A 72,089-nucleotide genomic window follows, 5' to 3' on the forward strand; every position below is an offset into this window, starting at 1 on the left:
CTCCTCCAGCAGATTGGATCAGACTGTCCTGGGGATTTCTTCAGGTGAAGAGAGACACTTCTTTCAAACGTATGCCCCTTTTCTGGGCTCACTCATGTCCAATGACTGTGCACAAGGGCAGAGAGCCCCTGGCTTCTCAACTGAATTAAGAATAGATCTGTGGAATCATCCCACCTCAGAATTCCTATAAGAGCAACCAAGTCTTTTGAAGGGAATGCATGACTTGACTCCTCCCTCTGCCCCATCCTACTCTCTTCTTTTCCCTTCAGAAAGTGTTGATTCTAGAACTCCTTAATAAACCTTTCTTCAGGAAATACCACCTACAGAATATTTCTAATAGAGAACTCTATACACGGAGATTTACAAAGATACAAGCAAGCTTGCATTTTATTTTATTATTATTTTTTTAATCTTAGGAGTTGAATGTTAAGGAAGGAGAAAAAAGGGGGGGAAAAGGAGAAGAAAAAGAAATTAAAATGCCAGGGGTGCCTGGGTGGCTCAGTGGGTTAAGCTTCAGCCTTCGGCTCAGGTCATGATCTCAGGGTCTTGTGATGGAGCCCCACATAGGACTCTCTGCTCAGCAGGGATCCTGCTTCCCCCTCTCTTTCTGCCTGCTGCTCTGCCTACTTGTGATCTCTCTTTCTGTCAAATAAATAAATAAAATATTAAAAAAGAAAGAAAGAAAGAAATGGAAACCCCAGGGGTGCCTGGGTGGCTCAGTCATTAAGCATCTGTCTTCGGCTTGGGTCATGATCCCAGAGTCCTGGGATTGAGTCCCATGTTAAGCTCCCTGCTCAGTGGGGGGGGCTGCTTCTCCCACTCCTAGTCCCCCTGCTTCTGTTCCCTCTCTCTTTCTGTCAAATAAATAAATAAAATCTTAAAAAAAAAAAAAAAGAAAAGAAATTGAAACCCCAGGACCTTGCACTGCTTTGCTTTTGATTTGAGTTTATTCTACCTATCCAGTGAGTAAACCAAAGCCAATTAATTAATCTTAAGATCATTCTTTGATGCATAAAATCCCTGAACCCAAGCTGATACAGGTAAGAAATTTTTGTGTCAAGAAACTTTCATATACCATGGCATACAGGACTTTCAAAGAATAATATCACCCCAAAAAAGCACAAAATTGAAAATTCAGTGTTACATGTAGAAATAAAGAAAACAAAAATGTTGAATTTCAGCTGACTCATATTCCCAGAAAAGAGCAGTTGTCAAGGAATACTTGCACTATTTGTATTCTAAGAAATGAGTAACAACAAAGGACTTACCCTGCTCTTACATATTCAGAGATAAGACCATCTCTGTTCTTCCTCCTGACTCCAGAAAGGGCTCTCTTTCTTTGAGAAGTTTCTTATTCATGAATATTCTCTCTATTGTAACAGTCTGAATAAAAAGATATCCTTAATTGTCTGTTGCAGTTTGTCTTGGTTTGTTGCTAGGATTCTGGGAGGCCTGGCACTTGGCTGGGTAGCCCTACTCAGTCAAGGTAATAAGGCATCTTGGAGTTTCTTTGCTTTGTTCCTGACTGGTGGTCTGGGACTCAACTGTGAGCCCAGCTTTTCGCATCCTGTTTTCCTGACTTTTTTTCATCTGCTTCATGACAAGGAATGGATTTTGATTCCTTCTGATTACTTGATTTCTGGCACCAGCATCTTTTGGCTTCTTTATCTGATCATTTGGCAATATTTGCAAATAGACTGACAGTTTATAAAGGTGTTCTATCTGCTGGCAGAAAGAGAATCTGGTTCGTTAGTCTTTTCTGTTTGTTTCTGTTTGTTTATTTTGAGTTCAAATAAATTAAGAATTTTATGCCCACCAGGAAATGTATCTGGATGAATAAGTTTGTGTTTGTGGATTTATACTTGCATAAATTTATACTATATTTGTGGATTTATACTGACCCGTGGCTAAGTTTTAGAATTGAAGTCATGGACTTCATCTTTGTACCTCTCTGTATTTATAAGTCTATAACTCAGAAAGGCCTTTACCTCTCATTATATTCATGTATGGTATATATATATGTGTATATATATATATGCACCTCTAAAAGTATTTGCCAAATCAATTATATAATCTTTTAAAGGAATTATGTTCTAATTAATATAGAAATAAATAATTATTAATGTTAATTCAATATTCCTAAATTTTCCAGAAAATAAGGATATTTTTCCAGTACTAAATAAGGAAAAATTTCCAGTATTCTCAATGTGAGAAATAAATATTGTTCATATAACTCAGAAGTTTTAAGAATTCAAGTTTACAGAAAAGTATAAAGTCCTCATGAAAGAAATTGAGGAAGACACAAAGAAATGGAAAAATATTCCATGCTCCTGGATTGGAAGAACAAATATTGTGAAAATGTCTATGCTACCTAAAGCAATCTACACATTTAATGCAATCGCTATCAAAATCCCATCCATTTTTTTTTCAAAGAAATGGAACAAATAATCCTAAAATTTATATGAAACCAGAAAAGACCTTGAATAGCCAAAGGAATATTGAAAAAGAAAGCCAAAGTTGGTGTCATCACAATTCCGGACTTTAAGCTCTATTACAAAGCTGTCATCATCAAGATTGTATGGTACTGGCACAAAAACAGACACATAGATCAAGGGAACAGAATAGAGAGCCCAGAAATAGACCCTCAACTCTATGGTCAACTAATCTTCGACAAAGCAGGAAAGAATGTCCAATGGAAAAAAGACAGCCTCTTCAACAAATGGTGTTTGGAAAATTGGACAGCCACATGTAGAAGAATGAAACTGGACCATTTCCTTACACCACACATGAAAAATGACTAGAAATGGATGAAGCACCTCAATGTGAGAAAGGAATCCATCAAAATCCTTGAGGAGAACACAGGCAGCAACCTCTTCGACCTCAGCCACAGCAACTTCTTCTTGGGAACATCGCCAAAGGCAAGGGAAACAAGGGCAAAAATGAACTATTGGGACTTCATCAAGATTAAAAGCTTTTGCACAGCAAAGGAAACAGTTAACAAAACCAAAAGACAACTGACAGAATGGGAGAAGATATTTGCAAACGACATATCAGATAAAGGGCTAGTATCCAAAATCTATAAAGAGCTTAGCAAACTCAATACCCAAAGAACAAAAATCCAATCAAGAAATGGGCAGAGGACATGAACAGACATTTCTGCAAAGAAGACATCCAGATGGCCAACAGACACATGAAAAAGTGCTCCACATCACTCAGCATCAGGGAAATACAAATCAAAACCACAATGAGATACCACCTCACACCAGTCAGATTGGCTAAAATTAACAAGTCAGGAAATGACAGATGCTGGCAAGGATGTGGAGAAAGGGGAACCCTCCTACACTGTTGGTGGGAATGCAAGCTGGTGCAACCACTCTGGAAAACAGCATGGAGGTTCCTCAAAAAGTTGAAAATAGAGCCAGAGCAATTGCACTAATTAAGTGTGCATTACACTTAATTAGTTAAGTGTGATTACAAGATTACTAATAGTTTAGGGTATTTACCCCAAAATACAAATGTAGGGACCCGAAGGGGCACATGCACCCGAATGTTTAGAGCAGCAATGTCCATGATAGCCAAACTATGGAAAGAACCTAGATGTTCATCAACAGATGAATGGATAAAGATTAAGTGATATATATATACACAATGGAATACTATGCAGCCATCAAAAGAAATGAAATCTTGCCATTTGCGATGGCATGGATGGAACTAGAGGATATTATGCTTAGCAAAATAAGTCAATCAGAGAAAGACAACTATCATATGATCTCCCTGATATGATGAAGTGGAGATGCAACGTAGGGGGTCTTGGGGGTAGGAAGGGAGGGAGGGAGACAAACCATAAGAGACTCTTAATGTCACAAAACAAACTGAGGGTTGCTGGGGGTACGGGGGTAGGGAGAGGGTGGTGGGATTAAGGACATTGGGGAGGACATGTGTTATGGTGAGTTCTGTGAAGTGTGTAAACCTGGTGATTCACAGACCTGTACCCCTGGGGCTAATAAAACATTATATGTTTATAAAAAAATTAAAAAAAATTAAAATAAAAATAATTCAAGTTTTTATAATTTAGGTGAATCTTTGGCAAATGAGACTAATTTAATATAAACATAATAACAACAGCTGTATCTTCTCTGACTTGTCAGGGTTAAGTGTGATTATAAGATTTATTTTCTACTTTGGTTTATCATTTCTAAACTTATATAGGTTTACTGACTGAGTAAGCTAGCATTAATTTTATTAAATGTTTAAGATTTTTAAAAATGTAAATTTTTGAATCCAAATAGAATCAGTATTCTGATACGGTTTATTTCAATAACAGTTGTGTTTTGAAATACATCAGCTTGAAGACAATTTTGAAAATGTTTAGGTAACTAAAAAACTTGAACTGATACTAAATGGAGTTAGTATCAATATTTAAATCAATATTCAGTTTATACCTATAAGATAAAATACTGAAACATTTATTGCTAATTATAATTTTAAGTTTATATATTTTTGCTTCATTTATATTTGTGAAGAGTGGCTATATATGTTTAGATCTCATAATGCATGTGATTATTTTGTCACTCCGATAATTTGTACTGTGAGGGATGTATATAGACATAGAAAGTTATATGGTTTGTGAAAAGACAATTTTATTTATTATGGTAAAAGGTGGCCATTGTCTGATGGGTTTATTTATAAGACTTTCAAGAAAAGCATTAATATCAAATATTATACTAATGCAAAACTAGAATCTGATTTTCTATCTGTTAAAATAAATACATAATTTTGGACTATTGATCTGCCCTTAAAGAAGCTATTAAAGATATATTTTTGCTTATGTCATCTGCCTAGATTACAGAGATTCTTTGTCCTACTAAAAAAACTCCTATGCTTTATATTTATTTTATTATATCCTTGATTATTTAAATAAACAGAAATTCCTCACTTAGGAAAGACTGTGGTTCTTTAAAAATCACATTACTTTAAAAAATATTTTATTGTCACTTGGTTAAACTGGCAATGAAGTATTACTGCATAGCAACCCATGATCCTATATTAGTGAAATGTTCAAATCTCCCAACAACTTTTGATATTTTGCCTTCCCCAAATAAAATCCTATAGGATATCTTTTGCATTTAAAACTGTCCTTTAGGGGGTGCCTGGGTGGCTCAGTGGGTTAGGGCCTCTGCCTTTGGCTCAGGTCATGATCTCGGGGTCCTGGGATTGAGCCCCGCATCGGGCTTTCTGCTCAGTGGGGAGCCTGCTTCCTCCTCTCTTTCTCTGCCTGCCTCTCTGCCTACTTGTGATCTCTGTCAAATAAATAAATAAATAAATAAATAAATCTTTGAAAAAACAAAACAAACAAAAAAAACCTGTCTTTTAGATATCCCAGAACATTCCTGGAAAATCATAAAAATTTGCTTTTTCAGCTTCTAAAAAGAGAGACGCTAGAAATAATTAGACTTTTTTGGTATGTTAATATTGATGAACTGTATTGGAGGAGTTATCAAATCGAAAGACATGTTTAGCCTTCCCTAGGTTAAATTTGTATGGGTGAAATGATATTCATATAAATAGCTCGTAAGTTTTATATTGTATAGGAAGTTCTCTAGGATTTTTCAGTGCCCTCACTAGGCCTGATATGTTTCTATTTATCAGTAGTGGTACTGTTTTGCCTGATATTAGACAAAAACAGGATAAGTTATCAGTCATAATTCCATTAATTTTTAAAACATTGTTAGTCACATCTTCATTTCCTTAATGTGAATCAAGCATTTTGTTGTCATTCATTTGCAATTGAGGATTCATATCAGCTACATATTTTTATTTTATTATCATACATATGTTTAGGACCTACTCCAGACCTTTACTTGATATTCTTGGTATATTTTAGGTATATTCTTACATCTGCATGATATATACATGGCATATTATGTCTTAAGATTATTTTATGTTGTATTTAAGTGTTATTTTCTTTGTAAAAATTATTTATCCTTCTTTATAAATTCAGATGGAATATCCACTCTTTTAGGAAAATAGTTTTAATCATTATACTTATAAATATTTTATCTATTTGGGGGATTATTGATTTTACTTTCTTACTTTGCATGCCACAGAAACAACAGATTTCCTTATCAGTTATATTATTCTTGTAATGAGCTGTGTTAAAAAAATAGCTATAGTGAGAATTATAAGACAGATTTGGTAATAGTTAAATATTTACCCCAATGCAACAGAATGATAAACTAATGAAACACTTAGGGAATAGTGAAGCCTACACCATCAGTCCTCCATTACATCTCTGTCACAAACACTATTCAGTTATCTGGATGATTATTTTTTAAATTTTTTTATTATTTTTATTATTTTTTAAAGATTTTATTTATTTATTTGACAGAGATCATAAGTAGGCAGAGAGGAAGGCAGAGAGAGAGGGAGGGAAGCACGCTCCCTGCTGAGCAGAGAGCCCGATGTAGGGCTCCATCCCAGGACCCTGGGATCATGACCTGAGCTGAAGGCAGAGGCTTTAACCCACTGAGCTACCCAGGCGCCCCTGATTTTTTTTTTTTTTAAATTGCAATTTCCTGTTGCTCTTTGCCCGAGGGCATTCTTGGCTTCTACAGTGTACCTAGACCACACATAGAAAATGCTGCAAATGTCAAGGAACTAATGTCCTTGTGAGTAGCTTCAATATATATTATAAGTGACTTGGCAGATAAATGCCCCATTTTAAAAAAAAAGATTTTATTTATTTATTTGACAGAGAGACAGTGAGAAGGGGAACACAATGGGGGAGTGAAAGAGGGAGAAGCAGGCTTCCCACTGATCAGGGAGCCCCATGTGGGCTGGATCTCAGGACCCTGGGATCATGACCTGAGCCAAAGGCAGATGCTTAACCCCTGAGCCACCCAGGGGCCCCTAAATGCCCCATATTTTGAGTCAGGTTCAACAATGCCTCCTTTGTGGTCCTCAGCAGTATTGAGTTCTTGTTTACAGTGGTAATCTGGTTATGATTTCACCTAGTATTGGCTTCCTTCCTATAATAGTCATTGATGGCTACCATAACAAAGTACCATGGACTAGGTGAAATAAACAATGGAAATTTATTTTTTCACAGTTTTGGAAGCTAGAAGTCCAAGATCAAGGTGTTGGTAGCGTTGGTTTCTTGTTAAGGCCTTTCTCCTTGACTTGTAGGTAGCCATCTTCTTCCATTGTTTTTGCATGGTCTTCCCTCTATGTGTCTGTTATGTGTTAAATTGTGTCCCCCAAAATTCATTTGTTGAAGCTCTATCCCCCAGTACCCCAGAATGACTGCATTTTGGAGGTTGGGCCTTTAAAAAGATGACTTAGTTAAAATGTGATCATTAGAGTGGATCCTAATCTAACTTGACTGGTGTCTTTATAAAAGAGGAAATTATGGGGCACCTGGGTGGCTCAGTTGTTTAAGCATCTGACTCTTGATTTCAGCTCAGGTCTTGGTCTCAGGGTCAAGAGATTGAGCCAATGTCAGGCTCTGCGCTGAGTGAGGAGTCTGCTTCTCTTTTCCCTCTCCTTCTCCCTCTGCCCCTCCTCCTAGCTCACCCATGAGCTCTCTCTCAATCAATCAATCAACAAATAAATGAAATTTAGAGACAAGACACCAGGTATCCATGCATTCAGACTTAAGACTTAAGGACACAGTGAGGAGGCAATCTGCAAGCATGGAAGAGAGCTTGCTGGATACACAAAAGCTGCCAACACATGGTCTTGAACTTCTCATCTCCAAACTTGTGAGAAAATAGATTTTTGTTGTTTAAAACTACCCAGTCTATGGCCCTAGTAGTAGTAGTTGTAGTAGTAGTAATATTCATAATACAGTGTCACTATTCTAATTTCCTCTTCTTATAAGAATATCAGTCCCATATTACATTAGGGTGCATCCATCTTATTTTAGCTTAATTACCTGAAGGCTGTAACTCTAGATACAGTCACATTCTGAGGTAGTGCAGTTAGGACTTCAACATATAATTTTTTAAATTTTTTTGATGGTGAGGAAACACAACTCAGTCCATAATTCTTCCCTTTGAAATCCCATGCCCTCCTCGCTCTTATTCATGTTTCCCAGGGATCATTTTCTAATAAACCAGTTGTAATTTATTTACACTTTGTCTCTAACTCTACCTTTGAGGAGTCTCAAATTAAGTAGTTAGAAGATCTGAAGAAGAAAAGGACGAAATTGAACGCATGTTGTAAAACACTCATAGAAGAAGGGGATAAAGAGAATGAAGGATAGGTGTTTGAAATTATAGGAGTTTACAACTTTTAAAAATTAAAGAACAGTATGGATTTTCAGATTAAATATTATGGTGAGTGCTGAGAAGGATAAATAAAAATAATTCTTATTTAAATACATTTTATTAGGGCAGACTAAATTGCTCTATAAACAAATCCTAATATATAATGGCTCACACTTGCTGAAGCTTATTTCTCCTCACAAAACCATCCAGAACAGGTGCTCAGGTTTATGAGTGGCTCTCTGCTATGTGGCAATCTATAGATTTTAATCCTGCCATTTTGTAGTTTGTGTACCTTTGCACAGACTTATTGCCATCCATAGCTAGGCAATGGAATGAGGAAGTTCTTGAAGACATACCTATTTTCTCCTCCTCCTTCTCCTCTTCTTCTGATCGCACACACAGTCTAGTTAACATCTGTCCCTATACATAGTTACAACTTTTTTTTCTCGTGTTAAAGACTTTTTAGATCTACTATCTTAGCAACTTTCAAATATGCAATACAGTATCATTAACTATAGTCACCATGCTGTACATTACCATACCTACTTTCTTAAAAACTATTCTGTTGTAGAGAAATTTGTCTCTTGGCCATACTTAACTGCAAGGAAAGCTGGGAAATATGAACTCTCCATATATGGTATTATTATTTCTATAAAAGCAGTAAATAATAGATTTGGGTGGATACCAAGGTTTTTTGTTTTTTGTTTCCCATCCTATGCACCATAGCAGCATAAAATTGCAATGTAAAAATTACAAAGGCAAAATCCAAAACAAAACAAGGAAAAAAACAAAAAAGCAATCCTGAAAATTTATCGTGTATCAGAGACAGATTATTTACAAAGATTATCCTAATCTTATCACCTACAAAATTAGGTGATAAGATCATTTAAAATTGTGAGTGATCCTCTCACTTCTGAGTTCTACTAAATAATCACACTCAAAATTGAGGATGAACTAAAGCAGTTATACTAATGAAGACATTATTGTATCAAATATATATTATTGGGTACCAACCCCCCATAGTAATAATGACAAATTTGAGAGCAATTAAGCAAGTTGTATCTAAAATAGTTGAAAATCAGGAACCTGTGTGGCTCAGTTTGTTATGCATACAACTCTTGGTTTTTAGCTCTGGTCATGATCTCAGGGTCACGAGAATGAACCCCGAGTTGGGCTATGCCCTCAGCATGGAGTCACCTTGAGATTATCTCCCTCTCCTCCTGCCCCTCCCCTGGCTCACAGTCTCTTTCTCAAGTAAAATAAATAAATAAATAAATAAAAATTTTAAAAATAAATAAAATAAAGTAGTTTAAAATAGATTATATTTCTATCATTCTATTATAATATTATTCTATTATTCTGTTCTATATTCTTAATATAGAATATATTAAGAATTTACTTCCTGCTCTATTGATGGATATATGTTGTTTTACATGAAACTGTCTGGACTTTATCAAATAGTTTTCTTTATCTCCTGAAGCCATCTTATAGTCATTTGCCTTAAAACTTTTCAATGTTTTGAATTATATCAATATATTTTCTCATGTTAAATCATTTTCCATTCAATTTCTCTGATATTATTTAAATATATAACAAACCTAAAAATCCAAAATAGAGAGTACACCTCCTTTTTTGATATATGTGAATGTATTTACAAATAATTCCTGTTCCTTCTTGTATCACAAGGAAAACCATAAGATATTAAAAATGAAAAGAATGAAAATAGAATTCAGAAAAAATAGTAATTAATTTTAATGCCTTTCCGCCAAAACTGTATAAAATTTCAATTAAACCCTCTGGAGGGTTACCTGGGTAGCTTAGTCAGTTAAACATCTGGCTCAGGTCATGATATCAGGGTCCTGAGATAAAGCCCTATAGCAGGCTCCACGCTCAGCCGGGAGCCTGCTTCTCCGTTCCTCTGCTGCTCCCCCTGCTTGTGTGCTCTCTCTCTCTCTTTCTCTCTCTCTCTCAATTAAATAAAATCTTAAAAAAAAGCAAAAACCAAAAACCTATGGAGAAAAAAGAAAAATTAAAACACAATGTCAGAATTTCTAGAGAATAATGACAATAAAATAGTCATATTAAAATCCTTGGGATATTGCTTAAGTAATGCTTAGCAGAAAATTCCTAACATTAAATATCTGTATGAATGAGTAAAAAATAAATTAACTATACAACTTAAAAATCCATAAAAGAACAAAATAGCAAACAGAAAGGAAGCAGAATAGTGAGTGCTATGAAGTGGGTACACCTGGTGATTCACAGACCTGTACCCCTGGGGCTAATAATACATTATATGTTAATAAAAAAAATAAAAATAAAATAAAAAATAGAAAGGAAGCAGAAGAAATATATTAATAAAAACAAAAGCAGACATTGTAACTAGAAAAATACAGAGCTTAAATTTAATAATTTCATAAAAACATGACATTTAAAAATAAGCCAAATACAAAATTCAGTTTAAATAATGACAAAATAAGAGAATATACAAATTAAACAGAGAAATTTTGAATAAGCTATAAAAAGGGATCTCTTTGTAAAAAATTATCACATTCTTTTGTACAATTCTACTTATACATTTGAAAATCTTCATGAAATTGATCTCATTTTAGGAAAACATAATTGTCAAAAACTAACCCTAGTGGAGATAATCTAAACTGACAAATAACCAGAAAAAAAAAAAAAAATGAGGAACTATGCTATTAAAGGCATCTCTCACAAACAAATTCCATAAACAGTTTTACAGGGAAATGCTATCAATTCTATAAATATTAGATAATCCAGAGAGGAGAAAAAGAATAAAAACTTCCAAATCCTTATATAAAGTAATTATACCTTGAATACAAAAATATGATTGGGAATGAACACAAAATAAAACTAATGACAAATCTCAAATATTAATATTGTTGCATAAATATTTTAAAATTTCTGCTGTAGCTACTCAACTCTGACCTTGTAGCAGAAAAGTAGCCATAGATACAGGAATGAATGGATACAGCTATTGGAAACACAATTTTATTTACAAAAATAGCAATAGGATTGGCCTGAGGGCTGCAGTTTGCTGACTTCTGTACTAAGTAGAAAAAGCCAGATTCAAAAGATCACTTACTGTATAATTCCATATACAATATGCCCAGAAAAAGCACATCTGGGATTGGGGATTGATTATGGAAGTTGATCAAGGGATGCTTTGGGGGTGATGCAAATATTCTAAATTTGGATTTTGGTGATGGTTGCATAACTCTACAGATTTGCTAAAAATCTTTGAGTTGCAAAGTTAAAAATTGGTCAACTTTATAATTACAAATTAAAGAAGAAGATATTAGCATTTGTTAAATATGTATAGTAGATCTATGATTGAAATATCATTTGGTATACTTTTCTATATTCTTGAAATATTTCATAAGTAAAATGTGAAACAGTAATGATGTTAGATTCCTAAACCCATATACTAAGAAGAATTAAAGTAAGACCCAGAGAAGTTATTTTTCTCATCCAGAATTACATAACCGATCAATACAGAGTCAAGACTCAGATTCTGGGGCGCCTGGGTGGCTCAGTGGGTTAAGCCGCTGCCTTCGGCTCAGGTCATGATCTCAGGGTCCTGGGATTGAGTCCCGCATCCGGCTCTCTGCTCAGCAATGAGCCTGCTTCCCTCTCTCTCTCTCTGCCTGCCTCTCTGTCTACTTGTGATCTCTGTCAAAAAAAAAAAAAAAAAAAAATCTTAAAAAAAAAAAAAAAGACTCAGATTCTGGCCTACCTGTGTTCATTTCTTCCACGCTGGATTTTATTGCTTTATTAATACAGAGAGGGGAAACTGGAGGCAACAGACAGTCTTCTGTTCTTTGTTTTCCATTTCTTTTCTTAATTTTTCCATGTCGATCCATTCCACAATAAATTAGTTCACGGAAACAATAGTGAACTCCTAGAAGCTTAGAGGGGTAAATTTAAACATTAGATATATAAATGCTGTATTTTGCTGGCATTTTGGCAAATATTCTTTGTTAAACTAGTAAAACACTGGCAAGACATCAGTGTGATAGCATTCTGGATTTAAAAAAAAATCATCATCCTTCAAATACTTAGTGAAAGTTTAAATATAAATTCAATGAATCAGCTTTACAGGGGTTAGTTAGTATCTTTTGTTAAATAAACATAGGCAATCTACAAATATATAGAAATTATTTTTGGAAAATTTGCCATCATGTTATGACGTATTTTCATCTTTTTAACCACTTTCCTACCCCCTATTTAAAAAAAAAAAAAACTACTTAATTCATCCTTATTATATGTTTTTAAAAATTTTAGAATTATTTAAATGTTGGAATATGTCAGAATGCTAAAATAAAATTTTAATGGAAAGTTCAGTACCCATGATAGTTATTTATTATTATTCACATTGAATGCATTCCATTTATATGTTTGCCTTTGACATTTCTTTAAATTGGGAAAGTCATTAGTGTGATTTCTTTCTGTGTTGATTTCTATAGCTTGTTTCCTTGCTTGTTTCTAGGATACTGACTACCTCTCTCATGAAGGATGCTACAGACCATTAAGTTTAGCAGTCTGTATCCCAAAAGTTTTATGCCCAGATAATTTTTTTTAATTTTGTAAGAGGTTTGTTTGCCAAATTTTCATGGATTAGCTTTAAAAAGGAAAGAGGAAGAGTTAGCAAAATATGACTCAATTTTGCAGCCCTCAGCAATTCTTTCTCCCAGTGAGTAAACTCAGAGCTATACAAAGGGAATGAGATTTGGGGCATATCTGGAACCGTTTCCCACTCCATACTTCTCATCCCACTCTATTAGAAAGCAGAAATATAAAATGAAATGAAACAAAACAAAAACATTAAAATCAAATAACTGCAAATCATGAGAATGTGTGCAGGTGGTCAAGAGGAAGTATTTAAAATTTTATAGAAGATACCCTTATTTAGTGCTTATTTAGTGCTGGGCTGAGTTAATTGGGATAAAATGCTGTTACTTCTACTATTAGGCTGGATTTGAAGTTATTACTGCAGGAGATTAGGTCAGAATATACTATAAAGCCAGCCAAATTTCATCTAGATTGTTTATTTTTACTTCTCTTTTTAAACTGTGTATGTACATATATATAAAATAGCTGACTGCATATGAGATTTACATTGGCTTTAAATTGCCCTTATTTGCTAAGGGTGTTTAGTAGCCTGGACAACTGAAATTTTGTGATTTAGTCCTTTGTCCTAGAAATACTTCATTAACCATAGAGGATAGTCTTTTGAATTCCCTATACAAAATGGGGACAGTGACTTTGGTTCCTTTTTACATAGCAAATAAGCTTTAAAATAGTGCGTCAGCGTAAGTCGCAGTGGCTTAAAAAAAAAAAAAAAGCAAAAACAATAAACTTGTTTTCTGCTAAATTTTAAGTTATCATTTAATTATCTGTTAGAAAAGGCAAAAATATGAATTCTGAACATCCCATGAAGCTGTTTCCCAAATGAATTTGAAGAGGATAAAAATTTACAAAGTAGGAAGGTACTTTCCCCCAAGCTGGAGAATATTCACTTTTAAGGTGATGTTTAAGTCAGGAGAAGGGGACTCTGGTAAAAATAATGGGGAGAGTGGTAAATAATGATGCTATATACATAAATGTCAAAAGTTTGTGTCTCATGACATATGCCTCATTGTTTTGCACAAAAAAATGCACTGCTCAATTTCATTACCTGTCTTTTTTTTCAACAGTCTCAATTCTAGTATTACTTAACTTTTTACAGAGTGTTTTGTTTTATTTTACTATATTACAGGCACTATTTGAAGCCTTTAAAGCATATTAATTCATTTAATTCCATCAAGACTCTAAGAGGCAGATAACTATTTTATTCTGACTTTACAGAGGGGGAAAATTAAGGCACACAGAAATTAAGTAAATTGCTCAACTTCATCCCAATCTTAAGAGAGAGAGAGGTAGGATAAACAGATTAGTTTCATTTAAGTCTATCTTTAAAAGAAGTTGAAACTTTGTTAAAACAAGGAATATTTGAAAGTAATACATTACCACCTCTGAAGGCAACATCCAAAGAGGCATTCCAACTATCTTTGGAAGAAAGTAGGATATTGAGACGTGTACAGTCTCTCACGTTCACTTTTTTTTTTTTTTTTAAACAACACTCCTATGGATGTGTAAGGCCTTGTTTGCTTTTCCAAAAACAAAAGCAGCATCACCTTTGTCATTGGTTTAATGCTTGTATCAGTGATTCTTTCTCTGTAAAGTAGTCTTCACCAGACTACCTCTTCATTCTCCAACCCCAACATACATACAGATACACACAAACACATGCACATTCCACTCCAGTCCTTCTCTCTGTGTCAAAGTATGTTAGTACTTGTGTCAGGGTCTCATGAAAACTCGTTTACTCTGGAAGACTTTTGTAAAGAATCCCACCGTACTCCAATCAGCAGATCCTAACCCTGCAATTTGTCAGTGAAGTCTTGTAAAGCCCAAGAGGACATTGACCTGGACTTTCTCTAACTTAGGTCAGAAGGGTGTGCTGCCCCTGCCACCCATGTCAGTAGGCCACAGAGTCAGCATGTCCAAGTGCAGATTCTTTGACCTCTCCCTAATCAGAAAGGAAGCCTGGATAATGAGAGCAGATTAATGCGGATCTGGAGATAAGCCTGCATGAACATTGAACTTCCCACTCTGGTCAAAAAACAATAAGACTCTTTCATGGGTGGTGGGGTCAGTACTTACTGTTGATCTTAGTAGCCCTCAGCTTCCAGCTCTAACCCTTCATATTATATAAATGCCATTATTCATTATAAAATTGCCCAGCCTTTCTATAGCAGGGCTCTGCAGCATTTGACTCTGTGACCTACTCTTAAAGTGACTCTTAGGGGTTGACTCCATGCTGTGTGCAGAGAACATTTTTTTTTTTTTCTCTTTATTTGTTAAACTTATTTCAGTCATTAACCTTTTACTGTAACCCTTTGATCTCCCCCTTCCTCTGGTTTCAGCATCTGAGTGAGAAATAATTGACCTGTTGTCTGGAACCATCCTAATAGGAAACCCCACAGTGATGCCTTCTTGAATGTAGTTTCCCTAGTTAGGCATAAGCTCTGCTGACCACAACCTTGCCTTTTTTATGTTATTTCCACGGGGGCCAATTCTGTTGCCCCAAGCTGTGCAGCTACTTGGCAAGTCATTCCACAGTTTTCTATAGGGAGGGAAATGATCACACATCTGGGGGTCTGGGTCATATTATCTGCTCTTAACTGAGTTTTCTGATGAAGTTTTCTGCAATAAAAAAATGAGGACAATCAATATATTCAAAAAGGAATTAAACAAGTTTCTTTTGTCAACCAAATTCCCTAGCCGAGGTTGAGGCATCTAAGAAAGGAGAATGTACTGGAGCTGGAGAAGGCAGAGCACAGCCATGCTCCACTGCATATGAATCAATGATAGGAGACCAGGCCACCAGAATCAGTAACCTGGTGCCAGTTCTTCCCCCACTTAATCTGAGAAATGAAAGGAAGTTCTCTGAAAGTATCCATATAGGACATTTAACATAAGCACAATAGCCTTCTCAAAAATTTGATGGTCACCCTGCCACATTCTTCTAGTGGGAAGGGTAGGAAGAACATTCCCTTGGCACTAATGAATGGCTGATAAAGATCTGTGGATAAATGCTTTAATGCCACATATACTTGAATCTTTCTAGAAACTTTAAATCTTTGTAGCCTTTAGATACTTCATTTGTCAAATTAGAACTTAGGACCAGTGATTCTTAAAGTCTGGAACCTGGAAAACAACAACACCAGCATCACCTGGAAACTTGTTAGAAATGCTCATTCTTAGGTTCCCACTCCATACATATTAAAGCAGAAATTTTAAGGATGCTTATTTCCTGCCATATTTTGGAATCTATATTCTTACTTAAAAATCACTAGGTCCCATCTCCTCATGTCAGCTCACTGTATCTATATATCACATCAAAATAACTTCCTGATAATCTGTGGTTGATAAAGCCTTTAATCATTGCTCAAGCCAAATCGAAACCTTCAGATTCCCAGCATTCTCAGGGAAAATCATAGTGTGATAATAAAGGTTATTTGATGTGGGTATGTTTGGGTATGTGAGTGTGTAGTTCGTCAGTATGTCTGTGATGATGGTGTAGCTGAAAAATTTATTACACATCATATAATAAATAGAATAAATAATTGCCTACTCTGTTTTCTTATGAGCTCAACCCTCAACTGATTTGGATTTTAAAAAATTACTTTTCCATCTATACATATTCTTGAGTTAGCCTTGATAATTACCAGGTATTAGGCTCTGAGCCTTACAGAGATGTTTCTCACTTTCTCTGGGGTTCTATAAACCACCTGGCATCATTGAACTAGAAAGCCAGGATCTCACAACTACTTTTAAGGGCACTTTGGGGTAGATGATGCAGTTGAGCTACTTGTAAGCCATGAAATGATCCCATCCTTCTTGGCTTGGGACAGGTTTTATGAGCCTATTCCCATTTAGATTGTTGGTTGATAATGCCATTAAAGAACATGGGAAATTGGGAATTGAAGAAGTCTGGAAAACAACTTGGATATTTTTTACACTTTTCATAACCTAGAGGTTGTTAATTCTGGCTTAGTAAGAAGGACTCGCTAGCCATTCAACACTTAATGTTTGAATATAGATCACTTTTGCCACACACACAAAACAAAACAAGATAACAACATAAAAACTGTACTTAAAAAGAAGTTAGTGGGGCGCCTGGGTGGCTCAGTGGGTTAAAGCCTCTGCATTCGGCTCAGGTCATGATCCCAGGGTCCTGGGATCGAGCCCAGCATCAGGCTCTGTGCTTGGCAGGGAGCCTGCTTCCTCCTCCCTCTCTCTCTGCCTGCCTCTCTGCCTACTTGTGATCTCTATCTGTCAAATAAAATAAATAAAATCTTAAAAAAAAAAAAGATGTTAGTGATTCTCACGTTATTTCTGCTTGCTTCTCACCTTTAATATCCCCTTACACATTATATATTTCTCTTGAAGACCCCTACACTTCTAAGTTTCCCTCCTCTTAATGTGGTACGTGGCCAGCCCCCCTCTACACCCACCTCCTTCTGATAAATTCCATATCCTAGATCTTCCTTCTTTCCCCTCCTTGCTTGCTTTCTATCAGAAGGATTATTTTTCTCCATCCTTCGGTGCTAGGTTTGTTAAACTCTAATAAAGTAATTCTCCTAATTTTATTAATTTCTTCATTACATAAGACATATTGAACCTCACTTTGTGTATTTTTCTCAGTGATGGGGATACTCAGAGAATCAGGGCATTGTGAGACCAACAGAGAGAAGTCTGCTTTACACAGGGTGGCCAGGGAAGGCCTTTTCCCTATAATGATATTTGAGAGGAGACCTGAATGTTGAGAAGGTTTCAGCCAAGTGGACATTTTAGGGAGAGAATTCCAGGGAGAGAAAATAGCAAAGTCAAAGCTGCTGATGCAGGAACAAGTTTCTCGTGTTAAAAGAATAGCCAGAAAGCCTGTGAGGGGTTAGAGAATAGTGAGTAGGTTGAGATTAGGGAATAGAAGAGTTAATGTTCAGGCTGCAGATCAAGGTAAGTAATTTGGATGTTATCCTAAGTACTTGGGAGAACTGCTGAGGGTTTCCAGCTGGTGGCATGATTTGATTTAAAGGATTACTCTGGTTACTACTGGTGGAGGAAGATGGAAGAGGGGTAATCGAGGAAAAATGTGAGGCCAGTTAGTAGCATAATGCAAAAACACAGAGAAGATCCAGTGATGGCTTGGCTAGTTTGATGGCAGTGGGAATGGAAGTGGCCAGATTCAGCACATATTTTGGTGACAGGGTTTCTAGCCCCACTAATGGGTTAGATGCACTGCAATAAAACAAGCGAGTTATATCCCAGTGGAATGAGCCATTTAAAGGAGAACTCTTTAAACTCGGTTTGCCTTAACTCAGATGGATGCATTGCTAATGCCACAACTCTATTTAGGGACATATGAGGGCAGGTGTCTTTTATAATCCCTCAACTAACACTCATAGGTGGATCAAGTGCACTATTTAATGCTCAGTAACTCACTTAACTAAACCCAGGCTTTTCCTCATCTGCATGGCAAACAAAGGCTAATTATGCTTGCTAAATGACTGCAATTTACTGAGAAATAAATAATAAAACAAAAGCCAAGTTACAAAAAATATAGAAGTAGAGAGAAATAAAGAAAGAAGAAAATAAAAATACACCAGGTTGACAAATCCTGTTTTAGGCCTTATAAGTTTCATGTTCCTTGATCACCATGGTCTGCCCACAGCCTGTGGTCTGGAGGCAGCTTGCCCAGGAAAGAAGCAAACCCTGTTAACTTCGGTTGACCTTCCTATCACTTTTGAAACAACCACAATAACAACAGCAGTTGCAGTAGCAGCAGCCATAAAATCCCCTGGCCTGACTCTCCCTCCCTTTTATTTTCCTCCTCTCCTATGGCAGTGAACACAAAGGACAAATCTGTCATTAACTATTTGTAAATGATCAGTTACCCACTGCAGCTGTTTGCTCACCAGATAGCCATGCCAAGCACAGCTGCTCAGATGTGCCAGCCCAGTTTGGCTGGGCCCGTCACCACCCACCTCCAGCTGCCCCCAGACTGCCTCAAGGAAGAGTGGGGCAGGCTGAACCCTAAACTGGCAAGATGAATTGTAGTTTTCCACTCCCAGAGAATCTCAATGTTTCCGCTTCCCTGGGCCTTCTTGGACCACTTAGCGAAACTGGTGGAGAGGTGTTTGACCAGTAGTCTCACCTCCCATGAGGCTGCTGGTCTGAAGACTGAGAGGTGATAACTCTTCAAGGTTACTGGCCAGTTCTTGAGAAAGTTAGTCTAACTGCTGCCTGGGTCCTCTGATTGCTTTTTTTTTTTTTTTTTTTTAAACATGCAGCTTTGTGCTTTCCCGTATTAATTTTCACCAGCTTTTAAAGGTCAACGACCCTGGCAAGCAGAGATTCACAAATAACAGGTGCAGAGACTCTGCCGCCTGCCTCCATGGGACATTGCTCTGTCACTTTTATTTACTGAATCAATCCACCAGTGTCCAGCAGGAGAACAACAGCTAAATGGCCATTAATTGTGGGCTGATGTGCAGATGAAACAAATCTCCAAAGGGACTGTAAACCTTTGTTCCTTCACCTCCTCCTGCTCTTGCTATGGGATTAGCAGTAAATCATTCAGTAGCCTCATCTTCTTATTATAAATTTGCCATTCAGGGCATCCCAGGTGAGCTAGTGCTAACTTCTCTTTCTCTGTCTTCTCCCCCATCCTTGGCTCCCTCCCTCCTTTCTTATCTTTCCTTCCCTCCCCTTTTCTCGTTCTTTGTCTTAATCTTTTTCATCTCTCCTTTTGCAATCTTTGTCTCTATTTTTCTTTCTCTCTCATACACATATGCTCATCCCTAAACATGGTGGCCTTTTTATCTCATTGCCCTAGGGAGCACCATTTTCTGCTCATGCCAACATCCATCTTTGCCCTTTTCCCACATGTGTGTATGTAGACACAGAGTATGGATACGGCTGGGATTCCTATGGAATAATGATAATGAAAAAACAAACAAACAAACAAACAAACACAGAAAAAGTTCTCTTCAAAAAGAGTTTTTCCTTTTCTCTCTATTTCTGTCATTATTCTTTAGCAAAGCTCTTTAACTCCTCAGAGTCCAAAAGGAGCTTAATTAAAGTGTAAAAGAGAATTTGAAAGTAAGCAATAGACAAAGAAGGAGTACAATGGATCTGAGCTCTGTTGAAGAGTCTGGGGAATGCACTGCAAGGTTTTCTATTATCTCTAGGACATGCATAGCACTGGTGCGGCCTCTGGTAGTCAGCCATTGGTGCAGTTTGATTTGAGAGGAATTACATAGGGAACCCCAAGCCCCAAAATGAGTCCTAAACTGGTCTCCATAATAAGCACAAACCCATAATAGATTTCAGTCCATTTGACATGTTTATTTAAGCATCCTCTTTTTAATATGTTCTTTAAAAATGTTTGTTTTAAGTTAATCAGTCATCTACACCTTAACATACATATTTCTTTCTGCAGCTGTAGTCAGAGAGAGCAGAAGAATGCTGATAGAGTGGATGGGAATGGAGTGTTTTAAGGCCCAGAGAAGATCTATTCTCAACAGAGTAATAGTGTAGAAAAGCAGGGAGGGTGAGGAGGGCAAAAAGGGTAAACTTTCCGTAATTCTTAGTGGGGCTAAGAGCGAGCTCTAGGAGTAAATTCCAATAAAGTCAGTCTTCAGACTTGGAGAAAGAGGTATAAATCACACTTGCTTAGTGATTGGTGCTACTAATAAAGTCCAGTTACTGATGGACAGAAGTGCATGCCTGGTGAGTTATTCATGACACACATTTTTGTAGATGCATAACGTAGCACATCGTCTGGGACACAGGAGAAAGCAAAACTAAATTGTACAAGTACATATTGAGGGTCAGAGATATTCACAGATGGGTTTTCTGGTTATACAAAATTCTAAAATAAATGAAGAATAACCAGATTTTAAAATTCACATTGAAACTATATATTTTATTGTTTCCCTAATAACGTTTTAAAAAATTGGGAGTAAAAGCAGTATAGTTTTGATGACACTGTCTGTAACTCTAGACATCCTGGGTTTTTATCCCACATCTTCCAGCTATTCATTGTAGGACTCTGGGTATTTTGACCTTTCATTAATTTATTCAATAATTACTAAGGGGCGAATGGTTAGTAATATTTCCCATCTCTGGCCAATGGAGTATAAATAAGTTACACACGTGGCCAGAATTTGATCCTTTGCCCTCAGTGTGACTGGATAGGACTCGGGCTGGCTGAAGATACAGAGATAATCACCCTACTGTGAGCAGTCTTCTCATTTTACTTTAGTGTTTTTGTTTGTTTGTTTGCTCATTTTACCATTTTCTAGTTAAGCCATGATGTAAAAATGTTTGGAAACAATAGAGATGTAAGTAATGACCAAGCATTGGCTAGAACAGGAGAGGCATTGAAGGGAGGTTCTAAGCAGAGCATGTTGCTGGTTTGGGAGCCAAGTGACTAGGGGTTTTCCAAGAACATTGGAAAGCCACCATGACAGGAATGCAAAGTAAAGTGTACCAAAGAGTGGAAGGAAGGAGAGAAGAAGTGGAGACCTAAGGATGCAGGGCCTCGTGGTAGCCACCCTGGAGACACCTGCCTCAGTGCAAGCGTAAGCATTTCAAAGAAAGGGCATTTGATAACGACTTGCTGAACTTTCCACAGCCTCATAACCACTGGGTGTTTTGGGACATTATCTGAGTTTCAGTGCCAGCTAAGCTAGAAGTACCTTAGCGAACTTCGTTCAAATTGATATCTTTGTTCCTCAGTTTCTTCACCTCAAAAATCTGAAATTTTAAATGCATTTTCTCTAAATCTAGCTCTACAATTCTTGTTACCAAGGTTATTGATAGAGCTTCTAAAGAAACGGAGGATTCATCTATTAGATAATCCTTGTATATATCACAAAGTCTGCTTTTCTTATTGTTTTTCATTTTTGTTCTCTAAATAACAATAATTGTGTCATTTGACCTAATAAAGCCACAATAAAGTAGAATCTTTCTGTAGCCATAAAATGTAATTATTAACTAGAATAGACAAATGTCTAGGTTTTAGTAGAGGCTTTTTCCCTAGATAAGCAAATCCATACAATTTATCCAACTTCTTAAAATACAGAAATAAAGGGAAACATTCCATAGGGAGCATCTCTCTTCAAGTGTTTTAAAAAACAAACAAAAAACTCAAAGCCATCAAAGAATTATAGGCAGATGAAGAAGCTGCAGCCACTCAAGGTCCTAGAAGGAAAATTTTAGCCTGGCTTTCATAAACACCAGCCAGCCTCTTGAGCTTTGTATTTGTGGGGTGGAGCTGGGTTCTGATCGGTGATGATTTATGTCTGATCCTCAGTTGGATATATATGAGTTGAAGGTATTTCTAGTGTCCTGAATTATAGGAAACCCTTGGCTAGATCAAATCACTGGGAAATTTTAAAAATCAGATGTGGGGAAGAGAGAACACATTGGTAAAGCTTTATATGAATCATGTAGTCATTTTGAAGGGAGGACCTCTTGATTACTATGTAGCTTATGTCCAAATGTGCTCTCAATGTCTTTGGTGGTAATGCACTTTTATTTTCATGTTACAGAAAGAACAAAAAGTCATGCAAGAGATTCTATTAGGGAAAAATTTTTTGTTTCTCTCTTACTCCATGCTGGAAATAGCTATCGTTAACTACAAAACCTACCTACGTCATTAATTTAACACTTCATTTTTCAAAAAAATTTTAAGTGCTTATCATACACCATGTGTTTGATGCTAACAGACAAGGTAGAAAGAGTTTCTGCCTTCATGAAGTTCACAGTCTATCTGAGTACTTGGCTTAGAAACTAGTGCATGTCAAAGCATATAAAAGGGAATCCTAGCCTGCTCTCAGAAGCCAGGAGGAACTGTGAGAAACAATATTTGAGGGTAGATCTTAGTAAAAGTCCGTGAACAGTGCCCAAGATGTTAGAAAAAGTTTCAACTTCCTGGCAGTTGTGGGGAGCCAATATCAATCTTGAACTTCCTTCTTCACTTTAAGAACATCATCCCACACACGAGCTTTACCAAGCTTTGACAGTGAGAACTTTACTTGCAGCACTTTTTTAAAATCTCCTGGGTATCTCCACATATATTTCAGCCTCAGCACCATTAAGGGATTGGACATGAATATTCTTTAAACCTTTGATCACTTCAAGAGGCTAGAACGGGATAGGAGGAGTCTTTCATGCTGGAAATTCTTATGTCATTGTCCAATGTAATACATAACACACCTGTCATCTTCACAGGAAAAAGCCCGGTTGCCTTTTAAAAATTCAGCCCTAAGGGTCTCTCCTGTGATATGTGACCTAGAAGACAGATAACTAGGAGGATTCTTTGAGTGAAGGAATCCTGGGTTTTATTGCTTTCGGATGTAACCACCTCCAGAGCTGTGGAAGAAGTTGCTATTTAATTAGAGAGATTAAACCAGGAATGTACTTTTCTCCTAACAAAAGAAAAAGACAGGGGGCTCAGGGGAGTTCTGGGTGTCTATACCTTGCCCAGAAGGCAGGATTTGCTTCTTTAAAATGACTCATCCATATGTCTGGATCAGGGCTTTCTATATTCACCTTGTTTTATTCATACTTAGGAATAACTTTCCAAAGTCCAGGAAACAGTAGGCACATTTACTTATCTGTCCTCAGTGATGTGGCTCGGCTTATAACAGAAGGTCTTTAGATGGCTTAACAGAACAACCACGACAGAAGTAAACTGGGGTAGGAAAAAAAGACTATTTTTGTGGGATTTGGGAGAGTTTATAGAAGGATTTATATTTGAGAAATATATTATCTCTTGACACCTGTTTTTTCATCATTGGACAAAGAAGCAATGTACAGATTTAAGTTACATAGGGGCCATCGGTGAGAATGAGAGAGAAAAGGTTTATTTAGGAGTAGCCATGTCAAGGGATTTCAATGTACTCAGAAGGCCACAGAGACCCCCTTCATGGTTTTGAACAAGAGATTGCCATATTCCAGATTTGTTTTCATAAAATAACAATGACAAGATTTGAAGCAAAATCTGATACAATGGATCTGAGCACACTTCCATATTGTTAGTATATAAATGAGATCCTTATGCTGATTGGAATTTCAGTGTAGCCCAGATGGCCTGGAGAGAACTCAAATGACAGCAAATATAGCTGTAATGGCCACCATCTTGCTACATTAGATAGATTTAACCCCTATTCACTGTTACCAGTACAGCTCCTAATCATGTGCAAACAATTCTACCCTGCATTTCAACTAAAAATCCAATTTTAACGTTATTCAAGACCTCTCACCAGGTAACCTTGTCTTATCCCTTAACCTCAGCTATGGCTCCTGCCCTTACTTATCGATGGTCCAGTTCTAATGAAATTTTTGCTGTCATTTTAATTCATTTGTACTTTCAAAATCCAGTGCCTTTTCACAGTGTGTTCCTTTTGCTCAGAATTATTTTTTTTTTTCCTCTTCTGTTATCAAACTCCAACTTTTCTTTAGGATTCAGTTCAAACACCGCTTCCATTTTAAAGTATACCTCTGGCTCTTAATTAGGCTTACTACTGCTTCCACAAGACCATGTTTTTGCCTAATTTTAGCATTTCATTCATTTAGCAAATATTTTTTGAGCAACCTTCACGTGTCAGGTATACTGTTGCCACTACTTGGGATACTATGGTGAGCATATAATACTCCAGTGAATTTTTTCATATATTATTTCCCCACTAGACTACAGATATCTTAATGATGGACCCTATTCAAATCATCTCTGTGTCCCAAGGATGTTACTGTTATTTAATAAAGTCTTCAGTAGTTACCTGATTTTTTATTTGATTGAATAAGTATATTTTTATGGGCTCCTGATTCTGAGCACATTAATATCATCTGCATCCTTGGGTATCAATCTATCATCCCTTTACATACTTTATGTTTCAGGGGGTTTGTAAAATCATTTGTTCATTAATTAAGTTTTGGTACATAATCCAGATCTTTCCATTTATCCCTTATTTCTTCATAAAACTTTGCTTGTTCCTTGTCTTCTTGGTTATTTCCTTAGGAGTCAGCCATTATGAACCATTTTTTTTCCCCAAGTAAATGAAGCCAAAATAAGGGGTAAAAGCAGGACTTTTTTTTTTTTTTTTTAAGATTTTATTTATTTATTTGTCAGAGAGAGAGAGAGAGAGAGCACAAGTACGCAGAGTGGCAGGCAGAGGCAGAGAGAGAAGCAGGCTCCCCTCTGAGGAAAGAGCCAGATGTGGGACTCCATCCCAGGACCCTGGAATCATGACCTGAGCCAAAGGCAGTGGCTTAACTGACTGAGCCACCCAGGCATCCTGAAAGCAGAACTTTTGAAGCTTACATATTCTATTGTACTGTGGGGCTATAAGGAGTGGTGAGTCATATCACAGAATATTTATATGTCAGGTTGGACTAATTGGGGCTTATAGAATTGGGGAATTTTGAAAAGATTTTGCAGGTTACTTAACCTCAGATTATACCACAGACTTTAATGTTTGCCCCTAATTAGGTTTCCATGCTCTATTTGAATGTTTCCAGTAAGGGAGATATCTTAAGATATTTTAAAGCATTTTAATGTTTTTAAAGTTATTTGTGTTGTTGTTTTTGTATTAATTTAATCTGTCTTCTTATAACTTTCTGGTGCTGGGAAGTCATTAGAATAAGTTATAATTAATATGTATCAAGTTGCAAAGTGTTTTAGGAAAATATGACTTCTCACCTTGGAAAAGATTATTGAGATAACTTCAAAGTTAGTGTGCCAAAGATAGGCTGAACACCTACCCTATTTTTGCTTCTATGTGACCCAAATTAAGGGGCAGAGACTAATAATCCTTAAAGCAATGAGGGACTCCCTTCACAAGCTCTGTTCTGTTGTACCACTAGAAGCTCTAACTTATTCCCTTTGGTAATTAACTTACCTGTTTTATCTTGGCCATTTACAAGTTTTACTTTCCTAGTTTGTATCAGTTAATCAACACTTACAGAATGCCTGCAGTGACAGAACTCTGTTCTAGGCTCAGTGGAAATAATTGCCAACACTGACCATGAAGTCACAGTTTTTTTTTTTTTTTCCCCCCAGGGGTTTAGATTAAAGAGAAAGAAAAGAAGAATATAGAGTAAAACACTCAATTTCTCATTCTTAGTCTTCTTTCAATCTTTATGAAGCATTCTGCTGTGGTCAACAACATATCATTCCTGGAAATCTTTGGGGCTTATGTTACAGATATTTTAATTAAATATTCTTTAAGATACAACCATACTATCATTTCCCATTTTAAACATGCATATATGACTGAATGTTCTAACCCTAGAGAAAAAGCCAGGGATCTGTTCATATTGGTCTCAGACCCTGAATTTGTCACTTAGCAGGTATCACATCTGGCTAATCCAGGGGCCACAGATCCATATTATGTCTACAGTTGGGTTTTGTGCTTGTACCAGTTATAGGTAAATTAATGTGAATGCTAACATTTTGAGAGCGAGGCTTTCACCAGAAAATAAAAGCTAAGTAATAGGAGCTGAACAGATCCATGACAACAGAAGGTGAACACGAACAGCACCTTCTGTATTTCCAATAATTGCTTATTCAAGTAAGTAGTTCTTTCCTTATTATGGCTTCCTTTTTGCTCTGTACCTAAAATGCAGAACAACAAAATAAAACAAATGAATACATAACAACAACAACAGGAACCACAACAATTTTTTTATAGTTATCTATTCACAACACTATGAGAACGTTGGGGGAAAACAGTTATTAAAACACAGCTGAGTATTTATAAAACATAAACAAATATTCATATTTTTAAACATAGATCAATATTCAGTTGAAGTTAAGTTCAGGATCACTGTATATTCAGTATTGATCAGATGGTGTCCTATCATTATTATTTACCAGATGAATATAAATATAGATCTTTAAATGAAACAAAAAGTAGAAAAGAAAAATAATATGAAGTTGTTGTTAAAGACAGTGACCAAATAGGTCAACTATCAAAGCTTTGCTTGATAGATTTTTTTTTCAATGTTTCATTATTTCTGGGGTCTGTCACTTGCTCTGGGGAGAGAAACAGGGCGCTGTTATGAGTTTTCCGGAGGAGAAAAGAAAAAAAAAAAAAAGGCAGTTAAAAGGCTTTTGAGTTCAACAAATGTGTCCTGAGAGCCAAATGGAACAGGGGTGAAATCCTAGCTAAAACCCGTGGGGAATAATTTGTTGTTAGCAGCATCTGGAAAGGAAGTGTGGGAATGGCTGTGGAGTTTTGTTTAGAGAACAAATGGAAGAAAAGGGGTTTTAAAAAGGTAGATTTGAAGACAGGACAGGGGAGGGAGAAAGTGATGGAGGCCTTGAATGAGTTTAGGGATTTAGGAAGGAGATTTAATAGACTGAATAGCAGGTCACCACTAAAGAAGTGAAAACCTGAGCGAGAGACATCAGTAAGAACGCATTGTGTTAGTGCGTGCGCTTCGATCCTAAAAGCAAACTCAAATTAAATAGTTTATTATTCCTCTGCTGCTCCTACCACTAATAATGTGTTTTCCCTCAAGAACTGAGTATTTTGAAAATCTATATTAATCATGGAGACCAGGGTTTGCCCTTATCCGTGGACGGCCTATTGTCGAGGCCACCTTACTACTCACTGCTTCTGCTTCTCTGGAGCGAAATGGAGACTGTGGCCGAGGCACTGGATCCTGTGGCAAGGGGCTTGAGGACCCCGACTGGACCCTGCAGTGCCGCCTGGGCTCATGCTGGGATAGAGCCCACTGTTCTCTTGTAGACCACAAGGCAAAGAACCCTGCCCTGGACTCTTCATTGCATGAACAATATTTCAATTACAGGAATAGGGGAACATAAAAGCCAAAAATACTGAGGCAGGGAATGTTCAATTCTAAATGGTCTGTGACCCCCTTCCAAGTCTTGTCTTTTATTCCTACAACCTTCCACTTCTCTTCCAGAAATTCAGGGTCTGGGCAGATAGCTGTGGCTACAGAACCACAGAACTGGTGGCAGTGGTGTGTTCCCAGTGTGTGCACGGCTACATCTCCGGGGTGACTCGGGCACCTGGAGCTGATGCGTGGCTTTTTAAGTCAATTCTATAAGAATTATTTTGTCCCAGTCTGAAAGGCTCTCACTTACTTTCTAATATGTGGGGGTAAGTAGTGGTAAAGAGTGAGGGAAATTAGAATACAAAGTTAGATTTTGGGTTCTTGTAACCTTCCTATCCACCTCCCCTGCCCTCCATTTTATTTCTTCCTAAATCTCCAGCATTTGGGCAGCCCTCTACTTCAGGTCCATCTAATGCCTACTGATAAGGGACTCTCCAGAACGCCTTACCTGAATAGAAACTAGGCTGGGGCTAACCCTCCTATGAATATTTGAATATTTCAGGAGATTCAACCAATTACAGCTATCATTTATTGGGAGGATAAATACATAATGTTCTCTGCCTGCATGGATTCTGAGGTCTGAGGGCCCAGCTTTAAATGTGCATCCCCCACTTAACTGGCCATGAGACTCCAGGCAAATGACTAAACCTCCCAGTTCCTGAGTTCCTTTATCTGTGAAATAGGTTGGTACACAAAATAAATGAGTTAATATGTGTACAGTGTTTAGACTAGAGATAGAGTCATAAAAGTTTTTACCACATATGTGTTAAATATTACTATTATCACCCCATTATTATTATTATTATATCCCTGATGTTGTATATGCAAGTGTCTAAATACACTGCTTATTTTATCGGAACAATGTCATGTGTATTTCACTTATGTATATGTATATGTATATATGTATATGTATTTCACTTATCATCCTGTTTATACATTAGTAAAAGGGAGAGCCAGTATTTTAACTTGGGTCTGTTTCTAGATCCTGTGCTTTCCTCACCATGCAAGTATTTCAAAGATGTTGTTATAGTATTAAAATTTCTATTATGATGGTAGATGAGAAAAAGATATTCTAGATATCTAATAACTAATAATATCTTTTACCTTTTATTTATTTCTTTTAATTACTTACTTTGGTGCCAAAATGTTACACAAAACCATCAATATTTCATTTTAGTATAAAAAGAACCCTATAAGGCATCTTTGATTATTACTCCCATTTGACAGATAGTGTCTAAGATTTAATGAGTTGTTTGTTTTGTTTTGTTTTTAGCTTACATATAGTTACAGGGCCAAGTAAGTGATAAAGGTGAAATTTACAGCCCTGTTCAGAGCCCAAATTATTCCCAGTGTCTGCTATAGAAAATGATAACTTCTGCATGTTCACAGAACAACGATTGAACAAGATGAAATATTAAATGATAGTGGGGATTGCTGATAGTTAAAGAAACCAGAAGTTCATGGGCAATGACATTCAGTAAAAACATTTGATGAAATTTTAGTGCTGAATAAAAAGGGTAGCATTAGAGGTTCAGATCCATACCCTTTTCCTCATCTTCTGGAGTATATTATCATCATTACAGTCTTGGTCATCTTAACAATAGCCAGATGAGCATTGCTTCTTTGTATTTTTAAACGGCCTCATGTATAAAACCTAATTTCTCCTTCATTACATATCTTTGAAACATTAGCATTATTCCCATTTGAGACTTTGGGAAACTGAGAAACAGAAAGTACAAAGGACTTGTCAAACATAATGAAGTTATGACCTTTTGATGTGTCTGTCTAAACTCTTAATATTCATGCTGGTCCACTTGTAAGAAGTATACAAGAAAAACAAAGCAAAGCAAAGGAAAGGGAAGGAAAGGGAAAGGAAGGGAAGGGAAGGGAAGGGAAAGAAAAAAAGGAAAGGAAAGGAAAGAAAAAAAAAAAAGAAAGGAGAGACATTAGGCATTTCTCTCTCTTACTCCTCCACCAGTAACTCCCAATTAGTAGCTTAGATTTAAAGTGTGTGTATACAGGTGCAACAGGCAAAATAATAGAAAAATAAAAATCTCTTTATTCTAATTTTTAATTTTAATGCTTTCATTTAGCAAATATACTTTGGGCAGTTGCTTGGTAGGAGCCAGAGTTTAGTTGCAGAAATGAATAGATGTGATGGTCAAGGCCTCTTCTCTCAAGGATTTGAAAGTCCATTAGTACAACAGATAAAAGTAGAAATCATAAGGACACAATATTGTAGTAGAGATGTCAAGCAGGGCTATGAAACCACTAGGAATGAACAATGGCTTCTGCCTTAGAAATCTAGGGAGTCTCCAGAGAGGAGAAGGGTATTAGATCTAGGACTTGGGGAATTTCTTATAACTTATCAGACAGAAAAAGGATGTAAGGAAATGCTGGTGTCATGAATAGCATGTACAAAGAAAGGCCCAGGTGCATGATCATTACCCAAGTCATCTCCCCTGAATAGAAAGAGTTCAGTGATACTAGTGTTTAGAACTATATGACTGCATCTAATCCTATTTGGTTATTTTAAATTTAATAAACTGTGTGGGGTTAATGGGCTGTGTGCCCTTAAGGTGGCCACTTTACATTTAGGGCCTCTGTTTCTTCCTATAAAACAAAAGAGTTGGTTTAAGTTCTATAAAATCTTTTAAGATAGGTATAAAATCCTCCAAATGGTGACAAAAGCATTTATTTCCCCATTAGATTCCATCAGTGAGTATATGAACATTGGGCCCAGGTATTATTATAATTATGATAAATTGGACAAATACTGAATGTTCAATGGCCTTCAAAATTCATTTTACCACCTGTGTGGTAGGCTGCCCTACTAATAGTGGTAGAAGAAACCCCCACCACCCACTGACCTATTTCTACTTCCTTAGTTATTTCAGACACAGAATTTTGTGAAATTTTAAACACAGATATATATATATACATATATATATGCATATGTGTATATATATATTTCATACACATGTATATACATGTAATATCTATATTATATATAACATATAAAGACACAACTTATTGGGTTATGCATTTTGATGTCCTATGGAAGAATGAATTACTCTAGGATAAAGAGGATCATGACACAAAGCTAACTTGAAAATTGTAAAATTCCTGAGGCAAGAGAGCCTCCCATATCAAGTAAAGGCACAAATGGTTGAGACAAATGAGAACCAAGAAAAAGTATATTAGAAGAATTGATAGCTGAAGATTAAGCTAAATTGACCTATTCCAAAAAGGAGAACACATCCAAAATAATAGATGTTTTTGGGGTAACCAGCTGATTCAGTTTACGGTAATCCAGTGTCATTTTCCAGGTCTTGTTTGCTTTTGCCCTAATCTCAGTGAGAATGTAAATGGGAAGCTTATTAATTTATTTGGCAATTATTTATTGAAGATTTAATCTATACCATATATATCTTTTCTCATTACCACATGCTTGTCACTCAACATTATGAAGAAATAACAGGGCCTCTAGATGAGTGGTAGGGATATTTGTTATTTTAGGATGATACTACTAAATTGTAGAAAGCCAAGAAGAAAAAAGTTCACCTTGGACCAAATAATTTGACATCTCACTCCCATTCTTTCTTTTCTTTCCCCTCCATAACACTGCCACCACTGCTACCATCTCTATCTTGGCAAGAACACTGGGAAAGGTACATTCACAGAGAGAACAAGTATAATCAAACAAGCGTGCATTGCTTTTTGGGGATTTGGCCTCCATGGCTTACTCAAGAGAACACCCTCTTTTTGGTTAGGCTGGATATGTCCAGATTTCAAAACCTAGATCTATGCAAGCTTAACAGTCTACACTTTATTTCTTTTTTTTTTTTTTAATTTATTTTATTTATTTATTTATTTTAAAGATTTTATTTATTCATTTGAAGACAGAGATCACAAGCAGGCAAAGAAGCAGGCAGAGAGAGAGGAGGAAGCAGGCTCCCTGCTGAGCAGAGAGCCCGATGTGGGGCTCAATCCCAGGACCCCGGGATCATGACCTGAGCCGAAGGCAGAGGCTTTAACCCACTGAGCCACCCAGGCGCCCCAACAGTCTACACTTTATAATGCCAACCAAAAACTAGGTCTGCATTTGAATTTTGCAACTGAAGTGATGTACATGAAGTCCATACCCTTGGGAGAAAAAAAAAAAAATACAGACACCCCCCCCCCACCTGCAACCTCCCAAAAAAGAAAAAAGACATTTACTGCTGTAGTTACATTAGACTAGCGAAGGCTACACAGCAGGATTTTTAGACGAGAGAGTCATTATTTTCAAATGAGTAGATATGGTAGACTTTCAGGGAGGTTGGCTCTTGAGCATGACCTTGAAGAATGAATATGAATTGGGGTACAGAGAAGATGATAGAAAATTCTAAGCAGATAGAACACCAAGAGAAAGGCACAGAATGGCCACAACCCTGAAGATTTCCAGGATACAGAAAAGAGTTTAGTTTGACTAGAGCAAAGGGTATATGGAAGGCAAAGTAAGAACAAAGGCAATAGAAGCCCATGGCATTTTTGAGCCTAAAGAACAATACAGTTAAAGTTTCCCATTGAGGAAGAATAATATGGGAGCAAAGCATAAAATGAATAAAACTGCACAGATCAATAGAAACCCACATTGGAAGTCGGTTTACCAGTCAGGAAACCACTGAAAGGACTTAAGTAAAAAAGAGGCAATAGTGTTACTCAGGTGGTTAAAAGGGAAAGCAGACAATGAGTGGGAGATATTTTAGGAAGGCTGAAAGTATTGAATTGGAGACAAAGTTATAGATAAGGAGAAGGAAGAAATCAAAATGATACAAAGACAAGAGTTTAAATCTGAGATCCTGGAAGGAGTGTTGTGTCATTACATGGAGAGAGAATGTGCAAGCAAGAAAGAGTTTGTAGGTAAAATTATATATTCGCTCTTAAATGCATTGAGTTGAAAAAAGTTTGCAAAGTGTCCTAGATAAAGAGTTTTGTGGAATATTAGAAATGTAGTTCAAGAAATAGCTTAGGGTTATAACATTTCCCATAGAGGTGATTTTAAGCTTTTAAGAATGGCTTATATTTTTTATGTAGTCAGTGAAGAAGAACAAAAATATAGATAGATATTTAGGAAATGTATATATTAAAGCATGGGAAGAAACAGAGAAGGAAAGAGGATAGAAAAAAGAATATCAGAAAGAAATAAAAAAAGATATGCTGAAGGGCACAGGAAGATTGAGAATGGTGGCAAATTAGAAAAAAAGAGAAAAATATATTTTACACCTACGAGTATTATAAGCTTCAAAAAACAACCAGTGAGTGAGTGACTGGAATAGTGGAGGAGGGACCCAGATTGTGAGAGATAAAGAAATTTGTGGTCAGTAACCAATGCAATGTATGATTTATCAGTCCTCAGATGGGACTAACAGTCTGGTGATTGGGGAATCTCCCAGCAACAGTAATCTGTGTTTTGCTTCACTTTGTGCTTTGCACTTTGTGAAAGAATTCAGGTCCATACTCTTCTAAAGTAATAAACAGTAGCAATGCAGACCTAATTCCAAATGCTTTAAAATCTTACCAAAATGGTATGGCCAATAGAATAAAATATCCCACAGGCTTGTACCTATAAGATGCCAACATAGAGATCAGTTACCCCTATCAGTCAGAACTCTGGATTATCAGTAAAGAAGAAGTCAAACTCTCACTGTTTGCAGATGATATGATACTTTATGTGGAAAACCCAAAAGACTCTACCCCAAAACTTCCAAAACTCATATAGGAATTCAGTAAAGTGGCAGGATATAAAATCAATGCACAGAAACCAGTTGCATTTCTATACACCAGCAAGACAGAAGAAAGGGGAATTAAGGAGTTAATCCCATTTACAACTGCACCCAAAACCATAAAATACCTAGGACCAAATCTAACCAAAGAGGCAAAGAATATGTACTCAGAAAACCATAGAATACTCATGAAAGAAATTGAGGAAGTCACAAAGAAATGGAAAACCATTCCATACTCATGGATTGGAAGAACAAATATTGTTAAAATGTCTATGCTACCTAGAGCAATCTAGATATTCAATGCAATCACTATCAAAATGCCATCAACCTTTTTCATGGAAATGGAACAAATAATCCTAAAATTTGTATGGAACCAAAAAAGATCCCAAATAGCCAGAGGAATGTTGAAAAAGAAAAGCAAAGCTGGTGGCATCACAATTCTGGGCTTCAAGCTCTGTTGCAAAGCTGTCATCATCAAGACAGTATGGTACTGGCACAAAAACAGACACATGGATCAGTGGAACAGAACAGAGAGCCCAGAAATGGGCTTTATGGTCAACCAATATTCAACAAAGCAATAAAGAACATCCAATGGAAAAAAGATAGTCTCATCAACAAATGGTGTTGGTAAAATTGGACATACACATGCAGAAGAATGAAACTGGACTGTTTCTTTACACCACACAGAAATAGACCCAAAATGGATGAAAGACTGCAATGTAATACAGGAATCCATCAAAATCCTTGAAGAGAACACAGGCAGTAACCTCTTTGACCCCAGCAGCAGCTTCTTCCTAGACACATTGCCAAAGGCAAGGGAAGCAAGGGCAAAAATGAACTATTGGGACTTCATCAAGATAAGAAGCTTTGCACAGCAAAGAGAGTCAACAAAACCAAAAGACAGCTGACAGAATGGGAGAAGATATTCGCAAATAGCAAATCAGATAAAGGGCTAGTATCCAAAATCTATAAAGAACTTATCAAACTCAATACTCAAAGACCAAATAATCCAATCAAGAAAAGGGTAGAAGACATGAAAAGACATTTCTGCAAAGAAGACATCCAAATGGCCAACAGACCCATGAAAAAGTGCTCCACATCAGTGGGCATCCAGGAAATACAAATCAAAACCACAATGAGATACCACCTCACACCAGTCACAATGGCTAAAATGAACAAGTCAAGAAATGACAGATGCTGGGGAGGATGTGGAGAAAGGGGAACCCTCCTACACTGTTGGTGGGAATGCAAGCTGGTGCAGCCACTCTGGAAGACAGTATGGAGGTTCCTTAAAAAGTTGAAAATAGATCTACCCTGTGACACAGCGATTGCACTTCTGGGTGTTTACTTCAAAGATACAAATGTAGTAATCCGAAGGGGCACATGCACCCCAGTGTTTATACCAGCAAAGTCCACAATAGCCAAACTATGGAAAGAGCCTAGATGTCCATGGATAGATGTGGTATATATATACAATAGAATATAATGCAGCCATCAAAAAAATTGAAATCTTGCCATTTGCAATGACATGGATGGAATTCAAGGGTTATTATGCTTAGCAAAATAAGTCAACCAGAGAAAGACAATATATGATCTCACTGATATGTGGAATTTGAGAAACAAGGCAGAGGATCATAGGGAAGAGAGAAAAAAAGTGAAACAAAATGAAACCAGAGAGGGAGACAAATCATAAGAGACTCTTAATCTCAGGAAACAAACTGAGGGATGCTGGAGTGGAGGGATGTGGGAGGAATGGGGTGGCTGGGTGATGGACATTGGGGAGGGTATATGCTATGCTGAGTGCTGTGAATCATGTAAGACTGGTGAATGACAAACCTGTACCCTTGAAACAAATAATGCATTATATGTTAATAAAAAATTAATTAAAAAAATTTAAAATATTATTGATGACATTAAAAAAACCCTCTGGATTCTAAGTTAGAAAACAATGTATTCATTAAGTATTATTGAGATAAAACAGGTTGATTTATTAAAGACTTTTTTTTCTGTTTTTAAAAAGTTTTGCTCTTTTTCTTACATACCTTATTGATTATTTCAACATCTGCATTAAAAAAATTCCAGTATCAGTGGGACATTGATTGCAGAGCAAGGGTGATGAGGATAGTGATGGTGATGGTGTTAATTGTTATAATTTCAGGGGCACCTACCATGTTTCAGGTGGTTGATGAGATAATTTATGCACGTTATTCTTATCTCCTACTTGGGGAGGAATAGGATGCTATGCTCTTTCCAGAAAGCTTGTATTTGGTGGGACCATCTCCCTCTGAGCTCATTAGTCTTCAACAAGCATAGCCTAGTAATACTACTTAGCACTTTCCATCTTCAGAGTACTTGGCAAATATTAGCTAATTAGTTCTTCAAATACTCATGAGATTTTTCTAAGTATGTACTATTGTTCTTATTACCATATCACAAATAGAGGCCTGCAATCTACATGACTTTTCCAAGGAAGTAGAAGGTGTCATTGGTAAAGCCAAGAATCTGACTCAGAAATACTTGTTTTGATGCTTTCTTCTGGCCCCAGGACTATGTCTCACTTTTTATGGAAAACATTTATTAATCTGATATAACTAATCAAAAGATTTTAAAAAAAGTATACCTAAAATGTAACAAAATTTTAATTTACTTCATAGCCATTTACAAAGCTCCTATCTTTCTCCCCTTCATTCAACACACAAAGTGGAAAAATTATATGTTATTTGATGACTTTAGTTTTTAACTTTTGCTAATGATTTAGGCATTGCTAGGTTTTCATACAGAATAATCTCCTCATCAGTGGCCATGGAGGTGCTCTTCTTACTGTCATCTCCTTACTAACTAGGTTTTGTTTCCACCACTCTTTACTCCAGTTTTGATTCAGTAAACGATTCAACGAAGGAAGAGTTTAGAATGAAGGATACCGTGACTCCTAGTCCCTAATAAGCTTGATTCACTTTTGACTCTAAGACAACATATGTGAATTTTACATGACATTCAAAATGTATATCAAGTTTACTTCTTTCACATATTTGATCAAATTTAACTTTCTTCATAATTTTTTTCTAACTTCGCCTAGAAATTTCCATTCCCATTTTAATTTCTTAAGCTTTATTCCCAGTTTATTTTTGTATCTCTCAGTTTGACATCAACCTCAACCTTTTGTATCTCTCAGTTTGACATCAACCTCAACATCAACCAGAACTGCTTATATCCTTAACATGTCAGCTCTTCTTGATTTTCCTCAATCACTGTTGCTGGCTTTCTCCAGGTTGTCTCAGCCCCAAACCTTGAATTTACTACTTCCTGTAAGTTTCCTTAAACACCCACAAAAAAAGAAAAATAATATCAAATAGTCTCATTATAACTTGGGGGTATATACAGTCTCTTCCTTCCTTTATAATTTCCATGGCTAACCACTCAATACAAACCTATCATAACAGGTTTCTAGTTTGCATCAACAGTGCTTTACCATGGTTAAGTGATCAAATCTTATATATAACCTAACTGACATAATCCTGTATTATTCTAGCAAATACTAGTGGAGGTTAGTGTAGGAATTGACTGACTTCCTGTAGAAATTAATAAAACCATCATGGATAATATCAACTGGCATCTGAAAGCTCCTTAGCTTCCAGCAGCACTCCCATGCTGGAGGTTCTGCCCTCCAACATTCTGGGTGTAGAATCCAGCAATACAGAATTCTAACAGCCAGATACAAAATAAAATAAAAAATAAAAACAACAAGAAACAACAAACAAAACATAAACCAGACAAACTAACACTACACCCATCACCAACAAAATCATGGAGCCAGAAACATGGCAGCTTCTGTTCCAGAGAATTCCTTAGGATATATTATCTAGATCCAGTTCCTGAGAAAGAGAATTCTTCAGAGTTAGGCAGGGATCACAGGGGTCACCCAGTTCTTGTATATATCAATGCTATCCGTTTCCACCCTATTTGTGTGTGTGTGTGTGTGTGTGTGTGTGTTTTTACTTGATGGCTGCCCTTGTTTTGTTGATATTGTCTTGGTTTGTTTGGGACTTGTGTTATTTGTTTGTTTAAACTGGATTTCAACTATTGTTTCGTATATCCTTGCCTAAAGAATCTGATTTCATTATGAGGCCTTGGCTGACCTGTCTGCCTAAGGTAACCGAATCCTAGCTGACTCCAGACCCCTTGGGACTGAGGATTAGTGCTTGTAATATCCAATTCACATCTCTGCAGAAATAAAGTGTCCAAGATTGGGCAAGCTGTGTGCCACAACAGAACATTATTTCCTTTTTCTTTTATTTCTGTATTTCTTTTATTTTGTCAGCTTCTTTTTTATTGCCATTTTGTGGAGCAACAATACCAAACAGAAAACAGCAGTTTTCTGGGCAATCTGATTACATTGGTTGCTTTCTTGTTAGTCAGGTGGTTGTGTGTGTTTTTATAAGCCTTCAAACTATTGCCTGCTCTCTTATATAGTTCTGTTCTACTTTATTACTCTAGTGTCAGCCATTGAAGTATATGTTCTTCAAGGAATGACAAGATAGTGCAGAATTCAGCATAATATTCATGCTAAATGGACCTAGACAACATTATAGATTAGGAATAAATTCTTATGAAATGAATATGTGATATCGTAGAAAAATGTATTACATAAGCCTCAATTTTTGCCTACTCCTATCTCTAGGAATCATAGTAAAGATAATTTATAGAACAAGTTCTTGGATTTAGGAAATGTTTTGGGAGAAAGAGAATGTGTATATGTAAACTGGAAAAGACTAATTAACACCTAGAAAACATATTGATTGTGCACAGTGGAATATATATCTAAGTAGTTAATGATTTGAAGTTTAGGAGAGGTCCATGTATTTTAAAGAAAAAAATATGAGAGGATGAGAATAGAACGTATAATCTGTGACATTTAAATAAAAGTCTATTCTTTCTTACTTCCTCTTCCTGATTATTTTATTTCTCATACTATCTTGTATTAATTCAGATTGATCAGCTCAATATCTTTACAGGTATTCTATTGTATTGCTACTGTATGTAGATATGTGTATTTCTAAATAAGTTGCAAATTATATACATTCCTTTAGTATTAACCTAGAAGCAAAAAAGGCTGCTGTTATCGTAGGTTATTATTCCTGCCCAAGAGATGACAGGAGAGGCAGAAACTATTTGGAGCTCCGTCTGAATTGCAATTTTAAGCACATCTGATGTAGTACATGTCTGGAGGTGGCATTTCTAACCTTTTTATCAACTGGGTTCCATGGATCAGAATAAATGATAACAATAGCTCACCGCCTTCTGCTGGACAGATTTGCTACTTGAAAAATGATCAGGGCCCTATTAAGAGAAGCCACACCACCCTAATGGGGAGCAGATCACAGGCCAGGTCTCTCTGCAGCTGTATCTCTCTGTGTGAGAGGACATGACCTTGCCTGTCTTTTTCCCTGGAATCAGTTGAATGATAGACTTCTTTTCTTTCCCCGAATTGTTATAGCAAGAGGAGAGGAAGGATTGCAGATTTTTTTTTCCCTTTTCCTTCAGAAAAGAGACATGGCCCATTTTAACATCCCCATTATCTATGTGTCTGTCCAAAAAGGCTCTTATTTGAAAAAGCCCTATGGTTTCACAATGATGACAAGCCATTTCTAATGCCACTCTCACTGCCCACAGAGTACCTGGGGCTCCATTTTCATACTTGGAATGGCAATACATTTAGTAACTGCCCCCAAACCTTCTTTACACTGACCCACCCCTCAGATTTTGCTCTGGTCTTCCCTTTCATGAATCATGTCTTGTTCCTCCTTTCATGCCCACATATTGCATTTCTCCTTCAAGACATAATTCAAATTCTGCATTCTTTCTGAAGTAATCCTTATCCATTCTGACTCACAATACTGTCTCTTTCTTATTATTCTCAAGATCCAGTAGAGACACTAAAACTTATACTGTGTTCACTTATTTATGGTGCAAGAACGTAAGAACCCGATCTTGTTATATTTTATTTGATTTTTTTCTTTGTCTTTTGCCCCTTTCATCTCCCTCATAATTACTCAATTTTATGTGTTTCATCTATAATCTTAAAAATGTACACATCCACTAAATTTTTAAATTTTTAGTGTTATTTGGGGGTATATGAGGTTTCTTTGGAAAATATATCTATAAATGGTATTGACCAATAATTCCTATTTTATTTCTTATATATTACTCTACATTCAACCAGGAAAATAAAATTGATCATTAAATGATAAATGGACATATATGGATGGATAAATAAATAGAAAGCAAGCAAGAAAGAGATGAATAGATGGATGGATAGGTAGTAGAGAGCAGACAGATAATAGATAGTGAACAGATACTAGATAGTTTGGTGAAAACTTCACAGCCTCATTTCAAAGCACCAGTGAAAACGACACGGGAACAGAAAGCAATCAAATCAAACTGTCATTAACTATCTAGTCCTCATTTTAAACTTTAAACAAACAAACAAATGGAAAATCCTTGGCCAGGAAAATCAAGTATTTCTAAGAAAATTACATGATTCAAAAAAGAATGAATGATTAATGCTTTTGGTCCCCATCTTCCATAGAGACAAGAACCATCAGACTATCTCAGGGAGAACTCTTCTTACCTACATTTTTTGAAAACCTGGTGTGTATTTCTCCCCTCACTCCAGGTGTGAGTATAGAATTTTCATATCTGACTCTAACCTATCCCAGGATGAAAGAAATGTACAAATTCTGAGAGGTTCAGAAGTGTGACTGCTCTGGGGGCACCTGGGTGGCTCAGTAGGTTAAGTGTCCAACTTTTGGTTTCTGCTCAGGTCTTGGTCTCAGGGCTATGAGCCCCATATCAGGCTCCATGCTCAGAGGGGAGTCTGCTTGAGATTCTCTCCTTCTCCCTTTCCCTGCTGTCCCTCTCCCTGCTTGCAAATTCTCTCTCTAAAATAGATAAATAGATCCTAAAAAAAAGAAAAAAAGAAAAAGAAGTAGGACTGCTCCAAATATATAAATTATTTTCAAATAGAGTGAGGACAGGGTCCCACTTTTTTGTGCCCTAAATATGTTTGCCTTGTGAAACTCTTTCTTTCCTCCATTTTATAAAAAACAAAACAAAACAAAACAAAAACAATCAATCAACAATATGCTTATGTTTGTTGACTCTGTTGGCATCAAATGAATCTACTAACCCGGGACAGATTCATTGCTGTATATTTGTTATATTCATTTTTCTTCTGATTTAAGATAAATGGCAATTATACATTTCCCTGGTCCCTAAAAGTGTCATGTACCTTAGCCACTGTGCCTACTCTATCCAATATATAAGCAAGCCCTGAGTGAGGGGGAGGAGAGAATTATCTATCACTCCAACAACATCAACCATTTACAGTATCACTTTATATTTTGTGAAATATTTAGGCATTATCTTATTTGGTACTTACAAAACTCTGTGTAATTGGTATCAATGGCATCAGTTTTAGAAATGCTGATATAGACATTCTGCCTATTGTAGTAGTATCATAGCTAGAAATCAGCAGCTTGATGGTACACAAACTCATTCATGTCTTAGTTCTTAAAGGGCCAGTGCATTCCTTTTCCTCCATTGGAAGATCGGTGTTAGATGCAGAGTTGCTTCTCTTTTATGCTTGGTCACCTCATCTCGTTATATTATAGACAAATCAATTCTCCCTTTTGTTATGAAACACAGGCTTTTTCTCCTGCCTCATATATACTCAATCAGATATATAAATGTGCATACTTATTGAATATACAAAGACAAACATAAAGAGTACTCTTTATGAGCCTCACCTTTCTTTTTTTTTTTTTTTTAAGATTGTATTTATTTGACAGACAGAGATCACAAGTAGGCAGAGAGGCAGGCAGAGAGAGGGGGGGAAGCAGGCTCCCCGCTGAGCAGAGAGCCTGACACAGGGCTTGGTCCCAGGACCCTGGGATCATGACCTGAGCTGAAAGCAGAGGCTTTAACCCACTGAGCCACCCAGGCGCCCCATAGCCTTTCATTTTTAACAATTGGCACTCACCCCCTAACCCCACAACTTTCTAAAAAAAAGAAAAAAATGGAAGCAAAAATTCTCTTTCCTTCTTTCCTTAAGGGAATTTTTTTTTTCCCTTGGATGCACCTTAAAGTTTCAAATAGTCTTAGGATTAGCCAATTAATGTTAAAATATTTGTATTTTCCAAATACAAAAAAATAACTGAGCTCTGTAAGATTCATTCCTAAGAGAAATGCAGGTAATGCAATGTGATTATTTTTAAGAGGATGTATAGTGGTGAAGCTCTTCCTGCTGTCTGAGGGTAGTTCCCTTATTTTTGTGGAGGGAACTACATGTAGTAGTCTCTGGCTTTCTGTAATGCACAACACCACTCGCCTGTCAAGCTCTTTCATTTGAAAATAATGAGCAGTCAAGAATTTGAAAAAGTAAATCTATTAAGGATATTTATGCAGGAAAACTATCACTAAACACCTCCATTCACTCATGTAATGAGATTGGCATCACGATAAAATTCTTGTCTTGTAAGATAATGGTCTTAAGGCTTTTTCTGGCTCTTAAACCAAAGATAATTGGGTTAATCTCTGCGGGAAGTCCATCTGTTTCCAGTAAACCATTTTAATTGTGGATGACTTTATTTCGGAAATGTGGAAAAGGTCTTGCCACCCGCTTCCTGATCTTGGGAAATGCAAGAATAGATATCAAAATTCAAAATGTAGATGAGTAGAAAATAGAACTGCCGCAGTAGATTTGCCAGCCTGCAAATAGTGTGATACTGGCAATATTTTATATTTGTTCAGTGCTTTTCATTAAGGGTTTAATAATTAAGTTTTTGGCATGATTGCTTATGCAGTGTTACTGAGACAAGGACAGAGAAATGTTTCCATGTTGCATAGGTAATGTGATATTATACACAGGGAAAGTTAGGAAACTAAGACCATAGGTTGTGTTTGCAAACCTTCCATATATGGTGCCTTGAATGTGGCATTTGGTCATATATTACAGTGTCTTGTTATATGTTCTAATTGTTTCACATGTGAGAATCCAATTTGTCCAAAATTTGTTTTATAAGCTCACTGAAGGTAGAGATTAGGTATATGCCTTATTCCTAGCCCACAGTTTCTAGGCATATATTAGGTGCTTACAACATTTTCTAATATTTATTTCTGAACAATGGATTAATTCATAGTTGAGTTAGATAAACAATAATTCTTCTTTAAAATGCAATGGAATTACATAGTGAGTTAGAAAACATTATCAAACACATTTGCCTCATTTTATGTATTCTTTTCATATATACCCAAACACTGTTGAATGGAAAGAGATATATAGATACATGCTTTCCCTTCCAGACTTAGATCTAAGCTGGTGTATTTAAATCTTAGCTCTGCTAATTACTAGTGGCGATAACCTGACAACATTGTCATGACAACTAAAAGAGCTCCTTGTGTAGTAAAAAATATGTGTGTGTTAGGCATTGCTGTAACCATTGTTAACACTTTATAATTATGACTATTGGAAGCATTATGCCTTATGCACAAACTTCTGGCTGTAAATTGCTGGGAATGCCCTTTCTTTTCTTTGTAACTTTTGCTTGAGAAGAGATCAAGAAGCAAAGTCTGCTCACAATAAACAATTCTATATCTTACTTTTTAGAGTTAGAAGAAAAAATTTGCTCTATAGTTCTTATTTTACATTTTGAAAAATAAGATCCAGTAAAAGTGATCTACTTGCTGTCATTACCAACAAGATCTAGGGATCCACAGAAAAAAGAGGGAGCACATGATAAAATCTTTGGCTTCATTCATTTAATATATACTTAATAAACTTCTGCCATATGGCAGACACTATGCTGGAAGCAAAATCAGATATATCTCTGCCATTGTTTGACATGTCTTATCTTGGGGAAGAACCAGTCAGTACTCATTGGTACTGGTACTGGTAGTACACCAGTGAAAATGCAATTACAGCTGTGACCAGGGCTACAAAGAGAAATGACGTGGTGCTCAAAGTATGGGTTGTAGAAGGGTTTAATCTGGAATGGGTACACACAAAAGGCTTCTTTGAGGTAGTACTAATGAAACTGGGATTTCTTCTGGCTACCCCAGAGGTGACAGTGTTCAGAACAGTGCTGTTTACAGTGTTCCAGAAATAGGGAGCGTTATGTGGTAAGCCTCTTAGATGGAAAGGAACAAGGCATATTTGATAGACCAGAAGTGATCCACAGACTCTTTAGTATAGAGATAGAGGATAACTGTAGAGGTACATAGTGCCCAGTCCATCCAGGGTTTAAGGTTGTGACAAGGTGTATGTTCTTTATCCTAAAAGTTTGGGAAGATCTCTGAGTTTTTTTCTTATTGTTGTCAATTAATTGTTTAATAAACTTATATTATGATAAAGTACATATAACATAAAATTTGGCATTTTAACTATTTTTAAGCATGCATTCCAGTAGCATTAAGCACATTCATAATGTTGTACAACCAACACTATCCATTTCCAGAACAGTTTCATCATCCCAAGCAGAAACGCTATACCCATTAAATAGTTACTTTCCATTCCCTCCTTCCCTCATCCCCTGGTAATCTCCATTCTACTTTCTGTCTTTATGAAATTGCCTACCTTAGATACCTCATATAAGTTGATCATACAATATTTGTCCTTTTTTGTCTGACTTATTTCACTTAGAATATGTTCAAGTTTCATTCATGTTGTCCATCAAGTGTTTTAAACAGGGAGGGAATAGAGTCAAATTTGTTTCTGAATTTTGCTCCAGAGACAAGGTGGGGAATACAGGAGATAGGTAAACCTTCTAGAAGGTTGTTTTTATTCTCATGATGAGAAATGATGTAGTCTAGATGAAGGTAGAGGAGTGGAGGGAGAGAAAAATCAGTAGGATTGAGGTGATATTAAAGAAAGAACTATTTGTTGCCTTCAATGAGCTTACTATTTATTTGAGAGGCATGAAATAAATATAAAGCATAATTATTCTAATTTAGTATAATAACTGTAGATCTATGTATCAATGCACAAAGTCAACAGATACTGATTTGACAGAATCATGACAAATGATTGGATAAGTGAAACATAGTTCAAATGGAAAAACATACATGAAGTATGTGACAGAGAACATGATAAGGCAGCATGATCAAATGTTAAAGCCTAGGATTGAGAGAAGTCCCATAATAACTACAGAGGTTGTGATAAGCAAAAATTGAATGGAAGATGGAATAATTAGGGAAAGCTTCATGAAGGAGCCAGGACTGAGACGATCTTGTTGACAGGTAGGATTTGGTTATATGGAGGAAAAGGAAGAACTTATCCTAGGAAAGACAATATCAGTGTTAAGAAGATGCCAAATTAGTTAAAGACCACAAAAAAACTTGAGAAATGGATGAGAAATTTTTCAAGGAAAGAAAGGCAGGTTTTCACACATATTTAGACAGGATTAAATAATGAAAATGCAGAAAATCAATTTAGCAAAAGATAATCCTTTTTTCAAATTATCCCCAGTATGTCTAAAATGATAGAGTTAGATACTCTTCCACCCTGAAATGACTCCATAGGGATTAGTGGAAATCTTTAATTTAGAGCAGCATCCCCACCTCAACATGAAGATGAGTTCCTATTTTTTGAGTTTAACAATGTACCTGAAGTCTAGATCAAATAACCCGAAAATAAATGTTTTCTATAACATGCTGGAAAGCTCAGATCTGACTGTCAAGGATCTGATTCTACTTTACACTGCCAGGAAAATTGCATTAGTATCTGGAGCAACTAATATCAGTAGGTGAAGGAGATAAGTAATGAGGCAGAAAAAGAACAAGACAAAGACTGGATGTACAAAGCAATCTATGGTGAGACCAGATATTGATTTGAAATTACAGTTGATTACACTGGTAGGAGGCAAAGAAGACAGTATTTTCTCAGATGTGAACAAGTGACATTTCAAGACACTTTTTATGTGTTTGAACTCAGACCTCTCATTGGGCCCAGTGTGGGCATAGAGAGAGGAGAGGTAATTGCATGAGGTCAGCTTTCTTTGTTTAGAAAAACACATTTCCTGGTTAGACTCTCCATTTGGGGCTTGAATAATAACACATGAAAATTTATTATCATACAGCCATAACATTTTCCTTTAGCTTTACCTATAAGTTTCCCCAGAATTTTATTTGGCTGAACTTTTATATAGTCTCTGCCAATTAGTGAGTTAGAAATTCCTTCCTCAGTATATATTAGTGCCCACAAAACAGTGGATCAAGCAAATCACTAGGGCCAAGTCCAGAGAACTGAACACAGAATGCAGTATTATAAGTCCAATAAGTGGTAAGAAAACAAGTGTTATGGGAATTTAAAAAATCACTGTGGACAAATGGGATTAGAGGTGTTATGAAGCAGGTGGACCATGACCAGAGTCTTGAAGGGTTAGTAACACTCTATCAGGCACAGGGGAAAGGATGCGTTTCAGGAGGCAAGCATGTGAGTGAGGAAAGTTGAACCTCAGTGTTTCTGTTAGACAGTATGAACAAGGCCATGGTTTTTTCAGGAAAGTCTCGGTTGGAAGAACAGAATGAGTCTCCATAAAAGAAGTATCAACTCTCAGGCTACAAAGAGAGTGTGAGTTTAGCATATATAGTTAAACAGGGCCCCGATGATTTTTGAGAAAGCTAGAGATGTAATAAAAGTTGGTGTTTTAATAAGTTTGACTAATGGAAAAGATGTCGGTTGGAAGTGAAGTCAAAGGCACAAGGTTAGATATATTAGCAGTAGTTTAGTTGCAAAGGAGTGATGACCTGATTTATGGTCCTTCAAGCAAAGTTAGAGGAAGGGGCAAAGACTGGGCAGCCTTCCCTCCCCTGGTGGACTTAGATAAGATGGGTTCAGTAGCCTGTGGGAGACCTGCTAAGGAGGTTAGAATTTCTAAGTAAAAGCTTGAGAGGACTAGTATAGGAAGTAAAAAACAAACAAACTAACAAACAAACAAAAGCCCACTGCCTGAGCAGAACCTTTGGCACTACATACTATAATGGTCCTCCTGAATTTGTGCAAAGATGAAGCCCTGGAGACAAAGGTACAGAAAGTAGGAAGGTAAGGGGTGTGGTCAGCAGGCCTAGGACCATTCAGTGGTGGCAGAAAAGGGTACAGCTGTGGTTAGATCAAGGATAATAGTCATGCTAGTTCCTCAGGGCTTATTTGTGATAGAGGAGGCTGTTTTCTCAAGGCTGCTTTCTCATTGGGGCATCTTACAGCTTCACAGCTCCTTTCCATGAAGTTGTCTTATTTCATTATTTAAGCACATGCCCAATTGAGAGTGTTGATTCCACAGAGACAGATGTTGCTGAATTTTAGGTAATGAAATTCTTTCCAGAGAGAGAGTGCTGGCTATCAGGAGGCATGGACATTCAGGGAAATTATTCTCAATCCTCACTGCCTTTTAGAACCAGCTTAGGGGCTTTTAAAAAGATGATGGGAGGAGAGCTCCATGAGCTGATTAAATTAGAATTTTGGGGGTGGACAATAGCATTATTTTTCTAATTGCTCCAGTGATTCAAAGAGACTTATAGAGTCTCAACTGATGTTTGTTTCAGCATGAATTACTTACATCAGACTCACCTTGAGCAGATTCTTCATGGTCTTCTGCTGTGGGGTCAGTAATCTGCATTTCTGAGAAGCACTGCATTTTTGAGAACTAGTAGCTTAGATGGATAGATTCTAAGTAAGGTTAGGGGGTAAGGGTTCCTTAAAATGATATGTTTCTCAGTATTTACTTTGGATTTCTGAAACAGCAAAGACAGCTTTAAAATTCTCCTCTGAAAATGTATAATGATATCACTGGGTCTTGAGGTTACATCCTGAGTAGAAGCTGGTTCCTTTGGCTGCAGAGGAATTTTTCCTAAATCTGCCACATCTATTAAAAAATGATGAATGGAATCCTTGCAGTCCTGAAGATATTAGTAAGCTTAATCCCAAAAGTTGTATCTGATAGCACTGTCACCAAGATATTTACTGGGCATCTTCTACATGTAAGGCCCCAGTGATTCATGAGTATGAAATACAGCCATGTGCTAATGGATGTTAGAGTCCCATGAGGAAGGAAAGCAAAATGTAGAAAATGAAAAAAATGTAATTTTTCTAGCTTTATATTTCAGCATTTCAGATCTGGAAACTGAGATTAAGGATTTGGTTTAGTAGGTGTTTCCCCCCCCCCCATTTTATCAGTCACATTTGCCATATCACTTAATCTAATATCCTTTGCAAATATTGACCTTTCTATAGGTAGGGCAACACAATACATGGTCTGTCTGAATAATCATAGTTTTAAAAATATATAGTTTTCATTCCAAATAAAGAGACCGTAATGTAATGATTATGGCTAGTAGATTCAGCAGTCTGTGGGTATTTCTGTCTTTAATATAGTCAAAACATTGACCCAAAAAGAGTTCTGTAATTCACTCCTTGTATCATTTTGAAATGTGTTGGCTCTACCATATTTACATCATACATGTAATTTTCCTGCCAAGGAATCAAGTTTTTTATTCTTTCCTTTTGTTTTTTACGCACTGTTGACATTTCAGGAATAAAATCTATTGTTTTATTATTTTCGGTTTTCATTTTCTTTGCATGTACTTTTTGACATGGTTCAATCACTTCCTTTCCCCACAGAGTAAACAATCTCCTATCTTCATGAAACCACTAGTGATCACAAATTTTGTATTTACTGCCCACTGCAATCTAAATCATTATCATTAACCAACTGCTCCAAAGCATGAACCAGTCCAGTTCATACACTGAGCAGGGAAAAGAGTTTCCAGCCATGGGCAGTAGATGGTGGCCAGGTGAGTTCAGTGTAAAGGAGGACAAGATAGTTGGATACCAGAGTAATAGCCAAGAGAGAGCTGGTATCTGCCATTTGATTTGTAATCCCCAGGGAGTTGATATAAATCTAAGAATAGTGTTTACCCAGAACTTGGTTTACCTGATTACCAGAAAACACTGAAATAATTTTGAGTTGATTTATCTAATCTAGGCTGATTGCATAGCCCTGTCAACAAATTTACCAATCAGTTGACTTTCTATCCTGGGAATTAATGTAATGTAACTTCTTTTGCTTGTTGTGAAATTTATTTATGTTATTAAGTGACCCAGATCAAAACACATGTGTGGTTTTTTGTTATTTTTTTGTTTTTAAGTTTGATTTAGGATTACTTCAGTCACTCATATCAATCTCTCTCACATAGATTACTGAGAGGAAGAGGTTTGCATAAATTTCAGAAAATACTTGGGGTGCCTGGGTGGCTCAGTGGGTTAAAGCCTCTGCCTTCAGCTCAGGTCATGATCTCAGGGTCCTGGGATCAAGCCCCGCATTGGGCTCTCTGCTCAGCGGGGAGCCTGCTTCCTCCTCCTCTCTCTCTCTCTCCCTGCCTCTCTGCCTACTTGTGACCTCTGTCTGTCAAAAAAAAAAAAAAAAAAAAGGAAAGAAAAAAGAAAACACAAAAAGTACTACAAACTTCCTCTCCCATTCTTTTCCTTCTCTTCCTTTTCCTTTTCCTTCTCCTCTTCTCTCTCTCTCTCTCTTCTGTGTATATGAGTGTGTGTGTGTCTGTGTATACCTCTCATCCTCTCCCTCTCCTCATCCTCCCTCTATTTCAGTTCTGTAGCTTTCAGAAGAAGAAATACACACACACACACACACACACACACACACACACACACACACTTTCTTTTTTTTTTAAATAGGAAGGAACTTACCTCTAATAGGAATCTTTGTATAGGGTTTTGTTTTTGTTTTTGTGTAAGATATCCTCATCCATTTCAACAGAGAACCATTGAAACTCATGCTACTTAGCCAAGTAATGAGAATACTCATATCAACAGGAACTGGATGCCATCAGCATTACGTGAACAGAAAATAGGAAGCTACATGACTTACCCTTTCCAGATAACTTACATATCAGACATCTCATACCTTACTTTTCATATTGACATTGGTGCTGAGAAAACTGCTATGTAAGGGAAAGATTATTGCCTTGGAATCAAAGACCAGAAAGTTACCAATTTGATCTTGGGCAAGTCATGACTTCTGTGGTTCTCAGCAGCCATTTATGTCAAATTCAACTGACTTGTTTATCTCCTGGGGTTGTGGGTGAAGCTCTAATAAAAATAATAATAATAATAATAACAGGGACACTTTAAATTATTTTCAAAAAGGATGGCTTATAAATAAATAAATACACAAATGTATATTTAGTATTTTTAAATGATGAAATATACAAGATGACTATTAATAAAGATACATTTTTGCAGTGGACAAGTGAGTTATTTCAACCTTCGTTTCATGTGTCTTCAGTCTTATATATGAAATTGTTTTACTATACCTCAAAATTTGGACTATACCTAGCATGGCAAATATGTTAACTATCTTGTTGCTCTTTAATTGATTGCCAGTAGCTTCTGGGATTGCTGACTGAAAGATTCAGATGCCAAGTGTAAGCTTATGGGGAAGGTATTCTATGAGGTAGGTGAAGGGCATCAAGAGGTTTTGAGCATGTGCCTGGTCCAAGGCATAAGCACTGAAATCAGTATCATAATAAGAAGCCCACATTTTTAATATTTGTCCTAGTTTTTCTCTTCTATTATATGATCCCTTTCAAAGAAAACACCAAAAGTCTATTTTGATTGTCCATTTAGCAGTGGGGGTAAGCTGAGGAATTAGGTGAATAACTGACTACTATCCCATCATCACAATTTGGGTTCCAGCTTGCTAAGGAAAAATGAAGGGAAAGCAAGTCATTCAGATGATCATGAAACAAGTAAATATTAAACACTCTCTTTATGCATCATCCTCAGACTAGATACCAGGGAAGGTATTGTAATCACTCTTCATAGGAAGGATAAACTCAAGCCATATATTTTCCAGATGTTTTTAGAAACACACTAAGAGATTATGAAAATGTTTGTAACTTACATAATGAGGCTTCCTGAGTAGAGTAGAATACACTGCCCAAGCTGGTATGAAATAGAGTGAACAAGGAAATAAGATTGGCTTAGGGCTTTTATTATGGTTAGGGGGTGAGGCTCATGTGATGGTTCCTGCGAATAAGCAGGAGTTTTATGATTTGAATTTCCCACTGGCACAAAAGGAGAGAGCACCTGGCTCTTCTTAGCACTTTGTTCTGTTGTAGGGTAGAATAAGGAGGAGAGAGGAGTAAAGCTTAAAAGCTGCTTGTAATTAAAGTTCAAAAAGTTGGGGGCACCTGGGTGGCTCAGTGGGTTAAGCCTCTGCCTTCGGCTCAGGTCATGATCTCAGGGTCCTGGCATTGAGCCCCTGCATCCGGGCTCTCTGCTCAGCAGGGAGCCTCCTTCCCCCTCTCTCTCTGCCTGCCTCTCTGCCTACTTGTGATCTCTCTCTCTGTCAAATAAATAAATAAAATCTTTTTTAAAAAGTTCAAAAAATTGAGTCAAACTTTATTACAGAAGTTTAAATCCAATGACCAAGAAGCCTTAAAGTATAATTGTCACTGTAAGTCATAATCAAAAATTTAAAATAACAAAGATAAAAAGTGTAGTTAATGTTAACTAGTCATAACTTGATTAATCATCAAAATGTGTTTCAGGTAATAGACAATATAGAGACTTTAAAGATGGCCAAGTTGTGAACTAGAGCAGCCAGGAAATGTTCTAGGAAGTAAGTGAATTAGCCTGGGATTTGAAACATAGTTAGGATTTGGGTAGGCCAAGAGGATAGGAGAAGATTGTTCAGGCAAACCCTTCTTGCTCTCTACATTCATTTTGTCCATGTTTTTTTTTTTTCTTTTAATCTAAATATACACACATATGTAGAAAAATAATCAGCTTTGAAAAAAGTTTATGATAGAATATATGGCCCACTGTGCATGGAATGCTCAGATGGAGACAAAGAAAAATAAATTTTAACTTTTGAATTGGGTAGTTATTATTTTTATGATTGTTTCCCTTTCTTTTTCATTTATTTTCCCTTTGCTTGTTTGTTTGGTGATTCTTGCAGATAGGTGGGAAGGTGGGTAGGCATAGATGTCCAAACGGTAAAGCAGCTTTCCCTGGGGTCAAAGCAAATCACTGCATAAATCAACATACATGAGAATTTCACAGTCTCGCAGCCTCAGGAGGATTTTTGAAAACTGACATGTTGGAGCTTTTCAAGTCGCCTTTGTATAATTTGCAGGGTGTTCTCAGCATTATTCCCTCACTACTTCCTACAGAAATGTTAGAAAACTTCAGACGGCAGCTTTTGCCTTTGAAACTTTTGGATATTTTTCCACCCACAGCTTTGTTTTTGAACCTCGACTGGCACAGGCAGACTTATAAACCGGATTGCCAGAGCCCAGGGATAGTGCACCCCCAGTCGGCCAAGTATGAAGGAGATTTTGCTGAAGAAATCTCCCGATATGCTTCCCCTACTCTTAAATGAGGATTTGGAAAGACTCAAAAGTCTTCTGTCTTCTCTTAAAAACTGGGCCCACAGGGCCTTGAACAATTTGTAAAACACAACAAAAGGAATCAAGATAAAAAAAAATCTATATACCCTCTGGCAGGGTTTTATGCATTCATACACAATTTCAGTGGGCATTCTATAGCTCCATGGAGGGAGCTGAGCTGTGAGAAGATGCTTTCCTTGTTGTTTTGTTTATGAGAGAGAAGCAGTTTCATTATTTAGGTGTTAAGTTGAAAAAAAGTGTATTTAAAAGAAATCCTAGTTAGCTTATTTTACCTTAGATCATCAGTGGGACAGTGAGGCAAAAGTTGTAATGGTATTTGTGGAGCTAATGGGAAGCAAGGAGATAATTAGCTTAGTACTTTATGGATGGGAAAGTGCTTCATTTGCCAAGTGAGAGTTTTTCTCTTGAACACAGACAACACTTCCACTTTCTTCCCATGTCTGGAATATTGGCCATAAGCCTAGTAAAGGTCATTCAACACATATTTATTGGCACTTACTATTTCCTATTGCATTTTCTAAGAATATAAATTGAATTTTAAAAAGTGTTTTTGTCTTCAGGAAGCTCACAATCTGGTGTGGAACATGGGTATAGGAAAAGATAATTGTAAGTAGTTTGATGAATATAGTAAGAAATCTGGGTTGGTGTGCGTGTGAGAAATTGGGAGGGAGTCTACTAAAAAAGAAAATGTACAAAAATAATATGGCACACACATCGGTCCGGTAGAGAGAAAATTGCTGAAGAACTCACAGGCAATGAACGCTATTGCTCCATATGTTTTATTGATAAGGTAGAGATACACACACACACAGACACACACAGACACATTATCCTAAAGGAATGGACAAATATCTATGAAAGTAGTTATGTTAGAAAATAATATATTTCTACACCATTTACTATTTTAAATTCCCTCTCGAAAGCTTAATGTAACATTGTAGTTATTGGTGTTTTTGATTTATAAGGAAATAACTTAATTGGACACAATCGTAAATTAAGTTACAAATAGAACATTCTAATTTCCATTTTTTTGACTTTTAGGTAAATATTCTTTTTAACAACTTTTTCTTCAGTGGGGAAAAGCTTTTATTGGAATAGATACAATAGAAGGGCCAAGTTAGAAATTAAGGTATGAGCCAGGGTCTGATTAAAGAGATACAATTTTGGGTAATTTGATTAATTGAGTAGTTTAGAATAAACAATGGCCTAATCTTGACATCCTAATGATGAGAACAGAGAAATAGTTTCTTATCAAATGAGAAAACATACAAAGCACAATTAAACATGAAATACTAGAATATAAAATAGTAATAGGTTATAAATAAAATAAATATGCTATAAATTACAGAATCATAAGTCCTAAGCATACTTAAGGATATTCAGTAGAGATAGAGAGGCTTAAAATGAATCAGAGGTAGGAAAGTTTTAAAAGTAAAAGAAATGAGCAAAGGGATTATCTGTATGAAGTAGGAATGCTATTTTTTTCCAGAGGTAGCTGGAATGGGAAGGGACAAGAGTAACACATATGCTGAGATTTTTAAGTGGACAAGATGGAGTTAAAAGAAACTCATTTTTAATGGTATAAGTAGCTTCAGAAAGTTTAGAAATTGAGACATCTTCTAAATGTAAATGTGTAAAAAGATGATGTTTAGGACTGAGATAATTGGAGAAGTTTTGAAATATGTAATATGAGGAATAGGACAAAAAAAGATAAATAAAATGATTGAGGAGTAGATGAAGAGCCAACTCAGATTAGATGGCAAGGATGAATAATGGAACTGGTTAGTGTACTGGGTATCTATAACTATGCCAAATTAGAAGCAGAATATATGAGAACAGGAGATAAATGACCTGTTTTGGAGCACTCTTTTGGACTAATGTGAAAAATGTTGGGTGGTTGTAGAAAGGATGATAGTGAAATGAATGTATTTCTGAGAGAGCAAATCTCAGGTATAATATGAGATAAATTAAGTAGTTGTGATGGGTGTAAAATTAAGATTATTTTTCAGGAGTAAAGACAATAGAAGTTTAGGTATGGAAGTAATGAGTGTTTATTATAATAATCTTAATATTTAACACAGCCTACACAAAATATCAGTAAAACAGAGGTGGCAAAATATCTTATAAATGTGAGGAAAATTAATAGAACCATGATCAGAGTGAAAAGTTTAATTCATACTAAGAATTTAAAAGACCAAAGAGACAACATAACTATGGATATATAGAATTTTAATTGCTGAACAAATTCACTCAAGTATTAGATGTAACTACTTGGTAGTCAGCAAATAAACAGAGGTGCATTATTTTGTTCATAGGAAAGATTTAAAATCATGGACTTGGTCAAATTGGGAATTCCAATATATTCTTGAAAGTAGAGAACTGACAGTTTAAATTCTCTGATTATGATGTTGCAAAGATTGAAATGAACAAGAGAGTAGTCACCAAATGATTTTAACCACTTCTTTCTTCAGAGTAACCTGACTACTTTATAACAAAACTTAAAGATATTGCTAAAGATTTAATTGAGGAAAATGTGTAAACCTTTTTTTTTTTTAAGATTTTATTTATTTATTTGACAAACAGAGATGACAAGTAGGCAGAGAGGCAGGCAGAGAGAGAAGGAAGCAGGCTCCCCGCTGAGCAGAGAACCCAACGTGGGCCTCGATCCCAGGACCCTGAGATCATGACCTGAGCCGAAGGCAGAGGCTTTAACACACCAAGCCACCCAGTCGCCCCTGTGTAAACTTTTATTAAAAAAAGATTAGAAAATAAATACACTGAACATTCAACATAAGCTGTCATAAATAGAATAACAATATTAACCAACATAAAAAATATTAATGACAATATTGAACATTAATGAATTGATCAATAAAATAAGAAGCATATTTGATTAATAAAACTACTTTGTCAAGAAGAATTTAAGTAGATCCCTGAATATGAAGTGTGTTTATCTATTATCTATCTATCTTAACCACAAAGTTATATGAATTATAAAAGATTACATGTGAATTTATGTTAGTAAATTTGAAATCTAGGTGTTTTGTCCATAAAAAATATAAATGCCTCAAGAAAATGTAAAAATCCTAAGTAGATTTTTTAAAATACAGACAAGTTTTATTAAATAAATGGCATTTTAATGACCACCTAACCCAGAAAGATTTAGGGGTTCTAATTTTCTAAGATTTTTCTCTAAATCATTCAGATTATTCCAGTGCATAGAAAAAATTACAAAGATCTCATTAATTCATTTGAGATGGCTTAAAGTTAATTACTATATATTTATATAAATATTAATGTATATTATATAATATTATCCTATAATTATGTATCATATAATTATCACATATAATAATACATTATGCATTATATAACACAATATATTATGCATAATACTATATTATAATATAGTATAACACATATATTTTATATATATAATATATTTAATATACACTCATACCTTGAAAATATTATGGGTTTATGTCTAATCCACAATAAAGCAAATACTACAATAAGTGAGTCAAATGAATTTTTTGGTTTCACAGTGCATAGAAAAGTTATGTTTACACTATCCTGTAGTCTATTAAGTATGCAATAGCATTATATCTGAAAAATAATATGCATACCTTAATTTAAATAATTTATTGCTAGAAAATGCTATTATCTGAACTTTCATCAAGTTGTAATCTTTTTGTTGGTGAAGGGTCTTGGCTCAGTGGTGATGGCTGCTGACTGATCAGGGTTGTGGCTGATGAAGGTTGGGTGATTGTGGCAATTTCTTAAAATAAGACAATGATTAAGTTTCTTGCATCAACTGACTCTTCCTTCCACAAATGATTTCTCTGTAGCATGTGATGCTGTTTGTTAGCATTTTACCAAAAGTAGAACTTCCTTCAAAATTAGAGTCAATAATCTAAATTCTTTGTGATCAACAGTCTTCACAGCATCTTCATCAAGAGTAGATTCCATCTCAAGAAACCACTTTCTTTGTTTATCCATAAGAAGCAATTCCTCATCCTTTCAAATTTTATCATGACAGTGCAGCAATTCAGTCATGTCCTCACTTCAATTCTAGTTCTCTTGAATTTCCACCACATCTGCAGTTACTTCCTCCACTGAAGCCTTGACCTCCTCAGTCATTTATAAGGGCTGTGATCAACTTCTTCAAACTCCTATTCATGTTGATATTTGACCTCTTTGTATGAATCCTGAATATTTTTAATGACATCTAGAATGGTGGCTCCTTTTCAGAAGATTTTTAATGTACTTTTCCCAGATCCATCAAAGGAATCACTGTTTATGGCAGCTGTAGCCTTAATGAAATGTATTTTTTAAATAATAAGACTTGAAAGTCAAAATTACTCTTTGCTCCATAGGCTGAGGAATGATGTTGTGTTAGAAGGCATGAAAATGTTAAATCTTGCTGTAATCTCTGTCAAAACTCTTGAGTGACCAGGTACGCTGTCAGTGAGAAGTAAGATTCTGAAAGGAATCTCTTTTTTTTCTGAGAAGTAGGTCTTAGTTGTGAGCTTAAAATATTCAGTAAGCCATGTTATAAACAAATATGTTGTCATCCAGGCTTTGTTGTTCCATTTGTAGAACATAGAATGAGTAGATTTAGAATAATTGTTAAGGGCCCTAAGATTTTCAAAATGATAAATGAGCATTGGCTTCAGCTTAAAACTTACCACTGCATTAGTCAGGGAGTCATCCTGTCCTTTGAAATTTTGAAGCCAGGCATTGACTTCTCCTCTTCAGCTATGAAAGTCCTAGATGGCATCTTCTTCTAATATAAGCCAGTTTCCTTTACAATGAAAATCTGTTACTTAGTATAGCCACTTTCATTAGTTACCTTTTTTCTAAAAGTTTGAGGGTAGTCAACAGACAATATTACACTATTTCATTAATTCTCTTAACTAGATCATCTGTTTAACTCGGGGCAACTTCTGCATCAGAGTGCTGATGTAGCACTCTGCTTCACCCTGCACTTTTTTGTTATAGAGATGGTTTAAACCTCATGAACCAATCTCTGCTAAACTTCAGACTTTTCTTTTGCTGCTTCTTTACCTCCCTCAACCTTTATGGCATTGGAGTGATTTAGGGTCTTGCTCTGCATTAGGCTTTGGCTTAAGGGAATGTTGTAACTGGTTTGATCTGTCCAGACCACCAAAACTTCCCCCATATTAGCAATAAGGATATTTTACTTTCTTATCCACTATGTGTTCACTGGTGTAGAACTTTTAATTTCCTTCAATAATTTTTCCTTTGCATTCACAACTTGGATAACTGGCACAAGAGGCCTAACTTTCAGCCTGTCTTGGCTTTAATATGCCTTCCTCACCAAGTTAATTATTTCTAGCTTTGTATTTAAAGTGAAAGACGTGCAACTCTTCCTTTCACTTGAAAACTTAGAAGTCATTATGGAGTTATTAATTGGCCTAATTTTTATATCATTGTATCTTAGTGAGTAGGAAGGCCTGAGGAGAGGAAGAGATGAGGAACAGCCTGTCAGTGGAATAGTCAGAACACACTCATTTGTCACTTAAGTTTGCATGTGTCGTTTGTGGTGCTCCCAAAAATTATAACAGTAATACCAAAGTCCTTGATCATAGATCATCATAACAAATAGAATAATAATAGAAAAGTTTGAAATATCATGAGAATTAACAAAATATGACTCAGAAACACAAAGTGAGCAAATGCTATTGGAAAAAATGGCACCAAAAGATTTGCTGGATGCGTGTTGCTACAAACCTTGAAGTATTAAAAAAAACACAGTATCTGTGAATCACAATAAAGCAAAGTGCACTAAAACAAAGTATGCCTATAAATACAAATACAAACACACACATCACAGAAGCTTAACCATACATCATTCTCATTTATGAACCAGGAAGAAAAATCCTACTAAATAACATTAGATTTGTAGATCACATTTTGCATCATTTTATAAATATTAATATAATTCTTCCAATAACCATCTGATCAGAGGTATAGCCATTATCATCCTCACTTTATATGTGAGGACTTAATTCAGAGAGTGAGAATGATCTTGCCAATCACTTTCAGTACATAAAATGTGGAACTGGAACCTCACTGCTTTGGTCTCCAGGATGCTCATTCCTTTGGTGGGTATGGGGCGAAGGCTGCAGGCTTTATTCTTCCACAGTTGTCATGACTGGATCAGCTGGACATTTTCCTCCTACTGACATCAGTCAAATTGTTGCCCAACAGACATCAGCATTTTTGCACTGACACAGGCTAGCGTGCCTCTGATACAAGCTGATCCGAGGCAGAATCAAAAGCAAAGAGTAAAAAACAAGGTGCAAGGAGATACATGTCAGAGTGGGAGGGAATAAAGTTGGCTGATGGTCATTTCACTACTGTGATCCTATGGTATCCAGAATTTTCATAAATGGGGGAGGGTGTGGAAACAGACTGTGGAAACCATGCGTTACTCCTTAGAGGAGAATTTAGTAGGGTGGCAAAACAAATATTTGGATCAGGAATTAGAAATTCTGCTGATTCATTCAAAATATATTTATTAAACAGCTACAGTACCTTTCTTTTTTGTTATTTATTAATGAAATACACATGTCTCTTGCCCTTGTGGAGCTAAAAACTGATAAGGGGAAACAGACTATAAGCAAACAAAAAAAGTACCTAGTGAAATTTTGTTCTAATACTGGCTGCTGTGTCAAAGGTCAGCTAACACTTGTACACGCTTTAAGTCATGAGATTCCTGAAAGGTCATTTAATTTTTTCAACCTTATATTTTCTTCTACACAATAGAAATAATAATATTAACTGTGTGATATCTATTATGGTCCTGATAAAATAATATGTATGAAGGCATATTTAGAGAAAGTAGCATAGCACCTCTGTTAATGAAAGTGATTATTATTAGTGGTATTATTTTCCTGATAATCAAGATAAATACTCCTGAAAATTATAAATTGCTATTTGAACGCCTATGGTGATAGTATTTTTATTTTTGTTTTTTGTTTTGTTTTGTTTAGGGAATAAACTAATTACTATTAGCTTTGTAATATCACTATGGAATCATTAGAAGATAATTATAAACCATTGTTGAGCAAGTTGTATGTTTAACAAATATTAAAAGAAAAAACTGCTTTTATTGTGGTTTACTAGCAGTTTTTGTAATTATTATTTTTATTTCTTTTGCTCTAAATTTTGGCCATTCGACAGGTAATTAATTGTTCCATGAAGAAAAGATGAAATAAGGGACTAGAGGATGAGGGTAGAATTCAGACTAATTGTCATCTAATATGTCCATGTAGTTCAAAAAGAATTGAAAACAGTTTTAAGAAATGCTTATTCATGTCATCTAGCACTAATTGGTGGTAAAACAATCCACATATAGAAATGAAATTAGAAACCCAGGGGGAAAAAATCAAAGCTAAAATGAAAGCAAATTGCATGGCAAACATTACTTACAATACGATATCAAATAAAGGAAAATAGTATGAGAAATGAAGCCACATGGGCAAAAAGAAATTTGATTTCTATTTGCATGTCCGAACTCCTTTTACTTAGATATAAATCAGAAAGCCTAACATTTGACCCTGCTGAATTTGCTCATTTCCCCTTCCCTATTAGCTTAATTGAATACATCTTAAAAGCAAACATTATTTTTTGTAAATAGTTTGATGAAAATAATTGTCTCATTATATAATTCTTTGAATATCATAATAGCATACTTAGATGAGAAGCAGGATATTATAATGAGACCAAAGAGCAAAATAGGAGGGTGTAGTATCTGTGTCCTAAGGGATATTTAAGATAGATATTGGGATAAATATTGAGCCACAACATTCTAGAATTTGGAGAAACTGTAAAACTGTACCCTCAGAAACTGACTCATTTTTGTCTCTATACAGTAAGACAAATCTTGCCCAATGACAAGGTGGGATGTGCATTTCTTTTACTTTACCACCAGAGAATATACCCTTGTTCTCCTAATAATTAATTTAATAATTCCTAAAATTATTAGATGATAATATCTCACATGTACATGTTATTTTGTAGAACAGAACTCTCATGCATTTTTTCAAAATATTTTTAGTCTTAAATAAAGCTATGGAATGTACAAATTTTGAGTTAGTTTCTATGAACAAAGTCAGGAAAATATCATAGACACTGCACTAATATTATTGCTTACCCTACACTTGAGGTTATGTCCATATATCGATTTACCCTTTCAGCTATTTTTTTTCATGATCTTTTCATAATTTTCACTGTTTTCCAGAAAATGTTTGTTACTTATCCCAGGTAATTAAAGATGCTTTTGTTATTAATATTTCCCAATTCTATTTTAAAATAAATTTATTTTCCTCTATTACAAAGGAAAGTACATAGATTATTAAAACCTTAGAAATGTGGGAAAAAATGTAATGAAGAAAAATTGTTACCTCTTCCCTCCACAGCTTACCACAGGGGGAGAATTACATTTTAAAGTATTGGTGCATTTTCTCTTGGAATTTTTTCTGTGCATGTTTGAGCACTGTTATATGTAATATTGGATGTATGGAGTTATTAAAAATAATTTATTTGTCTTATAAAAGTTGTCCAGTTTTTTTAGGTTTACAAGTACATAATGAAAAAAAATTGGCTGAAAGTAGCTGTTAAACATTTTTCTTTCCCAGCAAAATTTTACTTCTATGCTGAAGAATATATCTAACAAGCCTAAATCTAATGGGACATCTGAAATTGGTGTTATATTATATAAGGGTTAACGCTATGTTTGTTTACAACATGACTTCCTGCAGTTTTGAGTCCATATATTTGTTTCTCTAAAGCCTTAGTTATAAAACTATGTGCTGTGCTGCCCAGATTGCCACAGCTAGCTCACAGAGACATCTCAGTTATTTTAAATTTTTAAGAAAAACACAGCAACATCTATTAAACACTGTCAGGTCAAGGTAGTTTACAGCTTCAACACTAGATCACATATATATCTTTATAAAACTGGATTTTTCAGGAGGTGCTGTGATGAAAAGCAAATATTGCATTATAATTATGATTCCGCTAGATATAAAGTGATAATATATCCAATCTGATTCCAATGTTAGAAAAGTTGCACAGTACCCTATTAATAATGGTTGTTATTTAATACTGAAATAAAAAATTACCATTTTTAATTTCTGCATATTACTTTTTTCAGATATCTCTAAGTTTTAAAGCATAAATATTTTAGTTATTTTAATCTAACATAAATAAAAAGAACTATTATGTTTTTATTTTGATAAGGTACTGTGAAAAATTACAGAGATAATAGGTTGTCATTTCTGGGAAAGACTGGGAACTTGTGGCGTAAAGCTCACATTCTAGTAATATCTTTCAAAATTATTAACGAATGATCATTATTTAAATATTTACACATTTAATATTTATTTTTAATGACCTTACTCATGCAAGATAATTCTGCTGGGTATAAAATTTTTGAATTACAAACTTTGCCTCTCAAAACACTATAGAGTTATTTTCTATATTTTAAAACACTGAGTCATAAGTCAAGAGTGTATTTAATTAAAAAAGCAGTTAGTGCTAATGTTGAATTTGAACAAAAAATTGCTGACAATAAAGACTATAAATTATCTCAATTAATTTCATAATTAATAAAGGTTCCTTTACAAGATTAGCATTATTATAAGCCTTGAATGTATGAATCCTTTCAAATAGTGTATATTTTTGTATGTTATACAAATTTTTTTCTTCAGAGGAGCCACAGCTTTCATTAGTTTTCATTAGATTTCATTAGAGCCATCATCAATTCTGCTTTCTACTACCAATTTTGTTTTTTCAAGTTCTGCAGTTTCACAGCTGCTAAATCAATATATATACATTTTATTTTGTTTTCAAAAGCATTATATTTTGCATAAACTTTTTAATTTCTGTGTTTCATTTATTGCAAACATTTTTTTGTGGCAAGTTGAATAAAAGGCATATGAGTGCTTATTCATTTTCTTTCTTAGAATAAATATGAAGGAAGAAACATCACAAGTTAATTTTTCTGATAAATGTAAACATTATTTCTCTTTCTGTGTGGCAAGGTAAGCAGTAGTCCTGGAAAATGAATGATTTTGACTGAGCTATTCAGTAGATATGACCATAAATGGGAAGCTTGAAATAAAGTCATAGAGAGAAAGAATCCTATAGACACAGCTTGTTATAGAAAAAGCAATTTGCTATTCTCTACCTTGATCTTTAAAACCAGTTGCCATCCTGAGTAAGTTCTGGACACTTTGTGGTTCTGGCAATGTCTGTGCTACTAAAACTCAGCATGCTGGATTCATTGATATTCATTTAAATTACTCATTTGGGCTCCCAAGGGCCTGTACTTCAGTTTCATTTTGACTTTCAAGCATCAGTGAACCAAAAATAAAAAGCAAAGAACAGCCAAAACCATAGCATCTCATTTCATTTTGAGATTGAATTTGGGAATTTGCAAGAGAAATGATCTTGACACAGAAGAATGCCCAGTATTGTCAAGAATTCCTGTAAAAGCCAAGACCCTTTTCAGGAATTGAGCCTGATGATTTGGTTGATAACATAGTAAAGAAACCAGGTAAATATCAGGTGATTATCACCTGGTTTGGGGTTTTGCTGCAAACATTTTGCAGATCTCTAACTGTGATGTGCATTAGTCACGCTACTGGAGCAGAAAATCAATAAAATGAGGTTCCAAAAATAAAATATTCTTTTGGAATGTTGCTCTGAACTAATTAGCAATGAGTCATTTAAAAGGACTTACCTGTCATTAGGTGTGTGTGTGGGGGGAGAGATTTACCAAAACCAGTTTCCTGACAAACCATTTTTTTGAGATTGAGGGGGGAAAAAGATGAAAAACTTTGATTCACAAAGTGACTTTTATTTTGACAATAAATAACACAGAAGTCACATTGTGAAATGAGAAACTTAATCATTTTTCTGTCATGTTATTTGTCAAAATATAGAAAGGAAAAATGATAACTCATAAATGAAAGGTAACTTTATTTCTTTTTGCTATTTGAAAGTTATAAGAAATGAAAAAGCTTCATCTGTTGATGATTTGGGATCACATTCAGACAGGATGAAAACAGATCATAGTTGCTTCTGTTTGAATTTTATTTGAAATTAAACTTTTTAATTTGCTAAGCTCTCCAAGTAGATAAAATCATTTTTTAATCAAATAATTCTTGTATACTGCATTTTAAAAGTAAAATTTAACATTGTAAATATATAATCTCCACATAGAGTAAGATTTCTATCTCTCTGTCTATACACACACACACACACACACACACACACACACACGCACATATGTATGTATTTGGATATATACTGAATTTATATACTGTTAACGGATTTAGCATTAAATACTACTTTAAATGATTTTTAGATCAGTTAGACTTGCTTTACCTGATTTTTTCCATGTCAGGAAATTATCTTTCAAATGCAGAATTTCCATAAGTCTTAGAACTAGTTTAAAGAGATCGAACATATTCATGTCTAAACGTTACCACTAATAAAAGGTACAAGGGTCCAGATATGCAAACATTCAGATTATTTTATTTAAACAGATTTGAAATTGAAAAGCACTTTCTATTTGTATTCAAATAGTAGTAGTGCTTTTAATATTCTGAGAATTTACAGTTTCTCAAAATGAAAATGACAACAACCAGCAAGCAAACTGAGAAACTACAATTACACAAGGGAGTAAATATCTACCTGTTGTCTCTTTCTAATCAGTTGTTCTATCCTTCTTTATTCCCCACCACGTGACCTTTCAAATTGATGAAAAAATAAGCAGCTTAACATGAATCTTTCTGTCCAGCTGTCCTTCTTCCATTTCCTCTCTTGCTTTCATTTTCTTGTGTTCCCCTGATCAGACATTCCTTTATTTCTCCAGAGAGAGGTTTCTGCTCTGATTCCTTATTCCAGACACCTGGAGCCTGAAATTATTGACCACAACACAATCCCATCCCCACCATTAAACTCAGTCTCGTGCATCCATACCTTACATGTGTGTGCACATCTGTTGAATCATGTCTGCATTGCAGAATCACTCATCCCTTGGCTCAAATGAAGAGAGGCAAAGGAAGGAACAAAGCAAATCCAGGAAAGCCATCCATATGAAGGTCTGGGCAGAGGGAATTCAGAGGAGATTGAAAGAGGAAAAATGCATTAAGCAGAAGAGTTGGGAGCAGGTGGGAATGGAGCACAGTGTGAAGGGATAGACAGTAGAGAAAATAATAAATTCTGGAGATATTTCTGATAAAACAGCTGTGGCTTCAAACTTAGAAATCGTTAGGGGCACTTATCAGGCCTGAACATCAGAGCAAGCATCTTTATTATCTTCTTGAGAATTATCTAATTCAGAGAATAAGTGGGACAAGGACCATATTAAAGACATCTGCTTGTTAGTTTACAAGAAGAGGAAGAAGAGGGAGAAGAAAAGGAGGAAGAAGGGAGGGAGGGAGAGAGAGAGAAAGAAAAGAAAAGAAAAGAAAAAGGACAACGGTGCTATTAAAAGACGCAACTTTGGATCTCAAAAGGCTCAACTTCGGACCCATATATTTAAAAAAATATATTTCTTGTGTACTGAAACCCCACAATGAGGACCATCAACTTGTTTGGATGCATTTAGTGGAATCAGTTTTGCAAATCAGCTTTTATCAGGATGAAAAAATTTTTAGAAATTTCTTTTAAAAAAATAAGGTCAAAAGAACTTCAAGCATGAGAACTGGCAAATTAAGAAGTTATTATCCAATTTAATTTAACAAAATGCAGCTAAGAAATAGAAGGTGTGGAAGAGAAAGCAGAAAATAATGTTGTTATAAGCAAAGGGGAGACTGAATACACGAAGCATAAATTGTATTAGATGAAGGGTCACAAAATGGACTGATGAAAAAGAGAAACTATATGAAATGTATTTGATTTTTAATTCATCATTTGATATAGCATCTTATGAAAGTTTGCTGGCAAATTAGTTTAAAGTTATTCAGGATTTTTTCAAAAATCACTTCAACCAAAAATTGACTGAGAAAGAAAAGACAGACTAATGCCAAATGGTAATATATGCATTTGGGAAAGGTGTGAATGTTAAACCCTGCCTTATTTAATATTTTAATGAATTAGAAATACAGGAGATTGTGGATCATATTAAATTGAGGTGATTCCAATCCCATGGAGATTAGATGAATCTCTGCTTGCAAATCTGAGCTTTTCTTTCATCTTTCCTTTTTAGTATCTGTGATTTCATTCTAACTGACTATGCTTTAAATAGAGGACAGGCAATGCTACATGGAAGAAAGCACTCAGGAAACTATGATCAGCATACATGAAACCCTTATGGTACTCATTTCCTTATTAGATGGTAACCTAACCAGTCACTTAGGTTATCAGTATCAATATTTTCTTTTATAAGATGGAATGAACAATACCTTTCTTGGAAAGATATTTTGTTTTAAGGGTAAAATAAAAGAAATACCCAGGCCAATTTTTTTTAAATTGTATCAAAAAAGTAGTGAGTGGCATTGTTCAATAAATATTAGCTTCTCTGTCCCCCAGCCCCCTTTTAAGTAAGTGTCTCAGCATTATCATTTTTCAGATAAGGAAACTACAGCTCAGAGAAATGAAGACAGCTGTTTGAATAAGAATGCATAACTGGTTATAGAGGCAGGTATACAGGATAGAGACTATCCTAACTCACAAGTCAGCAGTCTTTCCACCTTACCATTCAATCTTTTGCTTTTGTTTCTTTACTCTTACCCTAAATTTTTGTCCTCTAATAAGCTTATGATGGTAAAAACAGTGTGCTTTTTTTCAGCTTAGTCACTTTTAAGATCCACAGGCAAAAGGCTTTACCCTAGATCTTTATTTCATCTGCCCATAAGTTATATCTAACTCTATGTCCTAGCAGGTCAAAATCACTGTTAGAAAATATCTAAATTATTTTTCCTTCAATGTCTTGAGTATCTCCCAGAAGCTTCAATCATTGTGAATATTAACTTTATTTTACATTGCCTGGAAGCAAATCCTTAGAGTTATTTGTGAAATCCTCTTCTTCTTTATCAACACATTTTTATGAAAAATTCTATTCTGTTGTTTTGCTTAATATATTTTTCCATTCATTACATTTCCATAACCACCACTGAATTCTAATCTCATCACATATTCACTTGTGTAGTAGAAGTATCTTGATACATTTTAATGGGTATGGTTTTCAGTGTAAATAATTTCGTTTCATATACAGTTTTCTCTCCCAATACTTCCACCTTTTAAAACAAATGTTATTATCCATGACTGTAAGAAAAGACAGGCCACCACAGAACATCACACAAATAAATGACCAAGAAAGTTAATTTCTGTCTGTTGAGCTTTAAAACCCAAATTCCAAGGATAAGTAATAGATTTTAAAGAATATTTACAAAGCAAGTTTATTTTGTTTTATTTTTCTGCCCCTGAGGAAATACACTTACTTTGCTAGAATAGATCAGAAGACGTGATTTAAATATAAGAGAAATAGAGTTCTGTTTTCAGTTTGGTCGTGTCAGCTTTTAATAGACCACAGATGACAACTACAAACCAAATAACATATAAAAATAATTAACTGAAGACTCTGGAAAATGAACAAAAACAGACTAATTTTGGTGATAATCTAAAGTTAGAAGAAGAGGACAGCATGGGATGAGTTTTTCACTGTCTCAGCTTTAGTGTGAGGGCAGACCTCAGACATGGAGCAGTATGGCCTAGGGTGGCTAACATTCCCACAGAAAATCTGCTGTCTTTAGGGTCTGAAGAAACAGGGGATCAGTTCAGGGCCAGGGTTAACATAGATATCAGAACATTAGGGTTGGGGAAAATCTTAAAAGAACAAAAGCAGAGCCCCCAAATTCTGTGAATAATCTCTGTTCAAATATCTGGCTAATCCCTGTTTATATGAGCGAGCTAAGTATATTCAAAGAAACTTACAGCTAATAAAAAGAATTTAACTGATATTTGAGTTGCCCACTCTAGGTGAGGCAGATATTGATTACTATTTTAGCTAATGAAGTTAATCACTTGAAAAAATGGTTTAAATAATGTGTTTTGAAAGATTAGATCAACAATAACAGAAAAAGAAAAATTAGAACAGAACACAGAGTCTTTATGATTCAATAGTCATTATATCCATAATATAATCTAAAATTATCAAAACATAAGGAATATAAAAATATGAATCATTCTCAAGGGCAAAGACAATCAACAGAAGGCAATTGTGAGGTGATGATATAATTATTAGATAGGAAGGAGCTATGATAAAAATGCTAAATAAGATAAAGGAAAATACATTCGTGATAAAGGAAATAGAAAAAAATATGTTGGATAAAAATATAATTTTTAAAAGAAAAAATATGAAATTAAAAAAAAACACTTAGATATGCTCAATAACACAATGGAAATGAGAAAGGAGTCAGTGACTCTGAAGTTAAAAAAAGATATATCTATATCTATATCTATATCTATCTCTATCTATATCTACCTATCTATACCAAAACTAAAGAAAATTAGTGAAGAAAGGCTGAAAACAAATGTATAAGATCCTGAGGTTCTTATAAGACATTATAAAAATATCTCACATAATTTAAGCTGTAGTTGGAGAAACAAAGGAAAGGGAAATAGGGCACAAAAAATATTTGAAGAAATATTTGCTGAAAACTGCAGCTTTTGTAATAGACATACATTTATAGATTTTAAAAGGTCAGTGATATCCAAACCAGATAAATAACAATAAAGCCATGTCTAGGCACAACATAGTCAAATGGTTGAAAACCTATGATAAACATAAAATATTGAGATAACCTGGGAAGAAAATGACATTATTACATACAAAGAACAAGAAATAAAATGACTATAGATTTCTCATCTGAAATTATGGATACCAGGAAGATAGTAAAACATTAATTTTAAAGTTCTGAAGGAGAAATGGTTAACCATGAATTCTATAGTCAAAGATATAGTATTGAAGCAAAATGAAGGTGTTTTCAGGGTAAAAAGAAAACAGAGAATTTGGTAACAGCAGACTGACCCAGAAGAAATGCAAATAAATAAATAAATAAATAAATTCCTTACCTTAGTGTGACTGCAAATGATACTGGGGGGAACTTGGATCTTCAGGACAAAATAAGAATTTTATATATTTATAAATGTATATATAGGAATATGCAAATATAAGAGGATGTTAATTTCTATAAATTGCAAATGACTGAAGAAAGAATATTGTGCTGTTTATGGTGATATAGAAATAATACATATAACAAAAAATAGCATACACAATGCCAGATGGGTATTAAATAGATCTATATGGATTAAAGTTTCTATATTTTAAATAAAGTAATAAAAGACTAACTGAATATTCTGTGAAATGTTAAGGATGCATATATTATTTATAGAACAAGTACTAAAAATGTAATGAAAACAGGATAGCTGAAAAGGCAGTAGTTGCAGTTACATGAAATTCTAAAACATTATCCAAATAATCTCAAGAGGCAGGAGTGAACAAACAAAGCCAATAAACAAAACAAACAGAGAACAACAGACTTCAATCCAACCATAGTAATTAATTACATTAAATGTTATAGACTAAACACTCCAAATAAAAGGCAGAATTTCTCAATATGGAGGAAAAAAGGCAAAACCCAATTGTAAAGGTTCAATTAAGAGAGATGAAATGCAGTTGGTGAGGCAGTGATTGTTGTATAGAGAATGGAAAAGAATGGACAGGGCCTGTCACAAAGAAAGCCTAAATACTTTGACACTGCTCAAGTGAGAAAATTTACGGAAGGTCACTCTACCTGTTGGCTGGCTTTTAACTCATTAGATTTCTTTTGTATTTTGTATTTATATAAAATATAAAGAAATGCAGTCCCATGTGTGTAGTTGTTTGAGATAGATGACTACAAATACAGAATAGAATGGTAATTAAGATCAAATTTGACATTTTAACCTTCCCAAATTTTGCTTTTCTCTACAAAAGGGGAAAATATATTTCAGAAGACTATTCTAAAATTTAAGTAAATAAAATGCAAATACTTTTAGAAGAGCCATAAATGAAAACTTCCAATAAATATTTATCATCAATAACATTATCATCACCATCATCATCACATTTATCAGTACCTTCAATGACATCCTTATCATTACCTTTGAGACCATGATCAATGTCACGTGAAATTTCTCTCTACTTTCAAAGTTGCAAGTTCTCTTCTCTTTCAGGAAATCCCCATTTTGTTGAACAAGTTTGAGTGGACATTAGTTTCTTGAAATCATATGATGCCTGTGTAAAAATCTCATTTGCTCTCCAACATGTATCCTTAAGTAAAATCAACAGGTAGTTTGCTTTTGTTTCCTGCACATGTCATAGTCATTCTGATGTTTTCCAATGCTACCACCCTCCTTCTACTGAACCACTACTTCCTCACTTTCTGTCAGTACAAAATCTACCTGCTCTTGTTTCAAAAGGTAACTAAAATGAGTTTGTGAATACACATCTAACCTGATCTACTTTGATAATTCAACCCGTATTCTGAAATAGCTTGCCACTAAATATACCTACACCATAACCTAGTCATTGCACATATTCTTCCTTTTAGTTGATTTTTTAAAAGCTATTGTTTCTTTTTCACATCTTATATCTCAACAATAATGAAAGTCCTTTGAAGGTCACAATCAAGTATTTGAGTTATCGCTCATCTTTTACACTGCATCAAACAGGTCCTGGCAAAAACAGTTTGTAGTTACCAATAGTTACTAATAAGATATATAGGCACTGTCTCTTATTTCCAGAAGGTCTCAATACAATATCAGATGCATTAATCAACCATATAGAGCAGAAACATAGAAAAAAAAACATAGGGAACACAAACTTCAAAGGGAATGACTATCCTGTTAATCCATTCCCTTGCCTTTATAAAGATAATTACCTAAATCTCTCCAAAAGCTGATTAAAATCTGTACCTTTCCCATAGGTATCTGTACCTATTCTTCTTGCTCATATTTTTGTTGTTTTTAATAGATAAAATTGTAAGATGTTTGTTGGAAAGGAATCTTTGGGATTTATTTGCTTGTTTATTTATTAATTTGAGACATACATTTAAAAGATAACTTTAGTTGGACTCAAAAGACCTGAATTTTACATAATCTTACTTGGCCACTGAATTATTATGTAAACTCAAACAATTCAATTAACCTCATAGGGCCTTAGTTTCAACATCTGGGAAGAAAAAGAAGTTATAAAATCCAGCTGGGCACTTACTGTGCATTTGTAATGGAAAATCCAGTTTAAATTCTGAGATAAGTTCCTTTCCAGTTCAACCATTATATAAAAGTATCTAACATTTTCTTATCGTTTAATAAAGGAAACATGCTACTTCTGCTCTCAAATATTTTAAATAAACTTACTGTCTTTTTTTTTTTTTTAAGATTTTATTTATTTATTTGACAGAAAGAGACACAGTGAGAAAGGGAACACAAGCAAGGGGAGTGGGAGAGGTAGAAGCAGGCTTCCCGCCAAGAAGGGAGCCTGATGTGGAACTCGATGCTGGGACCCTGGGTTCATGACCTGAGCCAAAGGCAGATGTTTAATGACTGAGACACTCAGGCGCCCTAAACTTAGTGTCTTAATTAGGACACCCCCACCCCATATTTAAGAGAACATAAATTCAGTTCATTTGTAAAAATTATATAAGCAAAAATGTTTGCACTTACATGACACAATCTGAGAAGTGCACTTTAGTTTGTGAGCTAATTAAGGAAGACAACAAATATCACTACTTATTTAAAATGGGAAATGGAAAATAAGTTGATTCCAGAATTGACAAATTATTTTTTTTTCACTCCAATGGCTATTAAAAACCATTGACTTTTAAAATGCTATCTTTCAATACCATGATTATTCCACTATCATTGAAATCCAAGAAGTCCCCTTTCAGGAGTTCCCCAGAGAAGGCTTAAGCAAAATCAACCATGCCTTCTCATTGTAGACAGGTTTTTAGAAATAACATATTTTTGTGATGACTGGTAGATATAAGGTCTGTAGACTAGTGTTCAAGTACATAAGAAGGTTAAATGACTCACACTGTATTTCCAAACTCATGATATTACCCTTCTGGTACAACACTTTAACCTACATAAAATAGGCCACAGGCACTGCAGTATTCATATATGCATGAGGCTATATGTGTATATATATATATATATATATATATATATATTTGAGCCCATGTAGCTATCCTGTCCATACATACTAGAGATTTTTTTTTTTTGAAGAGAAACACTGTCCTAATAAATCACCAAATGCAACACATTACTATATACATCAATTCATTGAAAAAGGGAAGTTGTCATATATAAAAAAGGTAATCTGTCAATTTTACTTAAAAAATTCTAATTAAATTATTCTATATCTACCCAACATATCTAAAATTATCTACCATACCTAACATTCATCACCATGAGTGAGACTCACTCAATATACGTTAATATCCTCGCAAATTGGAAATTGATGGTTATTACACAGCAGAGCTTGCTTTTCTTTCTTTCTTTATTACTTTCTTTTGTATGTTTTTAGTTTTTCCATCTACTGTAACAATTAAATGTTGGCTATTCACTGGTTTACCTAAGAGCCATTCATGATGTAATTTATCATTGATTCAAACATTTTAGAATTAATTTTTCTTGAGTGTGCAGGCCAAAAATATTAAGGATATCCTCAACTCTTTTATCTCTTGAAGAACACTTCTAAATATCAACAAATACTTTAAGCTACATCTGTTAATTCCACTGACATCTTTTTACCTCTACTTCCACCACTGTTGCTTAATATCTTAACAGTATTCTTTAGAATTCAGTATTTGGTCTCCCTATTTGTAATCCGTTTCCTCCTTCACTCTTTTTTTTTTCATACCTCAGTCAGAGATACCCTTTAAAAAATATAATTGGCATGCCACTTCCTTGTTGATAACCTCCAATGGTTTCCCATCACTATAGAATAAAATCCAAAATCCTCACTGCAGCCACTATGACC

Source organism: Lontra canadensis, unplaced genomic scaffold, assembly GCF_010015895.1.
Source record: "Lontra canadensis isolate GAN:19392208 unplaced genomic scaffold, GSC_riverotter_1.0 scaffold17, whole genome shotgun sequence".
Lineage (NCBI taxonomy): Eukaryota > Metazoa > Chordata > Mammalia > Carnivora > Mustelidae > Lontra > Lontra canadensis.